The sequence below is a fragment of the Neoarius graeffei genome, chromosome 17 (genome assembly GCF_027579695.1).
Source record: "Neoarius graeffei isolate fNeoGra1 chromosome 17, fNeoGra1.pri, whole genome shotgun sequence".
Taxonomy (NCBI): domain Eukaryota; kingdom Metazoa; phylum Chordata; class Actinopteri; order Siluriformes; family Ariidae; genus Neoarius; species Neoarius graeffei.
In genome coordinates, this window is record NC_083585.1 from 11,106,776 (window position 1) to 11,178,864 (window position 72,089).

Consider the following 72,089-nt stretch of genomic DNA (forward strand, 5'->3'; position numbering starts at 1 on the left):
GCATTACCGCCATCTTCTGAAAGGGAGTGTGGGTCTGGATCTACGCTACTCTACACTCAAAGGGAAAAAAGGAAAAGGAGAAGGAGAAAAAAAAAAAACTAAAATAAAATTAATAAATAAATAAAGGGAAATATAAACAAATAAGCAAAGGGAGTGTTGCCTACAATCTCCACAGAAGACCTGTTTCCTTCAAAAAGGTAAACAAATATGTAAAACATGGCTCTCCTGTCTGCCTTAGGCAGCTGGGCCATAGAAGGTTCACGCTGCACGCTGCATGCTGCACGCTGCACGCTACACGCGTGTAAAGAAAAGTGGACAAACGTAGCATGACTTGCTCTGGGCCATAGAACGGCGTTCACGTTGCACGCTGCACGCTGCACACTTCACGCGTGAAGCGAGAAATGAACATGCACACTTTTTTCTAGGCATGAAGATGGAAATTCCAGTCAATGCATGCGGTCACCGCCGCGCCAGCCAATCAGAACGGGTCTAGGGAGATAACTCTATGCTTTCAGGGGAAAACTTCAGAAAAAATATAATTGAATGGTATAATTGAAAAATAGTTCTTCATCGGGATTGTCAAGCAGATTATAGAATGTTCGGTGAAATTCACCACGGGTTTCTCTCAGAAGGAAGTGTTCTCGGCTCCAAATTCTGTTCCTTTTTCTCTTCCTCTGTCTCAGTAAAAGCAGAATGAGGCAATCGTCGTCATCCGAAGAGTCCATATTGTTGGTTACTCGGTCAAAGTAGAACAGGCGCAACACGTGAACATCCAAGCATGAAGTTTAATGGCCCAGGGTCCGGTTCTTCACATGAACGTGTAGCGTGTAGCGTGCAGCATGCAGCGTGCAGCGTGAACCTTCTATGGCCCAGCTGCCTTAGAAGTACTTCACTTAGCTTTAGGGGAACTTTCACTCCTTCAAGACATTTACTTAGTTCCTGCCTCTCATCTAGATGTCTAGTACATGACTCTACCACATGCTCTGGAGTTTCAGGGTTGCCACAGTCACTGCATTTGCCATCTACATGTTTCTTTATTAGAAACATTATGTTGTTCAGACCTGTATGGCCAATTCTCATTCTAGAAATGATATCCTCCTCCTGTGTACTCCTATGTGTACTTCGTCCCCTTCCCACTGTTTTCTGAATATTATACAGATGTCTACCTGTGTGTCCCTTATCCCATAGTTCCTGCCACTTCTGCCTAATTTTGACTTTAGTTATACATTTCATTTCCGCCTTACTGTACTTTATGTGCATCTCTACTCCAGGTTGGTCTACTGCTTTCTTGGCATGCTGGTCTGCCAGTTCATTACCTGTAACTCCAATGTGTGCAGGCACCCACATCAGTGTTACACTGACCCCTGACCTTTGCAGCCTGCTTACCATCTGAATGATATCTATTATGATATCCTGTCTTGACTGTGATTGTACATTTTTGATGCTGTGCAGAGCTGAAGTAGAATCAGTAGCAATCACAATATTCCCTGGAACAGATCTATTACTGTCCACCCAAGACAGTGCTAATAATATAGCCACCAGTTCTGCTGTGTACACAGCCAGGTTGTCGCTCAGTCTTTGCAAAACAGTCACTTTTAATTTTGGAATTACAAATGCAGCGCCCACTTGACTATCCTTCTTTGATGCATCTGTATAGACAATATAGCTGTCCCCATAGTAATTCTGTATGTACCATTCAGCATAATACTTGTCCACTTCTACCTCCTCTCTTGCCTCCAGAAGGCCGAGGTCAACTAAAGGCAATTGTAAGGTCCACCAAGGAGTCGCAGCAAATGGAACAGTAGGACATACAGGTAAGTCTCTGATCTCTACTTCTCTTGCCATTTCTCCTATAACCCATCCAAAGCTTCTAACTCTGTCATTTCTCCTCTCTTAGCAATCCATTAGTGATTGCAGGCCTATGTGACCTTCCTGGTGCCCCATAAGATTAGCCCAGTACACCAAAGACAGCTGATCCCTCCTTAGATGTAAAGGCATCTCCCCCAACTCTACCTGCATGGCCGCCACTGGAGAGGTTTTAATAGCTCCCATGCATATTCGCAAGGCTTGATACTGTACCAGGTCTAGTTTTTTTAGTATAGATTCAGCCGCAGACCTATAAGCTACACATCCATAGTCCAGCACTGACCTTATCAGGCCTGAGTAGATGGTCTTCATTGCTGTCCTATCAGCCCCCCATTCCGTACCTTTCAGACATCTCATAACGTTCAGCACTCTTTTACATCTTTCAATGATTTTCTGGATGTGCATAGCCCAGGTCAGCCTTTTGTCAAACCACATACCAAGATACTTAAAATGCTCCACTCTCTCCAACTCTGACCCCCCAACAGTGATTTTAAGATCCTGAATACTTCTTCTCTTTGTGAAGAGCATAAACTTTGTCTTTTCCACAGAGATTCTAAAGCCCCAATCCAAAGCCCATTTTTGTACTTTGTCCACTCCTTGCTGCATTCTCTGAACTATATGCTCCACGTTCCTTCCTCTCTTCCACATAGCTCCATCATCTGCAAATAAGGCAACATCTATAGATTTGTCAACCTCCTTAAAAGCCTCGTTAATCATCACTGTGAATAATAACGGGCTGATAATGCTGCCCTGAGGAGTTCCATTCTCAACCCCATAACTGTTGCTAAACGCTCCATTAATTCTGACAGTAATTTTTCTCTCAGATAGGAAGGCCTTAACCCATGCCCATATTCTCCCTCTTACTCCAAGCTGGGACAGTTTAATAAGCAGCCCCTCTCTCCATAGCATGTCATACGCCCGTTCTATATCAAAATACACTGCTGCAACAGACTCTTTATTTACTTGGGCCCTTCTGACTGCGTCCTCCAATGCTATAATTGGATCCATTGTACTCCTACCCTTCCTAAAACCTGACTGGTAGTTGTGTATAAGCCCCCTGGATTCTAGAAAAAATACCATTCTGTCGTTAACCATTCTCTCAAGAGTTTTCCCCATCTGGGAGGTCAACGCAATTGGCCTATAGCTGCTAGGGATCCTGGGGTCTTTCCCTGGTTTCCGTATGGGAACAATAATTGATTCCTTCCAGGATATAGGAAGTACCCCCTCCTCCCACACCTTGTTGTACAAATGGAGTAATGTTCCCTTACTCTCAACACTGAGGTGTTCTAGCATAGAGTAGCATACCCTATCTCTACCTGGAGTAGACCTGCCCGCCTTCTGTAACGCCCTATTCAACTCCTGGAGGGTAAATGGTCTATTAAGGACCCCTTCCTCCTCTACATTTCCCCTGTCTTGTACATCATACCTTATCCTCGTCTCCTGTCTGGCCCTTACCTCCTCTACTCTTAGATTGTTCGAACTGTGCACTTTGACCAATGTTCGTGCAATTGCTTCTGCCTTTTCTTTACAGCTTATGATAACCTTCCCCTCCTCCATCATTACTGGGTATTCATACCCTCTTCCTTTCCCTCTCATCCTCTTAATCATTCCCCATACTTTTTCAATAGGAGTCGTACGTCCAAGAGTGTTACAAAAACTTCTCCAGTATTCCTTCTTTGCTTTCTTAATCACTCTTCTAACCAGTGCTTGAGCCCTCTTATAGTCTATCAGGTGCTGATATTTATAAGTCTGTCTTAACACCCTAAAAGCTTTGTTTCTTTGCTTGATAGCTTCACTGCAGTCTTTACCCCACCATGGCACAATTTTATTCAAGCCCCTTGGTTTAGTCATTGGGATTGCCTCTCGGGCCGCATACACAATACTACAAGTCACACCAATGCATAAATCTTCAATATTTTGACTGGTATCAATAGTCGCCAGGCTTTGGTCACTAAATTTCATAAACTTTTCCCAATCAGCTTTTCCTGAGATCCACTTCCCTTCTCTTATCTCAACTACCCTCACCACCTCTAGCTCCACTCTGGTCGTGATGGGGAAGTGGTCACTGCCTATACTACAGTCTGTGTGCACCTGCCAGTTACATTTATGCGCCAACGCCCTTGACACGATTGTAAGGTCTAACGCTGAGTCCGTCCCCCTCACCACATCTATTCTAGTACTTGTGCCATCATTGAGACACACCAATCCCTGTTCCTCCATGAAGCTTTCCACTATCCTACCATTGCTGTCCTCTTTATTACCCCAAACAGCACTATGTGCGTTGAAATCCCCACACCATACTGTTTTACCCTCCATGTTTTCCCACATTTCCTCCAAATGCCCCACCTCCAGCTGCTTACATGGATTATAGAAATTAATTACCCTGACACTACCCACTCTTGTCCATACCTCTATTATAATGTATTCTTGTTCATTGCCTTTCTTCAATTCCCTATACTGTATTCCCTTCCTTACAAATGTGGCACAACCTCCCCCATTACCTCCCACCCTATCTCTTCTCACACAGGAGTACCCTCTAATTACAAAATCCAGTGATTCTTTCAACCAAGTCTCTTGTATGCAAATAACGTCTGGCTTATATTTCATTTCATTTAACACTCCTTTAAACTCCTGACCATTTGCCACAAGACTCCTGGCATTCCACTGGACTATTATCAGAGGTTCTACCCTAATGGTTGTGATTGTTCACTCGTCTCACTAATGCCGCTTTTCCACTACAAACGCGGCTGAGCCGTGCCGTGCCGAGTCGAGCTGAGTCGGGCTGAGCGGGGCTGTTGGAGTTGCATTTCGACTACAACCGCGCTGAACCGTGCTGGCTGGAAGTGGGTGGACACATTGGGTGGAGTTAGCGAAAGTGGGTGGACGTCATGTGATGTCGTTAAGCAGCGCAAACAGTGACATCAGTGACAGTGGCGGAACAAGTCAGAGCCGGGCCGGGGGCGGGGCAAATGACCGGACCCTTTATTAAAGCTTATCATAACATCATTTTAGGCTACAAAATGTCCGCAACTGCGGTGTTTACCAATTTCAACACTACCGGGTGCAACTATGTTATTTAGTACATCAAGTCCTTCAAACGAACATGTAACTCAGAAACAAAAAACATTAGGATACTGTACATGGCTCATAATAAAACATCAATAGCCTATACTGCGCACATTATTTGAAGGGCATACGAATGAGCGCTCAGAGGTTGCAGCAGTGACAGGAAGAGTCAGAAATAAAAGGAGGGCGGTGCAAACCTCACTGAATGCACTGTGTTTACCAATTTCAACACTACGGGGTGCAACTATGTTATTTTGTACATTAAGTCCTTCAAACGAACATGTAACTCAGAAACAAAAAAACATTCGGCGACATACTGTACATGGCTCATAATAAAACATCAATAGCCTACTGCGCGCATTATTTGAAGGACATACGACGAGCCTTGCGCTCCGCGAACTCGTCCACGATGCTCTGATTCAGTGAGCTTTTAAGCAGTAGTCTCACGACCCGAATAGTAAACAATAAACATGGAGGACATGGAGTCGTTAGTGTTGCTGGTCTTGGTGCTGTGGCTTGACAACGCCAACAGATACTGGCAAGAGCGTATAGATGAGGCGAGGCGCATAAGGCTTCAGAAATTCTCGTAATTCGTAATTCTTCTTCTTCCGGGTTTATGGTGTTTACAGATCCCAGCGCGCTCGCGGGGCGTGTGTGGGCATGTGAGGACACGCCTCCTCACCAATCAGTGCACAGGGGAGTGTCTGCTCACGCCCCCAGCCTCAGTCAGCACGGTTTGGCTCGCTTCAGCCCTACCCCAAAACGGTGCGAGTTTTAGGGGCTAAGCAGGGCTGAAACGAGCTGAGTCGTGCTGGTTTTTGGTAGTCGAAACGCGAGCCGTGTCGGGCTGAAGTGAGCTGAAGTGAGCTGAAAAAGGGTAGTGGAAAAGGGCCATAATTAAAGCTGCTTGAATTTTTTCCCACGATAAATTCCCTATATTTAGGAATTTGTGGGCAGCTTTGACGATCATTTTAATCTTATCTTTTTTACTCCTTATGTCATTAGAGCAGTTGACAACATAAGCAATAAAGAGAATAAGTTTCTCTGGGTTCATAGCTTCCTCATTGCTCCCTACTCCTGACGCAGTAGGCGTGCCTTGCGAATGCGGCGCCTTTTGACTACCCGCTCTGCTTTCTTTCTGAACTGCTTTGACCGCGTCTGCGTACGACAAATTCCTGGATGTTCTAACCTGCTGAATCACTACCGCCTGTTTTCTTGCCGGACACCCTCCATACGCGGCTGTATGATCCCCCCCACAGTTGCAGCATTTCTTCACATCGCTATCCCCGCATTGTCCGTATTCATGTTCTCCTCCACACTTCCCACATCGCTGCTTACCATGACAGACTTTAGCTATGTGCCCGTATCGTTGACACTTATAGCATCTCACTGGTGGAGGGACATACTCTCGCACCCGGAAACTCATGTATCCCACCATAATTCTTTCTGGCAGTACTGTTTCCTTAAATTCCAATAGCACAGACGTGCTATCCCTCTTTTCGCCATCCCGCGTAGCCTGTAGTCTCTTTGCATTCAACACTGTCCCACCTTTAATTGTCTTCTTGAGATCTTCCATCTTCTCCCCTAAGGGAATGCCAGATATCACCCCTCTTGCTCTCCGTTCTCCAAACACCCTTACTTCACTTACATCCAGCTTGCAAATTGACTGAACATTCAGCGCCTTATCCCTTTGGGCCCTATTCTTGCACTGAATGAGCAACCTGCTATTCCTCATCAGATACGCCCTCTCCACTTCTCCCAAAACCTTTTTCAAACCATTAGTCAATGTAACAAGTCCAACTTTACCAATGTCACAGCCCTCTTTAAAACCAACCACTACTTTCAGCTCATCCTCCTGCCACACTCTCAACCTCACTGTTCGTTCTCCTTCCTCATCATCTGAAAAAGCCCTTTTCGCTTGCTGCTGGTGACTACCCCCCTTCCTTATCAGTAGCAACTCTCTAAATGCCTCATCCTCATTTCCACCCCCACCACTACCCTCATCCATGATCCCCTCCAGACCCAGTCACAAATCAGATTATGCCAAAAACCGCAGCCCCCGTTCATGCGCTATCCACCGACCGAAAAAAAAAAAAAAAACGATCGCGCCGACCGCAGGGGTTCTGGAGTACCGCCCCGTTCAGTCCTTGTGAAATCCTGTGTTCGTTCACCCTTTTTATTAGTTCATGGGGAACCCTGAAGAAACTTTTATCAGTTTCACGGTTTGATCGATTCGAACAACCTAAAACAACACAAACATAAGGCATTTTTCATGCGAGCAACGCGCTTTCTCAACTGAGCTTTGGTAGACCACCAGCTAAAATTTTGAATGAGGCGGATGTGACGTCATGTCAAACCCCGCAATTACTGCAAAATACTGTAAATGAGCTCCACTTCCGTTAGCCAGAAACAGGAATCTGTGGCTACAGTGGGCATATATAAAAGAAACAAATCAGAACCAACTTACAAATCTTAAATCTTATAGAATCACAAATGTTCAAAACGGAAACGGAGTAAAGAGGTTTTGGAAAATAAACTGCTCTAATTGGTTGATCGGAGTAGTGATTTACTAGCTTTCGGCTTCCCACATAAGGAGCGTTAGTTACATCACGCGTGAGGCGCGCGCCAGGTTTAAACACTGACGTAGGGCCGCAGAGCGCGCGAGAAGGCGGGATGAGTGGGGCGGAGGGAGAAGAGAGTGGGCGGGTCTAAAGGGGCCCCGTCGGCACCAGAGCAGACGGCGAGGAACAGCTGCAGAGCGGTGCTGCTTCACCTAATTACAGTGACGAGAGAAAAGAGACATAAAAAACCAAGCATATTTAAATTTTCACTCATATAGCAGATTAAACAACCCAGACATTAAACATGGTTGACCGTGAACAGCTGGTTCAAAAAGCTCGACTAGCTGAGCAGGCGGAGAGATATGACGATATGGCAGCAGCCATGAAATCGGTAAGTCTCCCAGTTTCATTTCTGACGACAAATCTGATGGCGATAACAATTATTTACGTTTATGTCTTCTTTTATGATTTTCACTGTCACACAAATGTCCGCGTCGCCTAGAAAAGCTGTTAGGATAACTGTTACAGAATGGACAGAATACTCCTGTTTACATCCCGTCTATATGATATGGCGTCTTAAAAATAACCATATAAATATGGGTCTTTGCATGTTTTTTTTTTTCATTTGATTATTAGAGCATTGAAACGGGCTGGGTGTATTATCTGTGCTGCTTGGGCGGTGCCTTCTGTCTTCTAGCTTACAGTCAAATGAATGAAGAAAGACAGCGACACAAAATGTTACCAAATATGTTCTAGTGACACCTTAATTCTTTAAAGGGCAATGTGGACAATATGTTTCTCAATATAAAACGGTTTGATAGTATTTGCTGGCTGAGCTCATTCATTCATTCATTCCCGTCATTCATTCATTCCCGTCATTCATTCATTCCCGTCATTGGGTAAGCTTTAATGTTTAAAACCTCCACATCTGGATAAGACAAAAGATAAACCTTACACACATTTATGTCATTTGTATTATCTTGACTAAATTAGTATGGTTTCACCAAGGTTGTATTTGTGTGTGTGTGTGTGTGTTATTTTCCCACAAATGTGCATTTCCCCTCTAAGCCAACTCAGAGGTGGTAGAAATCGTTCTCGAAGCTTCCATCACTGTCATATTGCAGTGGGACCCACATTGCTTTCTCTCCATTCATGCCCTTACTTGTTCTAATTTTAGTTCAGGTGATTATGTCAGTATATGCTTATACTGATTCCATGCTATTGTGTAAATAGCATATTTTTAATATGTATATAAAGGAACCTAATGACTGAATGACTTGATTTGTTATTATCATCGGCAGCATTAAACACTGTTTTTCTTCCACATGATTTATTAAGTCATTCTCAATTCAGGGCCTTTAGAGGAATTTAGATGATGTGATCTGCATCTGTCAGCATCTTGTGTCAGTTCTGTTAAGGAAAAAAAGGCAAGGACACATGGATTTTAATCTGATCTTTTCATTGCACACACTGAGGAGGCATCAAATACAGGCATGCAGCGCAAAGACCTTCCCCGCCTCTGCATTACAGTTGACATCATGTCTTTGTAGCCATTGTGTTTCTCCCTTCTTAAAACTTTTGATTTAGCATTTCTCCGTGCCTGTTAAACAGCTGTGATTTATGAAGGAAATCTAATTTTATGTTAAACCTTTGTTTTCAAAATCAAATTTTAAAGTGCACAAGGTGCATTTACACTGTTTGTTCAAGTCAGGTGGGTGATAATTAATATCTGCTTTTGGTTTCTGTCAATAGCACTGAATGTATTTTTTTCATTCAATTCAATTCAGGTATTTATCAACTTTAAGCAACATAAAAATAAGCAGCCATCATTGTCCAAAGCTGCAGATAAAATTGCAACTAAGCATTCTGCACACAGCCATATGCATCATTAAGCATACTTTGCATGCTTATTCTGAAAAGGGTTAATGAATGTAAAAATAAATCACAATTAATTAACAATCAGATCCTTATATTGGAATTATGACAGTGCTGCCAATTGAAAAAGTATCTGCCCAGACAGTCTGAGTAACAAATCCTATGCAATAACAGTTTTCAATTTCACAATACACAATTTAAACCCCAATTTGCCAAAAAATATTGCTACAACAGAAGATCCTACTCAATAAAACAGTTTTCAATTTCACAATACACAATTTCAACCCCAGTTTGTCAAAAAATATTGCTTCTGTTGTAGCAATACTTTTTGACAAACTGGGATTGAAATTGTGTATTGTGAAATTGAAAACTGTTTTATCGCATAGGATTTGTTACCATTTTAAGGATACTGTTTAAATGAACAATAAATGGATACACATGTAGACTGAACTTTTTTTTTCAGTAAGAAAGCCTTAAAACTAGGGTGGTGTTTACATTAGACCGTATCAGCGGATCATCAGATTAACGTTTTTAAAACGATTCGTGTGCACACAGCAACGCCAATACACGGATACGCTCGGCTCCGCAGGCATCCTGCACTCCAAATCACTCCGCCCTGAACAGCGAGTGCCCTCTGGAGGGTGCGCACTCCGGCCCTGCGCAGCTCACAGAGCGCGCGAGTGAAGCGCACGAGCAGTGATTCGGGACAAATAGCAGGAAGTGAAAGTCCGCACTGTTTTTCAGCAGTCGCGTCACATGACCAACGTGGCATGACCAACGCCAGCGAGTCAGGAAGGTGGATGTCACCGTGACGTTGTCCAATGATGACGTCAGCTAGAGCTCAGCACAGCGTATCCTCGTTCCTCAATGTTTACACAGCACCGGATCAGATACGTAATGGATTGAATATGTGGGCCCTGGCGGATTCAAGTTGTTCCACCTGTGGAGTCGTTTCCCGGCGTTTTAATGTGAACGGATAGTGCATCCGCGAAGAAAACAAGACGGATATGGTCTAATGTAAACACCACCTAGGATTGTGGTCATTTACTGTTAACCAAATTAATTTGTCTACACTATGATTTGAGTGTAAGGTAGAACATGTGAACAAAGTTGAGTGGATGTTGAGTAGAAGGAATTCCACTGCTACTGCAATAATTTTTTGCAGCCCATAATCTGTCACATCTGCTTTGATTATTTCTGCCCCCTGTGCAACAATTGGTTAGTAGTTTTTACACAGTCTGCAGTTTGGACGATTGAACATCCACACAGTTGGAACATGTAAAATATTCAACAGAAATTTCAGAAGTATCTTAATGTGAATGCAGAGAAAATAATGCAGATTGCAGTTTGTTTGTTTTTTGCAAATAACTCTGGGTTGACAATGGCATGTTTTCCCCTCCAGATCCTTATAGGTAACTTAACTAAAATTGTGTATCTGTAGGTTCCTTAGAGGTTTCCTTCTTTGCATGATGCACACATGCAAACTCCTCACCTTTCGGCGAAATTCGCCGTTTTGGTCCCAAAATAGGTCACTTGTGTGAATCGTGTAGATCCAAAGAGGTTTTTTTTGGGGGGGGGGGGGGGGGGGGGGTAGGCAGGCTACAACGCTATTGTTGCCAAACATTTCACTTACAAGGTTACAGCCAATCGAGATAAACAGTTACTAACACGCTTCTTTTCCATTGGAGTTCTGATCAGCTGGTGCGCAACCCACTGCTGGTTGCCAGTCCTCGCTTACGAATATTCCACAGATTCAGACCGCAAAGTCACCTTTTTATAGAGAGATCTGGCAACCTCATCTCGCGACTGAATCTGAATACCAATGGAACAGTTTCCAGCGCGCTCGGGGGTGAATAACCATGGGCGGATCTACCGGGGTGGCATATGCCACTCTAAAAGAAAGCCTTGCCACCCCTGCTGCTACCCCAGTTGGCAGCGACGAATTCAAAGAAAAATTACGGCCAATTTGACATTTACGTGCGCGAATTTCCAATGTCCGACTGCGGCGAATGCAGCACGAGATAACGCCAGAGATTGGTTGTTTTGGAAAATTGAGAGGCGCGAAGCGAGGGAGCCAGGAGTCGCGAGGAAAGGAGACACGGGAGGAAAGGGGTAAAAGCTGATTAACTATCTATCAAAAAATGAAATTATAATGAATGAACAGTGCTAGCATAGTTGCGATGCTGATTTTGAGAGGATAAAAATCAGGTTGGAGAAGGTTATTTAGCTAACTATACATGTAAGGCAAAAAAAAGTGTGTTTCCGGTAACCCGACCGATCGAGAATTTCCGCGTCGAAATTGCCGACCGTAAAGTTTTTATTACAAATTTCCCTCGATATTTTAGTGTAAGTGGCGTTAGTTTGTCATAATTTTTTGTTTCAACGCATTCAAGTTGTGAAAGAAACGATAAAAAGTAAAATGTTTTGCCACTTCTATCAGCCCTCCTGGCTGTAATGCAAATTGCTTCCTCTTCAGTATACAAGTGCACTTCCATGGCAGGGAAAAACACTACATTTTGCCGCCTATGTAGTCCCCTATTTATACAAATAGGAGTCATTCAGGATTCAGCCATGTTTTTGCTCCGTGTTTTTGCTCGACCCAAGTTCTACAGTAGGCTAGGCGAGGCCGTCTGCTTTTAATGGAAGTAGCCTAGCCTAGGACGTTAAACCATATTTTCACGTTATTTCTTGATAAGGTGTTTTCACATTATCACATGAAAATGTCATGAAATAACGTGATAATTTCGTATCATGAAATTACGTGATATGTTATTACATGATAAATATATTGTAAAAACGTGATAACTCTGTTAATATCTTTTCACGTAATTACTTGAGTCTAAGCCAATTTATTTTTTTTTTGAGTGTGGCAGCAATACGCTTCCGCAGATCATAACTCGAACTCTTGCGATATTTTTTTTTATTCGTTTAAAGATTTAAAACACTTATTTTATTATGATGTGTGGTATAAAGGATTCTGTGTCAAAATACTATTTTGTAAGATGTTTACTTGTGTTAATTTTTTCGAACAAAATAAAACAAATTAAGAAAAAAAATTTCCTACCTACCGACCTTATTTTAGTATTTCATGTTACCTGAAACACACTTTTTTTTTTTTTTTTGGCCTAATGTTAGCTAGGTCTGACATTAGTTTTGTGTAAAGTCGGCCACAAAAGTTAATATTGATTCACTGTCTGTCAAGGAAAACATTGCTATTGGCTGAAGCTTATGATTCAAATATTGAGGATCTTAAACATGAGTTACATCAGACGAGGAGAGTACTAGACAGAAAAAAGGGGGAACAGGAGAGTCCTACCACTCTCATGGAGTTCACTGTTTTTGGACCCATACCAAGATGATGTTTTTTTTTTTTTGAGTTGTTCAGGTTGTGTAAAATAGAGGTTGTCTTGCCTGTGAGCAGTGCATCCTGTGAACGAAGTTTTTCATCTCTCAGGCTCATAAAGACTTATTTGCGGTCGACTATGACAGAAAAGAGACTATCAAGTTTGGCTGTACTCAGCATTGAATCAAAGCACACAAAAGCATTAGATCTTGATAAATTTGTGAAGCGTTTTGCTGAGCAACATGGAAATCGCCGCATTCAGCTGTTGTAGGCATGACAAGTTCATGTTATGCTCACTGGTGAGCCTTTACAAAGCGTGAGGAAAAAAAAACTATAAAATGTGACACTGGTGTAAATGGTTTAAATCATGCTGAACTTGAAGCAGTGTTATTATTGTTGTTTTTTAGTGTCTGTTCTTTTGCATATACAGTATAAAACTGTCCAGAAACGGTATAGACCTCATCTGAGAATGTGTGTTCTTCGTGAACAATAAAGGCATGAGATTAAGTTTATCTGTATGAGTTTGTAAATGGCAGTCTGTGCCCTTTTGTAGTGTGTACATACTATTTGTCGTCAAACTGTGATTAAATTCAGTATATATACATGTCTGTAATACGTTGACACCCCTCAAAAATTCCTGCCCCCCTCTTGCCACCCCATAAATATTTTTCTAGATCCGCCCCTGATTTCACATAGGTGATGTCTTTAAGAAAATTGACAGACAGGGATTGGCCAGGTGTGTCCTCTGGGGTACGTCTGTTAGATAGCACAGGCAGTAATATATACCTTTTTGTAAATAGCCCACTGTGTTGTACACAGGGGTGAAAATTAACTTCACAAAATATCAAACTTTACCGGCCACTGACAAATAAATGGTACAATTTACCGGCCACTCAACAGTAACTTATTAAGACATGTTTATGGAAAGTTATTTTGTACTGTATTAAATTCAAGATGTCACTGGTTGCAATTTTTTTTGTAACATAGACTACGAAATGTACTTTTGCGCGCGTGCCGTGTCCCCGTGCATCCTTCTCACCTTTTTCACCCCTGACCAGTTTGCATGCCTGATGATGGATTGTTGCAATAATGTATACAGTTTGAAGGCAGGAATATATTGACAAATGGATGATGATGTAGCTCAAACTGTAATATTTCTCAGCTGTTATTTCTCAAACTTCTATACACTGTTATTTGTTTAGCAAGCTTGGTGTTTGGTCTCAGCAGAAGAACACTGGAGACTAATCAAATTCTACTCTCTCATTAGCGATTTCCTTTAAGCCAATTAAATACAACATGGACACAATACTGCCATGCAGCCTATGGTGGTCCAGTCAAACAAGGCTTGCCTTGTCTAGGCTGGATACATAGGAATAACTGTGTTATAATAAGCTTTTGAAATTAACTTCAGTGCTAGCACAATATACTTTGATGTCATTTTACTGATTAAAATATTAAAATAAAACAGGGCTAATATATTTAGCATATATGTAACTGCCCACTTTATTTGTTTAAAATAAAACGCCTGACACATGATTGAAATTATTTACCTTTCATTAAATTTACCAATTTAATAACAAAATCCCTTTCCTTATGCTAAATGTATAAAATAGGCAGCTGATTTTAAAATATTGAATAAAATGAATGCTACTGTTTCAGACTCATATTCACAAGATAGTCGTGTTTTACAATCTGTATGCACAGTAGAATGCCATTTGAGGATCAATGCCATTTGCCAGTGAGGATCAATGATTCCAAATAAATCCAGAATTATTAGGAAAGTTGTTTCTCAAATTATGCAACAATGGAATGTGAATTGTTATATTTGAATACATAAAAAGTTGCAGTCAGAAGTTTACATACAAAGACATGAATATCATCTGTTAGGGTGCAGGCAGTTACGGATGCAAGCACAGGGGAGAGTGGGTGAACTGCTGGGTTCCACTGGCGGTGTCACGGCCCCTTCTTTAGCAGGGTTGTGAGAGGATCGGTGATCGTGCTAAACCCACAGATGAAGCGGTGATAAAAATTTGCAAACCCCAGGAAGCATTGTAGTTCTTTCACGGTAGTGGGAGTTGGCCAGAATGTGACCACTGAGACCTTGCTCTGGTCCATGCTTACACCTTTTGCACTGATGATGTATCCAAGAAGGATATCTGGTGGACGTGAAACAGTGGTATAGTCTAGTTTTTTGTAGTGGGTATACTGTTATACTTGCATTCATCCGTCCCGGAGCGACACCTGTCTTGAAGCAACACCTCATAAGCACCATCACACTTACTAATGCATACAATATGTCCATTGAAAGCATTCTGATAGACTGATGATGTTATCAACATGTCAATTTATTATACGCAACACAAGACTTTCAACAGCCAATGACATCAACAATAATTAACAATAATGAACAGTTATCAGTAGCAGTGTGTGTGTACAGTGCCTTGCAAAAGTATTCATACCCCTTGAACTTTTTCACATTTTTCCACCTTACAACCACAAACTTAAAAGTTTTTTATTGAGATTTTATGTGATAGACCAACACAGAGTAGTACACAATTGTGAAGTGAAACAAAAACAATAAATGGTCTTCAAAATTTTAAACAAATAAAAATCTGAAAAATGTGGTGTGCATTAGTATTCAGCCCCCTGTCCTCTGATACCTCTAAATACAATCCAGTGCAATCAATTGCCTTCAGAAGTCATCTAATTAGTTAATAGAGTCCTACTGTGTGTAATTTACTCTCAGCATAAATACACTTGTTCTGTGAAGGCCTCAGTGGTTTGATAGAGAACACTGAAGAACAAACAGCATCATGAAGACCAAAGAACTCACCAGACAGGTCAGGGATAAAGTTCTGGAGAAGTTTAAAGCAGGGTTAGGTTATAAAAAAAATATCCCAAGCTCTGAACATCTCAAGAAGCACTGTTCAATCCATCATTCAAAAATGGAAAAAGTATGGCACAACTGCAAACCTACTAAGACATGGCCGTCCACCTAAACTGACAGAGCGAGCAAGGAGAGCATTGGTCAGAGAAGCAGCAAAGAGGCCCATGATCACTCTGGAGGAGCTGCAGAAATCCACAGCTCAGGTGGGAGAATCTGTGCACAGGACAACTACAAGTCGTACACTCCACAAATCTGGCCTTTTTGGAAGAGTAGCAAGAAGAAAGCCATTGTTGAAAGACAGGCATAAGAAGCCATGTAGGGAGCTTCCACAGCAAACATGTGGAAGAAGGTGCTGTGGTCAGATGAGACCAAAGTTGAACTTTTTGGCCTAAATGCAAAGCGCTATGTGTGGCGGAAAACTAACACTGCTCATCACCCTACACACACCATCCCCACTGTGAAACATGGTGGTGGCAGCATCATGCTATGGGGATGCTTTTCTTCAGCAGGGACAGGGAAGCTGGTCAGAGTTGATGGGAAGATGGATGGAGCTAAATACAGGGCAATCCTGGAAGAAAACCTGTTGGAGGCTGCAAAAGACTTGAGACTGGGAAGGAGATTCAACTTCCAGCAAGACAATGACCCTAAACATACAGCCAGAGCTACAATGGAATGGTTTAGATCAAAGAATATTCATGTGTTAGAATGGCCCAGTCAAAGTCCAGACCTAAATCCCATTGAGCATCTGTGGCAAGACTTGAAAATTGCTGTTCACAGACGCTCTCCATCCAATCTGGCTAAGCTTGAGCTATTTTGCAAAGAAGAATGGGCAAAGAATTCAGCGTCTAGATGTGCAAAGCTGGTAGAGACATACCACAAAAGACTTGCAGCTGTAATTGCAGCAAAAGGTGGCTTTACAAAGTATTGACGCAGGAGGGCTGAATACTAATGCACATCACATTTTTCAGATTTTTATTTGTTTAAAATTTTGAAGACCATTTATCATTTTTGTTTCACTTCACAATTATGTGCTACTCTGTGTTGGTCTATCACATAAAATCTCAATAAAAAACTTTTAAGTTTGTGGTTGTAAGGTGGAAAAATGTGAAAAAGTTCAAGGGGTATGAATATTTTTGTAAGGGGCACTGTGTGTGTGTGTGTGTGTGTGTGTGTGTGTGTGTGTGTGTGTGTGTATATATATATATATATATATATATATATATATATATATATATATATATATATTAGTGCTGTCAAGCGATTAAAATATTTAATCGCGATTAATGTTGCGACTGTCATAGTTAACTCGCGATTAATCGCAATTTAATCGCACATTTTTGTCACATGAAAAAACATTGTAATTCTCTTATCAGCATAAAAAAGTGAATGGGCTTGCTTTGTGCCAATGTTTTTTTTTTATTGCAAAGCATAACACGTCTTGACACAGCCACTGCAAAGTGAAACCTAAGCCGAGCACCGGGGCTAGCAAAAGAACCATGAGTGAAGTGAGACAGGTTACACAGTGACGATAGGCTTGACATGCTTGATTATAATATAAAGTACACTATTATATTAACTTTAAGTTGTTCGTTGATAAATATTGCATTGAATCTGATCTTTACTGTTTCAGCTCACTTAACACATTTTGTACTTTTACACTTTCTGCCTGTTGATGCGTCGCGCTGTCCAATCAGAGGCGGCCAAATTTGCATATTACAGGAAGGATTTCTGGGATAGCATTGAGTTTACAGTTCAGAGGGATCTGGCTTCTTTAGACGCTGTCTTCTTAAAACTGAATTGATATTTAAAAAGAGCCAAATGAGCCAGTCTTTTGAACGGCTCTTTTCAAAGAACGGATCACAAAGATGCGGATCCCATCAAAGAGCCATAAATCCCATCTCTACTAGCACGCCCTGCCCGCGCTGGTTCTTTGGGGGAGGAGGGCAGAGGATTCTGGCTGTGCGGGGCATGGCATTACAGTCTAGCTGCTATGCAAAGTCTCTGTTCCAAGTACCTGGCAGTTTCAAAAGCTTATGAAAAACCTACATCATGTCACAGAGCGTTAATCTCGCGATAAAAAAACTATCGCTGTTAAAATTGAGTCAAGTTAACGCATTAATAACGCGACATTTTTGACAGCACTAATATATATATATATATATATATATATATATATATATATATATATATATATATATATATTAGTGCTGTCAAAAAAAAATATAGTGTGTGTGTGTGTATATATATATATACACTATATTGCCAAAAGTATTTGCTCACCCATCCAAATTATCGGAATCAGGTGTTCCAATCACTTCCATGGCCACAGGTGTATAAAATCAAGCACCTAGGCATGCAGACTGTTTTTAAAGTTTGGAGCTGGCCCCTTCCTCTTCCAACATGACTGTGCACCATTGCACAAGCAAGGTCCATAAAGACATGGATGACAGAGTCTGGTGTGGATGAACTTGACTGGCCTGCACAGAGTCCTGACCTGAACCCGATAGAACACCTTTGGGATGAATTAGAGCGGAGACTGAGAGCCAGGCCTTCTCGTCCAACATCAGTGTGTGACCTCACAAATGCGCTTCTGGAAGAATGGTCAAAAATTCCCATAAGCACACTCCTAAACCTTGTGGACAGCCTTCCCAGAAGAGTTGAAGCTGTTCTATCTGCAAAGGGTGGACCAACGTCATATTGAACCCTATGGATTAGGAATGGGATGTCACTTAAGCTCATATGTGAGTCAAGGCAGGTGAGCAAATACTTTTGGCAATATAGTGTATAAACAGTGAATATTTCTGCAGTTCTGTCACCAACACTCATTTCTTACAGAATATTATGAAAAAGCGCACTTATCTTCAAAACCATTGTCGAAGAAAAACAAAACAAGATCTCCTGCTATCGTTAATGATAACGTATGCTAATTTGACTTACCAGGTAACGTTACACTAGCGTCGGGCTCATTCTCTGTAGTACTATGTAGGACGGCTCTTCTTTTCCAACCTTAAAGTTCGTGTCACTTGAAGCAGCAGTAGCTTCATGGGCAAGCTTTCGAAAACACTCAGTGTCGTTTGACTTTGTTTTCACTTCATCATTCAATTCTGTGATTTGCATTCGTTAATTTTCTTATGTGTTCAAATGAGATTGACCACCAAGCAAGTGCATTGTTGTTGCTTGGCAACAGGTCACAGGCAACAGAAGCCCCAGAGGTCCAAGAGGTCAGTGCAGACAGACAGTGATTTTAATGAATGAAAGTGTAAAAGCTCTGTCATAAAATGATGTTATGTATCCTCACACATTTTTAAGAGGGAATACGGAAGTCATTGACCTTTCCCAGTGGGTATATGGCGTGTACCTGCATATCAGGTAGACTACATCACTGATGTGAAACTCGCATTTCTCTGCTTTAACATACAAGTGGTTCTTCAAGAGTCAGGCGAGTACTGACCTTACATGTTCATGATGCGATTTTTTTGTCGGCGGAGTAGATCAGGATGTCGTCTATGCAAGCTATTACAAACCTCTCCAGCATGTCTCTGGTAACATGAAGGAATATTGTCTAAGGGGTCAGACAGTGGGCTCTCCACTGAGGTGAACAATATCGAGATTTGTGGGTGTTTCAGGCAGTTCTGGAAGCAAGGCAGGGACCATTGAAGAATTTCTCTATGTTGCCATGAAGTGAGAGGGTTGTGAAGCTGGAGCCATGGGAACCCCAAGATGAGATCATGATGGGCTGTATGAATGACCAACAAGGAAACATGGATTTCGAGGGGTGGTGTGTGTGTGTGTGTGTGTGTGTGTGTGTGTGTGTGTGGTCACAAGCCCCTCACCAGTGGGACCCCGATCAATGGCCTTAAGGCTTACTGGTCATTGGAGTTCTTCCATGGGTATTTCTGGATGATCGTGCTACTGATGAAGTTCCCCTCTGCCCCTAAGGCTATGAAGGCAGAGAGAACATGGGTCGAGTCTGGCAGCTTTAACAGTTCAGGCATCTTTAGAGAATGTGAACCGTTTCGTGACTCACTGGGCTGGGTTGACTGGTTTCTAGACAGATATGACTCTCCTTCTTAGGGTTTGGTGGGCAAACTGGGCACTTGGCTATCAGATGGCTGGACTCACCATAGTAAAAGCATAATCCTTCACAGTGCCTCCTATCCTTCTCTGAACGTTGTAGGTGAGCATGAGAGACCTCCATGGGAGTTGGGGATTCTAGAGCCATAGGAAGGGCTGGAGGAGACTGTAACATGGGTCATTTTCTCAGAATGTGGTCTAGGCGAATAGCCAGATCAGTGAGGGAGTCTAGAGTGAGATGTTTGTCACGGCATGCCAGTTCAGTGAGCACTTCAGGGCATAGACCTTGACGAAAGGTGGCCTTAAGAGCAGGCTTATTCCAGCCACTACTGGCGGCTAGCATGCAAAATACTCAGTACATACTCAGCCACTCTCCTATCTCCCTGTCTGATTGTTAGCAGGCTCTCGCTGACCTCAACACCTTCAGGTTGCTGATCAAAAACTCACTTGAGCAGTTCAATAAATCTATTGTATGAGGTAGTGTCCTCACCCCCACGCTCCTAAACAGCACTAGCCCACTGTAAAGTCTTGCCTGTGAGAAGACTGAAGAATTGGGCGATCTTCTGTTCCTCTGTGGCTCCTGTGAGAGTGGCAAAATATAGGGAGCATTGTAAAAGAAATCCCTTGCAGTCAGAAACTTCCCCTGAATATTTTCGGGATGCAGAACCATTTGGGCTACACCAGCAGAGGATGAGGGGCATGTCAGGATGGCCTGCAAAACAACAGCAGTGAGTTGTGACATTCTGGTGTTAAGATTGCTTATCATTTTGCTGATGCTCTCCTAACAGTCGCCCCTGAGTGTTGAGCTCAGTTTGCTTTGTGTCCTCTTTTGCATCCATTGCTGGTGAAGTATCCTGTCAGTGTGCAGGCACTTACAGATGCAAGTGCAGGGGAGAGCGGGTGCATTGCAAACTGTAAACAAATCTAAATCAGTAAGCTAAAGACGTTGTTGGGACGGGCACGGGTCAGTTGACCAACTAATGAGATGTCAAAGGGCAGGTGAGGAAACAGGGTCAGAAAATAAATGTAAACTGAGTCAAAACACAAGTAGCTAGCCAGGAAGTCAGAAGGCTTGGTACGATCAGGTACGGAGACACAGAATGATACTTTGCAGTGAGTGTTTGTGACTGCTGAGCTTATATAGGGAAGTGATTACTGGCAAATAGGAGACAAGTGCACTTGTTAGTATTCCGGAGATGAGGGGCGCTGTGGTACTTGGTACTCCATGTCTGCTCCAAACTCAGGTTTTCAGCACTGTTACTGACCGTGGCATTATTGGGCTTTCAGTAATCTCACTGAACTGTTCTTTTTCTGTGGCAAAATGATTGTACAACATACATCTTTAATAAAAATAAAAACAAGAATTGGTGTACAAGTTTTAATTTATTTTTGGTTTTCTGAAATCAACACAGACATGGTTATCATACAGGATGAAAAATGTACATACAGCACACCCAATATTTGGTTAAATGTCTGTTAGCAAGTTTCACCTTGATCAGATGCTTTTGGTAGACATCAACAAGCTTCTGGCAGAATTCTGGTTGGATATTTGTTCGCTCTTCTTGGCAGAATTGGTAGAGTTCAATTATATTTCTGTTTTAAATAAATTTTCCTGACACGGACCTGAATTTTAAGCAAAGTCCACATATTTTTGGTAGGGTTGAGGTCAGGACTGTTTCAGTTTTGGAGCAGAGGCTTCTTACTTGGATGGCAGCCTCTCAGTTCATGATGATTTAAAACTCGCTCGATTGTAGACAGTGACACTGGTGTTCCAGCAACTTTCAGTTCATGGCAGGCCTGTGGCTTGATGGTTCCAGGGTTGCTCCCGACCATTCAAACCAGTTTCCTCTCAGCTGAGGGTGACAATTTAGGTCTTCTTCCAAAGTAGCTTGGCAAAGTGGCTACACCTCCCAATAACTTGTACTTAAAGCTCATAGGCAACGGTTTTAATTTTATGCACATTTGAAACTTTATATGTTAAAAAATCCTCTGTAATTTTCTTCTGGTCCCAAGAAGTATTGTTAATAAGTAATAATTAAAATAAGTTAGCATGGATCGTGGCGAATTTCTGTTCGGCTATTTTCGTGACCACTTGGCACGTGACATCATTTACATCATTTACTTACATTGCCGTTTGGCTTGAGTGCAGATGCGCGTTCAGGAATTTCCAAAGAAAAACCCCCATGCCTTATTGTTGTGCAGTGAACTGTAACAATGGGACCGGTTCAGGAAGAGGTTTTTACCTTTTACCGAGAGAGAAGAAGAGGCAGAGAGAGTGGATTGGCTTTTTCCGGAAGAGGAGAAGAGCCGGAGCAAGAGGATTGGCTTTTTCCGAAAAAGGAGAAGAGGCGGAGTGAGTGGGTTGGCTTTTTCTGAAAGAGAAGAAGAGGCGGAGCGAGAGGGTTGGCTTTTTCCGAAAAAGGAGATGAGGAGGAGAGAGTGGATTGTGTGCGTGAAGCCAGAGGGTTTTTTTTTTTTCCGGAAGAGGAGACGAGGCGGAGAGAGTGGATTGTGCGCGTGAGACAAAATCAAGCCATCAAAGAAGAAACGGAGCAGCAATGCTCAAGCAAAAAGGAGAAGATTGGAGGTAAACATTTTTACTTTTGCTTGCAATTGACAAGTCAAGAATCCTGAGGGATCCTGTACAATCATTGTGGAAATGAGACAAGGGGATATTTCTGCGCTTGGAGTAGGCTATAAATAGTATAATGCCGCGGATGGCAGGCTAATGTGGCCTACCGGCGCACTGTCAAGTAATTGTTACCTATATCCACGAGGTAGGGCGGTCTAATTATTCTTCAAAAGGGCTCTTATTTAGTATTATGACGAAAGTAGGAATTTATCACAACTACCAGGATAAATCATTTGGACACAAGTCTTGTTCGGTCCGGGCACCGCAATCAGAGTCGGCTGAGTCGCTGTCCGATTCTGAGGCTGCATGGTCAAACCAGTGAGCTACAATCACCGATTGCTTCGCAACAGCCATAGGTTCATACATATATGGTTTCACCTCTCTATTTAATTTGGAGAGTTTCTACTTCAAAATCGCTATCGCTTTCAGACATTTTACACAGCCTCTCACGACCAAAGTCCATACACGTGTGCTCAGTTCACAAGTAAACCCAGAACTGCTCCCAGTCTGTTTGGCTTAAATGACGTCACGATGACTGTCCCCTGGCGGTGAAAGTGCACATAAGTGAGATGTAAACAAACCTTCGGAAATTGGGCAAAACAGTATATTTTAACCGTTTTATTCAATTTTAGGGTGCAAATTAGACACTAGGAAAATTTGAATTCACTTTTTGGGTCGTTCTTCTAGACAATAAAGTTGATATTCTACGTTTCACCTCCGACCATTGCCTATGACCTTTAAACAGCTGTTTGAACTGATGGTCTTGGACTGTGGTTGTTTAGAAATGAGACATTCCAGTGTGGCGTAAATCTATGATTTGCTTTCTAAGGTCTGTCCTGAGCTCCTTGGACTGTCCTGTTGTACTGTGTGTATTAATCAGACAAACCCTTTTTATGCCTTTTTATGTTGGCACAGAAAAGCTACCAGCTGTAGTCAATCATGATCACTAACAGGAAGTTAAGATGCCTTGGCAAGTAAAATAAAATAAAAAATGAAAATAAAAAAATAAAACTTTTTGGAACTTTCAGTACCACTGAATTAATAATCTAAGTGGCTGTATGTATTAATTGTGACCCTGTGTTGATTTCAGAAAAGCCAAACTAAAATAAAACTTGTGCTCCAAATTCTTTTTTTTTCTATTAAAGATATATGTTGTACAATCATTCTGCCACAGAGAAAAGACAGTTTAATGAAATCGCTGAAAGCTCAATATTGCAATGACATTAATGTCCATGATGACGTGTAAGTAACCTTCTGAATGCAGCTGTGTGTATATCAGGGCTTTACATTAACTTTTTTGCTCACTGTGGCTAGTGGTTTTCCCGAGTCACTAGCCATTCAGCCTTTTCACTAGCCACAATTTTGTTGCCAGGAAATCGCAGTTTTTTCTTCACCATGATACGTTAAAGTTCGGAAGATCTAGATTTAATTATGAATGGCAGTGTATAATGTATCTCTACAGTAGCACTCAAGTATTCAGTGCTGTTAAGGTAGCTCCCTATATGAAAACATGCAACCAATTCAGACAAAAATATAAACAGAGTATTCTGTTTATTGAACTCAAATTCAAGCCCCTTACAATATGAAATATCGTATAATATGAAAAACAACATTCAGTACAACTGAAGTGATTCTAATATTAAAAGTCCAATTCAAAACATTTATCATTGAAAAACATTTGATGTTTTGATATGCAAGTATTATGTGTATTATCAAGTATTATATTATGTATTATCTATTAAGTGTGTGTGTGTGTGTGTGTGTGTGTGTGAGAACATGTGTAGAGAGATTAAATGTCCTCATTACATTCATCATCAGATGAGCCTGAATGGTCCATGAAAAATGGTCTTCGTGACCTGAGGCTTCCAGCAGGCCATAAGTTGATAGCTGGGGCAAGATCAACTTCTTTACAATCGCGTGAATGTTTCTAAACAGCAGCTCCATCCTCTCCAGCTCAGCCGACTTCATGACAGCCAGGGACTGAAAGCAATGCTGTCCTGTAGTGAACCAGCTGTTTTCGCCTGTTTTGATGTTATAGTACCAATGTGTGCATTTGACTTTTTGTGGTCCTTTATAGTTTCGAGTTTAAAATTGCTGGTGCCTGTCTTTGCCATACTTTCTACAGTCTTCACACGGTATTTTCGGTTTTGCTATGAACTAGCCAATCTCACCCGAACTTCCATTTGTCATTGAACTGTCTTATCTTCCTATTAGCGTCATGTTCATCTCCATGGCCATAGCCAGCTCTGAGGCCCCCGAGGTCCGGACCTCAGTCATTTTTAAGAGCTGAAAATGCATTTGTATGCTAAATATTCAACTGGATAAAAAAAGTATAACATTAAAACGTCTCCATAAAAAGTGCATTGTTAATGATGTTAAACACTGATTCTGTCTTCTGGGTGTGTTTGGTGCGCGCGGCTCTGAGACCAAGAACACACAAGCGAATGAGTGTGCGACTCAGGGGAGGAACGCAGTGCAGGAGACACGGGGTTTCCATGGTAACCATCAGCGCACTTTCATCAAGCTGTTTCGGCGTGCGCTTTGCGCATCATGGACCTTGGTGATTTTAAAATGCTGCTCCCGCCCTGCTCATCTCTGCCCCTTTTTTCCTTAGCAGCAGGGTTTGAAACTCCAGCTATATGCCACCACATAGTGCGCTTGTCAGTCGTCAGCAACTTTGTTGCTTTGTTCATTAACCGCAGGTTACCGTATCACTAATTTTATCTGAGATGTTAACGAACGTTTTAAACAATTCTAATGTGTTGTCAGAATGTTTATGCAGGTGCTCATGGGAGTTGTAGGCGCATACTATTACATTGCAATGCGTTTATTATATCAGATGCTTTCAGAGAAAACTACAATTAAAATATATTGTCATACCACAGAATAAACCACCCGCCAAAGTGGCTAGTGAGACTAAAGTCGTTACCCGCCAAAGCCGAATTTTACCCGCATTTGGCGGGTGGGTGGGTGCTAATGTAAAGCCTATATATATATATATATATATATATATATATATATATATATATATATATATATTAGTGCTGTCAAGCGATTAAAATATTTAATCGCGATTAATGTCGCGACTGTCATAGTTAACTCGCGATTAATCGCAATTTAATCGCACATTTTTGTCACATGAAAAACCATTGTAATTCTCTTATCAGCATAAAAAAGTGAATGGGCTTGCTCACCGTTCGAACTACGGGGATACTCGGGAGATCCGAGATCCCCTGAAACAGACATGAGATCCCTTGAAAACATGATTTGGGAAATGTTGGGGGGTCTCTAAAATATTGGCAAAATGATGTTTATTGACATAGCAATCGTGTGTAACAGGAAGCATTTGCATATCCGAAGTGAGCGCGCGATGGAGAGCCACGCTCTGAGACAAGCGCAAGCACCCCCCCAAGGGAAAAAAAAGGGACCCCCCGAAAATATCGGCATAGTTCGAACACTGATTGTACCAATGTTTTTATTTATTTATTTATTTTTTTATTGCAGAGCATAACACGTCTTGTCACAGCCACTGCAAAGTGGGGCTGGAGCCGCCGATGGGAAAACGAAACCTAAGCCGAGCACCGTGGCTCTTCGGGGGAGGCCAGAGGACTCTGGCTGTGCAGGGGGTGGCATCATGTCACAGAGCGTTAATCTTGCGATAAAAAAATTATCGCTGTTAAAATTGAGTCAAGTTAACGCGTTAATAACGCGACATTTTTGACAGCACTTATGTGTGTGTGTGTGTGTGTGTATGTGTGTATATATATATATATATATATATATATATATATATATATATATATATACACCCTGTACTTTGAACAATAAAAAATTTTCTATCATGCCTTGTTTTCTTTCTTATTGCTGGGATAATGTGCTCAGTTGGTACAGATGTGGCATGCATACATATATTTGCCTAACTAAGGCCAGAGAGTCATATACACCCTGGGTGCGATTTGCTGGGGGGGATGGGGGGGATCATCCCCCCCTCTGGTTTTTATCTCTGCTGAAAAAAAATCCTCGGGGACAACCCCGTCAATAAAACAAACAAACCAAAAAAAAAGTTGACATGACAGGCATGTTGTGACATGGTTTTCTATGGTCTACATTGCACTCACTTTCAAAATGACCTGAAGTGGCAGCTTTGATGTTCACGAACGTCCCCAGCAAATAGATACATTGTAGATAATAACAATATCTTTGCATTCTCATAGAACGCAAAGATATTGTTATTATCTACAATGTATCAATGTATCTGCAGGGATGCAAACAGCGTGCCTTTTGGCGGATGCCACCTTTTTCACGGCCGATTTTTTTTTTTTGGGGGGGGGGCGTTGGAGTGTCTGATTATAATTTCAAAGTAAATTCTGTATTAAAATTACTAAATAAGCAAATCCGTTACAGTCCATGAAACAGGAAGTATAAGGATGAGAAAAAAACAGTTTAAATTGGAAAGCTGCGCACAATGTGAACTGCGCCATCAGAGCAAACTGTTCATTTAGTATTCATGTATTTTAGTGATTTTCGAGTCACTGTCCATTTAATCCGGAGGGAGAGAAACATCACAGCAACGCAACAAGCAATGCGAACTTTGTTGTGTTAGTGTTCGTGTATTTAGTCAGAGAGATAGGAAGATGAATTTACTGTACTATCTCTGGTTTAGTGTTCGTTTTCATTTAGTGTTATTCATTTGATATCATCGGATGTTATTGAGCTGTTAGCCTATTGTTACCTTAATTTTGTGACCTTTCATGATTTAAAAAAAAAACATCCCCCCCTTCTGGTTTTTTGACAAATCGCACCCTGTATACACCCATGCACCTATTATTCACATATGTGCCTGTGTACCTTCTGTACACAGGAGGCTTAAATGTAATGTCCACTAGACAGAATGTCAGACCTGAACCTCTATCTGGCAGGCTTCCATGTTGACTTGTAATTTTTTTTAAGCTATACTGTGCAACATATATTTCACTGTGCAGCAGTATGTAGATGCTAAACACATGGATGAGTTCTTTTAGTTTTTCTTTAAGATTTTCAGCCAGTGGTCTGAGTGTTTTCAACTTTGTCTCAAATTGAATTCTACTAGTGCATTTCAAACAATCAGAATATTGTGAAAAAGTTCTTTTTTTCATAATTTAATTCAAAAAGGTAAGCATTCATATATTCTATATTCATCATATGTGAAGCGAAATACTTCAAACTTGTTTTGTTTAAATTTTGATGATTATGGCTTATAGCTCATGGAAATCAGAAATCTACTATCTCAGATTATTAGAATATTTTCTAAATTCAATCAAAAAAGGATTTACAATATAGAAATGTCTCTGAAAAGTATGTTAATTTATACACTCAATACTTTGTTGGGGCTCCTTTACCATGAACTACTGCATCAATGGGGTATGGCATGGAGGTGATCAGCCTGTGGCACTGCTGAGATATTATTGAAGCCCAGGCTGCTTTGATAGCGGCATTCAGTTCGTCTATATTTTTGGGTCAGGGGTTTCTCATGTTCCTCTTCACATGAGAAGGTAGAAGGTAGATTCTCTATTGGGTTCAGGTCAGGCGAGTTGGCTGGCCAATCAAGCACAGTTATCATGGTCAGCAAACCATTTGGTAGTAGTTTTGTCACTGTGGAAAGGTGCTTAGTTCTGCTGGAAAAGGAAACTGGCATCTCCATAAAGCTTGTCAGCAGATGGAAGCATGAAGTGCTCTAAAATCTCCTGTTAGATGGCTGGTTGACTTTGGACTTGAAAAAACACAGTGGACCAACACCAGCAGATGACATAGCACCACAAATCATCACAAACTGTGGAAACTTCACGCTGAACTTCAAACACCTTGGATTTTGTGCCTCTCCACTCTTCCTCCAGACTCTAGGACCTTGACTTCCAGATGAAATGCAAAATTTACTTTCATCTGAAAAGAGGACTTTGGACCACTGAACAACAGTCCAGTTCTTTCTCTCCTTAGCCCAGGTAAGATGCTTCTGACATTGTCTCTGGTTCAGGAGTGGCTTGATGTGAGGAATACAACAATTGTAGCCCCTTTCCTGAAGACATCTGTTACCCCTTTTCCACCAAATCAGTTCCAGAGCTGGTTCGGGGCCAGTGCTGGTGCTGGTTCACAACTCGTTCAACTTGTGAGCCAGCTGAGAACCAGTTTGCTTTTCCATAGCTCGTGGTGCTCAGGGAAGCCACATCATTACGTTGCTGTATACGTCAGTTACGTCGTTGTATACGTCAGTTACGTTGCTACGTTTGCATAAACCTTGGCGCGAATATCGAAGCAAAAACAACACGAAAGAAGCAGCAGCAACAACAACAGTAATAATAATAATTAAAGCCGCAAGCGGCCTCGACGGGCCCTCGCGCCAGCGGCCAAGGGGGGCGGGGGCATGCGTCCCCGCGAAATACCGTAAAGAGTTTGCTTGCCAAGTTTGACAAATCAGAAGCTGCAATATCATTTTTGCCATAACCAGCACCCTCAGGGGCGAAAGTGAACAAAATTTGGCGTAAATGTCAGGTGAGCTATGAAGAGTTTGCTTATGAAGTTTGATGACAATTGAGTAAATAGAAGATGAGATATAGATTTTTGAAGATTAAATTTTTTGGTTTTTCCCATGTCAGTAGGTGGCGCTATGCTGCACATTAGCGATTATGAGTTGGAAAAATAAGTGTCTACAAAAGCAACGTACTATCACAAGGTAGTGGTGTGAAGGAAAAGCATTATGGAATTATTTACCAAAAACCCGTTTTGGAGCAATTCCGTTGGCCAAAAACAGCGCCCCCCATGGACAAAAATTCCCAAAATGTGCTATACATGACATGGGAGGTAGTAAGAGGGTGGCCGTGACGTTTGACCAAATTTGAGGAAAGATTGGATTTTTTGCCCAAAAATAGCGCCCCCAGTGGCAAAATATCACAGAAATTGGGTAACATGTCAGAAGCCCAATGAGTGATTTGCGTGTGAAGTATGAGCAGTTTTGAGCAATCAGAAGATTTGTTATGAATTTTTAAGCATGTAAAATTTTGCATTGAAAATAGATTGACGTATAACTTCTGAACGGCTTATCCTACGTGAAACGTGTTTAATAACTTTTGTCAGCCATGTCTGTAGATGATGTCTTTCAATTTTGGAGACATTCCTATGAACGGCCTAGGAGGAGTTGCGCCGTCTTCGTGGCCATGCATTTCGCACAAAAGTGAAAGTACCTCACTTCCTGTTGGGCGTGGCTAATGCATTGGCAATACATTTTTGTCCGGCTTAGTGAGATACATATGCGTACCAAATGGCATGCCACTACTACAAACTACATGGCAACCAGGCACCCTAATGCGGGAGGCCAAAATCACAACGAGTTAGGGGGCGCTATAGAGGCCCTGAGGCCCGCCTGGATCTGGGCTTCTGGTTCTCAGTAGCGGTGGCAGTCTAAGAAAAAGGAGCCAAATTTCGTGCGATGTCGACCATGGCAAGCGCCCCAATCAGGGTCTTAAAAAAGAGTTTGCTTGCCAAGTTTGACAAATCAGAAGCTGCAATATCATTTACGCCATAACCAGCACCCCCAGGGGCGAAAGTGCACAAAATTTGGCGTACATGTCAGGTGAGCTATGAAGAGTTTGCGTATGAAGTTTGATGACAATTGAGTAAATAGAAGATGAGATATAGATTTTTGAAGAATAAATTTTTTGGTTTTTCCCATGTCAGTAGGTGGCGCTATGCTGTACATGAGCGATTATGAGTTGGAAAAATAAGTGTCTACAACAGCAACGTACTACCACAAGGTAGTGGTGAGAAGGAAAAGCATAATGGAATTATTTACCAAAAACCCGTTTTGGAGCAATTGCGTCGGCCAAAAACAGCGCCCCCCATGGACGAAAATACCTAAAATGTGGTAGACATGACATGGGAGGTAGTAAGAGGGTGGCCGTGAAGTTTGACCAAATTTGAGGAAAGATTGGATTTTTTGCCCAAAAATAGCGCCCCCAGTGGCGAAATATCACAGAAATTGGGTAACATGTCAGAAGCCCAATGAGTGATTTGCGTGTGAAGTATGAGCAGTTTCGAGCAATCAGAAGATTTGTTATGAATTTTTAAGCATGTAAAATTTTGCATCGAAAATTGATTGACGTATAACTTCTGAACAGTTTACCCCACGTGAAACGTATTTAGTAACTTTTGTCAGCCATGTCTGTAGATGATGTGTATCAATTTTGGTGACATTCCTATGAACGGTCTAGGAGGAGTTGCGCCGTCTTCGTGGCCATGCATTTCGCACAAAAGTGAAATTACCTCACTTCCTGTTGGGCGTGGCTAATGCATTGGCAATACATTTTTGTCCGGCTTAGTGAGATACATATGCGTACCAAATGGCATGCCACTACTACAAACTACATGGCAACCAGGCACCTTAATGCGGGAGACCAAAATCACAACGACTTAGGGGGCGCTATAGAGGCCCTGAGCCCCGGCCAAGTTTGGGCTTTTGGTTCTGAGTAGCGGTGGCAATTCTCGGAACTGGTGCCAAATTTCGTACGTTTTCGCCCATGGCAAGCGCCCCGAAAATGGCCCAACAGCGGAGAAAAATAAAGAAGAAGAAGAAGAAGAAGACGGAAGAATAATTAAAGCCGCAAGCGGCCTCGACAGGCCCTCGCGCCAGCGGCCAAGGGGGGCGGGGGCATGCGTCCCCGCGAAATACCTTCCACAGCTTCTTTGGCAATTGACATTACTCCCACAATGGTGACAAAGCACAGAATTGGACACAGAGTACACGGTGCGCTGAGATGTTGTCATGGACAGAACATTTTATGCCATGGCTTCCCAACCAAATTAATGTATTTACCTCATCAGTCACCAAGCTATAGCTACATAGGATTGTCTTCTGTTAGACATCTATTAGTCTGTATGTAACGCTACAACACTTGCTCCCGACTGCCTACCCATTCCCCACAAGTCATGTGTGTTTAAGGCAACCAAAACAACATACTCCTGGTGCCTCATGATTGTAAACACCTCTCCTGCAACTGCTACAGCGCAACGAGCGCCCCCAGTGGTGAAAGTTCACCAAATTTGGTATACATGTCAAGGGACCTAGGAAGAGTTGTTTGCTAAAGTTTGATCAAGTTTGACCAATCAGAAGCCGAGATATAAATTGTTGCCTGAAAACAGCGCCCCCAGTGGCAAAAGTTCACAAAATTTGGCACATATGTCAGGTGACCTGTAAAGAGTGTGCGTATCAAGTCTGATCAAGATTGAGAAAATAGAAGATGAGATATTGATTTTTGAAGAATAAATTTTTTGGTTTCTCCCATGTCAGTAGGTGGCGCTATGCTACAACACTTGCTCCCGACTGCCTACCCATTCCCCACAAGTCATGTGTGTTTAAGGCAACCAAAACAACATACTCCTGGTGCCTCATGATTGTAAACACCTCTCCTGCAACTGCTACAGTGCAATGAGCGCCCCCAGTGGTCCACAAGTCATGTGTGTTTAAGGCAACCAAAACAACATACTCCTGGTGCCTCATGATTGTAAACACCTCTCCTGCAACTGCTACAGCGCAACGAGCGCCCCCAGTGGTGAAAGTTCACCAAATTTGGTATACATGTCAAGGGACCTAGGAAGAGTTGTTTTGTAAAGTTTGATCAAGTTTGACCAATCAGAAGCCGAGATATAAATTGTTGCCTGAAAACAGCGCCCCCAGTGGCAAAAGTTCACAAAATTTGGCACATATGTCAGGTGACCTGTAAAGAGTGTGCGTATCAAGTCTGATCAAGATTGAGAAAATAGAAGATGAGATATTGATTTTTGAAGAATAAATTTTTTGGTTTCTCCCATGTCAGTAGGTGGCGCTATGCTACAACACTTGCTCCCGACTGCCTACCCATTCCCCACAAGTCATGTGTGTTTAAGGCAACCAAAACAACATACTCCTGGTGCCTCATGATTGTAAACACCTCTCCTGCAACTGCTACAGTGCAATGAGCGCCCCCAGTGGTCCACAAGTCATGTGTGTTTAAGGCAACCAAAACAACATACTCCTGGTGCCTCATGATTGTAAACACCTCTCCTGCAACTGCTACAGCGCAATGAGCGCCCCCAGTGGTGAAAGTTCACCAAATTTGGTATACATGTCAAGGGACCTATGAAGAGTTGTTTTGTAAAGTTTGATCAAGTTTGACCAATCAGAAGCCGAGATATAAATTGTTGCCTGAAAACAGCGCCCCCAGTGGCAAAAGTTCACAAAATTTGGCACATATGTCAGGTGACCTGTTAAGAGTGTGCGTGTCAAGTTTGATCAAGATTGAGAAAATAGAAGATGAGATATTGATTTTTGAAGAATAAATTTTTTGGTTTCTCCCATGTCAGTAGGTGGCGCTATGCTGCACATGAGCGATTATGAGTTGGAAAAATAAGTGTCTACAACAGCAACGTACTATCACAAGGTAGTGGTGTGAAGGAGAAGCATTATGGAATTATTTACCAAAAACCTGTTTTGGAGCAATTGCGTTGGCCAAAAACAGCGCCCCCCATGGACGAAAATTCCCAAAATGAGGTGTACATGACATGGGAGTTAGTAAGAGGGTGGCCGTGAAGTTTGACCAAATTTGAGGAAAGATTGGATTTTTTGCCCAAAAATAGCGCCCCCAGTGGCGAAATATCACAGAAATTGGGTAACATGTCAGATGCCCAATGAGTGATTTGCCTGTGAAGTATGAGCAGTTTTGAGAAATTTGAAGATATGTTATGAATTTTTAAGCATGTAAAATTTTGCATTGAAAATTGATTGACGTATAACTTCTGAACGGTTTATTCTACGTGAAACGTATTTAGGAACTTTTGTCAGCCATGTCTGTAGATGATGTCTATCAATTTTGGTGACATTCCTATGAACGGTCTAGGAGGAGTTGCGCCGTTTTCGTGGCCATGCATTTCGCACAAAAGTGAAATTACCTTACTTCCTGTTGGGCGTGGCTAATGCATTGGCATTACATTTTTGTCCGGCTTAGTGAGATACATATGCCTACCAAATGGCATGCCACTACTACAAACTACATGGCAACCAGGCACCTTAATGCGGGAGGCCAAAATCACAATGAGTTAGGGGGCGCTATAGAGGCCCTGAGGCCCGCCTGGATCTGGGCTTCTGGTTCTCAGTAGCGGTGGGAGTCTAAGAAAAAGGAGCCAAATTTCGTGCGATGTCGACCATGGCAAGCGCCCCAAAAAGGGTCTTGTAAAGAGTTTGCTTGCCAAGTTTGACAAATTAGAAGCTGCAATATCATTTCTGCCATAACCCGCACCCCCAGGGGTGAAAGTGCACAAAATTTGGCGTACATGTCAGGTGAGCTATGAAGAGTTTGCGTATGAAGTTTGATGACAATTGAGTAAACAGAAGATGAGATATAGATTTTTGAAGAATAAATTTTTTGGTTTTTCCCATGTCAGTAGGTGGCGCTATGCTGTACATGAGTGATTATGAGATGGAAAAATAAGTGTCCACAACAGCAACGCACTATCACAAGGTAGTGGTGTAAAGGAAAAGCATTATGGAATAATTTACCAAAAACCCGTTTTGGAGAAATTGCGTCGGCCAAAAACAGCGCCCCCCATGGACGAAAATTCCCAAAATGTGGTATACATGACATGGGAGGTAGTAAGAGGGTGGCCGTGAAGTTTGACCAAATTTGAGGAAAGATTGGAATTTTTGCCCAAAAATAGCGCCCCCAGTGGCGAAATATCACAGAAATTGGGTAACATGTCAGAAGCCCAATGAGTGATTAGCGTGTGAAGTATGAGCAGTGTTGAGCAATTAGAAGATTTGTTATGAATTTTTTAGCATGTAAAATTTTGAAGTGAAAATTGATTGACGTATAACTTCTGAACGGTTTATCCTACGTGAAACGTATTTAGTAACTTTTGTCAGCCATGTCTGTAGATGATGTGTATCAATTTTGGTGACATTCCTATGAACGGTCTAGGAGGAGTTGCGCCGTCTTCGTGGCCATGCATTTCACACAAAAGTGAAATTACCTCACTTCCTGTTGGGCGTGGCTAATGCATTGGCATTACATTTTTGTCCGGCTTAGTGAGATACATATGCGAACCAAATGGCATGCCACTACTACAAACTATATGGCAACCAGGCACTTTAATGCGGGAGGCCAAAATCACAACGACTTAGGGGGCGCTATAGAGGCCCTGAGCCCCGGCCAAGTGTGGGCTTTTGGTTCTGAGTAGCGGTGGCAATTCTCGGAAGTGGCGCCAAATTTCGCGCGTTTTCGCCCATGGCAAGCGCCCCGAAAATGGCCCAACAGCGGAGAAAAATAAAGAATAATAATAATAGTGAACTCTTACAAGAACAATAGGGCCTTCGCCCTATAGGGCTCGGGCCCTAATAATAGTGAACTCTTACAAGAACAATAGGGCCTTCGCCCTATAGGGCTCGGGCCCTAATAATGGATGACTTCGCGTTTGTACAGCTGCTGCTTCTCGTCGCTTAAAAATGGCGATCTTTCGCGATCTTATTATTTTTGTTGGTCTTAACAACTCCGCCCCCCCGCTGACGTAAGTGGTTCTTTCCTCTGGCCCAGCAGAGAGCTGGTGCTAGCCTGGAACCGGTTTTTCTGGCCCCAGAGCCAGTTCTTTGTCAGTGGAAACAGAAAACCCGGTTCCAAACTAAGCAATGGCCCCGAACTAGCCCTGGAACTGCTTTGGTGGAAAAGGGGCATGTGTGTGGTGGCTCTTGATGTACTGACACCAGCCTCGGTCCACTCCTTGTGATGTTCTCCTAAGTTCTTGAATCTACTTTTCTTGACAATCCTGTCAAGGCTGCGGTCATCCCTGTTGCTTGTGCACCTTTTCCAACCAAGCTTTTCAGCAACGACCTTCTGTGGCTTACCTTCCTTGTGGAGGGTGTTGATTGATTGATTGATTGATTGATTGATTGATTGATTGATTGATTGATTGATTGATTGTCTTCTGGACAACTGTCAAGTCAGCAGTCTTCCCCGTGATTGTAGTTGCGTGTACTGAACTAGACCAAGAGATACACAGTATTTTATACTGTTTTACTCGGAAATGAAAATGAAACTCATATTTTGAGGGTTTTTTTTTTTTGCACTGTCGGCCATAATTATCAAAATAAAAATAGAAAAATGCTTGAAACATTTTAGTTTGTGTGTAGTGAGTCTAGAATATATTCTAATGTTTTGAGATACACGAGTACACACGCGCGTGCGCACGCACACCCACCCACCCTATGGATCATGTATCATAGGACAGGATAGAATGTAGATTGGGCCATGGGTTGTGTCATTTGGATTGATTTTTCTCATTTGTTAAGTAATGTATGCAAATTATGTTATTGATTAATTTACTGAAGGAATTATTTTTCTTCTCCAAGCACACTATCAATACTTGTAACCAGTAGTTTGTAAAGGGGCAGGGGAAGACTAAACACACTCAGAGGATGACTGTTGACTTTTGATGTTATTATACATTCAAATATGGAGAAATGCACATTGGATAGGTCCAACCCTTTCTATAATTTGGAGGGAAAAGTCCTCCAAAAATATACTTTTTTGAATGATCAACATTACTCATGAAGAATGAAAATTATGTTTCCTGTTGAACAGCCACACAAATAAAGAAAAAGATGCATCATCGTGCATCCCAAACATCTATAATTGCTTGGGTGCTTATTGAGGGATGTCTAAAAGCTGCTTAACTGTAAAGTGGCATCAGGCCCAAAGATAAAAGCCCTTTTGACCCTACAAGTACCCACAAATTGCCAACCGTTCATGTATGAACACAGTGCTTATGGACCCTTTTCACGTGACGTCACGACAAACGCGGCCGCCATTTTGGACGTGTACTACCAGTAGTTTACCACAGCCAGCATTGAGGAACGGCAGCAAAGAAAGTGTTTATTTTCAGCAAGACTTCCATCATGCCACTATATTGTTGTGCACCTGGATGTAGTAACCATCAACAAACAAGGCAAGGTTTATCATTTTATCGGATCCCGACGGAGAAGACGGATAGCGGCCATAAACAGGAAAGATTGGCAGCCCTCGGCATACCAGCGCTTGTGTAGTGACCACTTTGTTGGAGGTAAGACGAATAAAATTAGCCAGAAAAGGCATTACATTGCTGTTAACATTCTGTGGCGGCGAGTGTGTAACCAAATAGGCTAAAATAACCCATTGTAACCTCTTTGTTCTTCTGTAGTAGCTATTAGCTAACGACATTAGCTAGCGTTGTGTTCCTTTGCTGTTGGTAGACTGTAGGACAGATCAGAGGCAGTGTCCTACAAACAGCGCTTAATTTGAGGGGGAGCAAGCCGGAGCGCGCTCCGGAACCTCAGGCGTTGGCTCCGGCAGCTATTTACACTGGATCCGGTGATCCGACACCTCTTTTGACTATGTAACAAAAAACAAACAAATAATTAAATAAATAAATGCAAGTTTATTTAGTGTTAATGTCTGATTTTGATATCTGTCTTCTTGGTGATTTCTCTCATGAAACGACATCCACAAAATATCTGCAGATGAACTTAATTTGCAGTGTTATTACAAAACATGCCCAGAAGCGCAGCGCCGCGCCCCCCCCCCCCCTCTTTTTTTCCGCACCGGAGCCGCTCATCCTCTGCGCTCCGGGACCTCCCACTTTACAAATTAAGCACTGCCTACAAATAAGTGTTCAAAACAATAGGAGCATGTATTTGTCTCTTAAATCCAGGCCGTTCCCTGTAATCTGTAACAACGGTTGGAGAAAGTAATGGCAAATAGTGACTGCACAAACCATAGAAGGTAAACTGTACACAGCGCCAGGGCAGTGTGATGGTATGTCTACTTTTAGATTGTGTTAGCTGATCAATGAACACACTCGTCACTCGATACTTAAATGTGCGTTAGGTATTATTGTTGCAGTCTAAGCAGTCATTGTAGCAGCTAGATGAGCGAGAACCGAAAGGGTCTGTGCCATAAACCGTTATTTCTGTACGGCGTTGCTAATGTGTCGTTACTGTTGTTATTTCTCCCTCTGCTCGCCCTGTAAATGCCCTACGTCGCTGGATAGCGAAGGTGTTTTCTGTATCTCACTCCTTTTTCTTGTATGTTCTCCGTTTGTCGCCTTCCTCGCATTCAAACCAATTTGAGCCGAAGTCCGCTACATGTCCAAAATGGTGGTCGCGTTTACGAAGGTCACGTGACTGAAAAGGGTCTATAGCAGAGCCCCATACTTTAGAGAATATGCTAATGCATCAACCTGATTTTTTGAATGTTTACCACCACAGGGAAAGTTTATAAACCCTCTAGAACTTTCTATATTTCTTCATAAATATGACCTAAAACATCGTCAGATTTTCACACAAGTCCTAAAAGTAGATAAAGAGAACCCAGTTAAACAAATGAGACAAAAATATTATACTTGGGAATTTATTTATTGAGGAAACTGATCCAATATTACTAATCTGTGAGTGGCAAAAGTATGTGAACCTTTGCTTTCAGTATCTGGTGTGACCCCCTTGTGCAGCAATAACTGCAACTAAACGTTTCCAGTAACTGTTGATCAGTCCTGCACACTGGCTTGGAAGAATTTTATGTTGGTGGGTTTCCTCACATAAACTGGTCGCTTCAGGTCCTTCCACAACATTTCGATTAGATTAAGGTCGGGACTTTGACTTGACCATTCCAAAACATGAACTTTATTCTTCTTTAACCATTCTTTGGTAGAACGACTTGTGTGCTTAGGGTCGTTGTCTTGCTGCATGACCCGCCTTCTCTTGAGATTCAGTTCATGGACAGATGTCCTGACATTTTCCTTTAGAATTCAATGGTAGAATTCAGAATTCATTGTTCTATCAATGATGGCAAGCCATCCTGGCCCAGATGCAGCAAAACAGGCCCAAACCATGATACTACCACCACCATGTTTCACAGATAAGGTTCTTTTGCTGGAATGCAGTGTTTTTCTTTTCTCCAAACATAATTCTTCTCATTTAAACCAAAAAGTTCTATTTTGGTCTCATCCGTCCACAAAACATTTTTCGAATGGCCTTCTGGCTTGTCCATGTGATCTTTAGCAAACTGCAGGCGAGCAGCATTGTTCTTTTTGGAGAGCAGTGGCTTTCTCCTTGCAACCCTGCCATGCTCACCATTGTTGTTCAGTGTTCTCCTGATGGTGGACTCATGAACATTTAACATTAGCCAATGTGAGAGAGGCCTTCAGTTGCTTAGAAGTTACCCTGGGGTCCTTTGTGACCTCACCGACTATTACACACCTTGCTCTTGGAGTGATCTTTGTTGGTCGACCACTCCTGGGGAGGGTAAAAATGGTCTTGAATTTCCTCCATTTGTACATAATCTGTCTGACTGTGGATTGGTGAAGTCCAAACTCTTTAGAGATGGTTTTGTAACCTTTTCCAGCCTGATGAGCATCAACAATGCTTTTTCTGAGGTCCTCAGAAATCTCCTTTGTTCGTGCCATGATACACTTCCATAAACATGTGTTGTGAAGATCAGAATTTGATAGATCCCTGTTCTTTAAATAAAACAGGGTGCCCACTCACATCTGTTTGTCATCCCATTGATTGAAAACACCTGACTTGAATTTCACCTTCAAATTAGCTGCTAATTCTAGAGGTTCACATACTTTTGCCACTCACAAAGAAATGGATAATTTTTCTCAATAAATAAATGACCAAGTATAATTTTGTCTCATTTGTTTAACTGGGTTCTCTTTATCTACTTTTAGGATGTGTGTGAAAATCTGATGATGTTTTAGGTCATATTTATGTAGAAATATAGAAAATTCTAAAGGGTTCACAAACTTTCAAGCACCACTGTATGTGCAAGGCAGCATATCTCAAACACTTGACCACCGGACAATGAAATTTGTATATTTAATTACATAATATAGATTTTTTTCCAGCAGTTATTTTTAATTTGCTTTTTAAGAAATTATGTGGGATTATTTTCTAACGTATTTTACAGAAAAATTCATGACAGTTTCATATAAAATTAGTTAAAACGGTTTTATTAGTCCACTCGCTTGTTGGACAGTCGACCTTTTGTGTCATGTAAGTGCAATAGACGGATGTAAGTGCAGGAAGACTTTTATTGAAAGCACGCTGGCAAACAGATCCAAAACTGAGATAAAGGCAGAGTCAAATAAAAGGCAGTGGTGGAGTGAGGCACAGACAGGATATCAGAGGGAATACAATACTCACAGTAGAAAAACACAAACGGGGTCAAAATCAGAAAAGCAATACAAAATACAAGGATTTTGCAAAGTCTTTGTGTTATTGAGAGTCCTTATATGTATGCGCTCTGAGTTCTAATTACTAACAAGTGCATGGTAATTAGTCCTAATGGTGTGCGTGCGCTTTGCAGTCTGGGGTTGTGCGCTCCAAGCTCCAAAGCGTGTGGAGGTGAAAGATGTAACCAGACAACCGTTTGACATATCAAGTTTGATCTTCGATCCTAACTATATAGTCATGATGTAAAGTGAAAGAGCTGATTCACCGCTGAACACCAGGCACCCAGCAGAGTCACACCATAATAAATGTGGTGGTGTTGTTTCTGGAGCAGGGCATACAGTGTCAAAGAATGGAATAAATATGTATTTGTAACTGCAATGCATATCTCATTGTTGGTACCACTGTCACAAGACAGTGCAGTGTTTACTGACAATTTGTTCACTACACTGCACAATTCGATGGCTCATATGCTATAATATTCTTCTCTTGAGATTGATTTTGTGCACTTGCAAATATTTTGCTCATACATTCACCAGGAAGTCTGCTTTTAGGCAGTGCCTAAATATTTATATTAGTCCAAGAGACAACCACAACAATTATAAATTGATTGATCTGAAAAAGCATTAGGTAAAGAAGCTTTTATGCTAAATGCTTTCTAGAGGGGTGTTCACACGGCACATATTTGCATCGATGCTGCACCGATGTATTTTGTTGCGATATATCTTACACCGGTGTAAATTTTGTGAAGCGTTCACACGTCACAACCCTGCTTACTAGAGAGAAGTGTGTTAGCACTGATGTAGCCCCACTGCACCAGTGCTAACACACTTCTCTCTAGTAAGCAGGGTTGTGACGTGTGAACGCTCCACAAAATTTACACACTTCACTACACAGCCCCGGTGCTACACCGGAGTAAAGGTTGCCGTGTGAACACCCCTTAAAACACTGCTTCTCTGATACTTCTCCCAGTACATTTTAATGCCCTTCAAAAACTGCCGTGCTCACACGGCAGTTTTTGCGACTGTGCAATAGTCGCAAAAACTTTATTACTATCATTTCCTTTGATAGTAATAAAGTTTTGATATCATTTCCTTTTATTACGATTAATTCCTATCATTATTACTATCATTTCCGATAGTAATAATGCGGAAATGAAATATGCGCATGCGTGAAAATGTACTTCCTTTTCCCGGTTGTCATGGCATCACCAAGCGCCGGGAAAACAACGTGGATGAAGACACCAGTGTTGCCAGATACTGCTGATGTTTTCCAGCCCAAAATATGTTCAAATCCGCCAAAATGCACTTAAAACCGCCCAATCTGGCAACACTGGAAGACACGCAGTTCTGTTGTTGTTGATATTCGCCATTTTGGAAGCGCAAAATACCAGGATGCAAATTATGCAATGCCCGTATGTAATCAAGTCTCCTCACGCGTAGCGAGTCTACCCCTGTAGCGTTCAGACGGCCTATTTTATGTCGGTGCTGCCCCGCAAACTAGCATTTACTCCGGAGTAAATTTCTTAAACCACCTCCCGAGCAGGGTTAGATTTGCACCGGTTTAAGCAGCTTTCAGGGGCTACACCGGTATAACTTTGTACCGTGTGAACGCTCTACCGGGACAGCCCCGGTGCTACACCGGAGTAAAGGTTGCCGTGTGAACACCCCTTAAAACACTGCTTCTCTGATACTTCTCCCAGTACATTTTAATGCCCTTCAAGGTTCTAGACTAACTTTTTCAACTAGTTGCCCTGGTGCTCCTTACTGAAATTTTTAGGAGCACCAACACAAAATTTAGGTGCACCACGTTTTCATGCTATATATAGCCTATGGTATCTGCTATCATGGTCACTTTTTTTTTTTGTTACTCTCAATTCTCTTGAGAATGCCACCTACCAAACACATCACACACTTACTTGATTGGTCCTCCTGTTTTTCTCATTTGCATGGATTTGAGAATTCCCAAATTCAATTTCACAATTTTGCTTCAGCAAATTCGCTCCTATTGGTCTGGCTGGTGTGATGCCATATCCAGCAGTGGCTTGACAACTCACTGAAAACAATCTGGCAGAGATATTGACAGTATAAATAATTTATTCAGTTGATGGGCAGAAGTAATAAGTAAACTGTTCGATATGTAATGTCTATGTTGTTTTTGTGTATGATAAAACACAACATTTTAATAATAAGAAATGAGATACCGAATTGCTGAACTTAAATACAGTACAGCACAGAATCGGCCCTGCTCAAAGTCACCAGTGACCTATTCCTCTCTTCAGACTCTGACTACCTCAGCATTCTCATCCTCCTCGACCTCACTGCAGCTTTTGACACCATCAACCACACCATTCTTCTTTCCCGTCTGGAATCCCATGTTAACATCACTGGCACTGCCCTCTCCTGGTTAAAGTCATATCTCACAAACAGACAACAGTTCATCAATATTAACAACTGTACCTCCTCCGTAGCCCCTTTGTCCCAAGGCGTCCCCCAGGGTTCAGTGCTTGGTCCGCTTCTATTCATCCTCTTCATGCTCCCCCTTGGCAACATCATCCGTCAGCACAGTCTCCACTTCCACTGCTATGCTGATGATGTCCAGCTCTACATTTCCACCAAATCCATCACTACTGCAACTTACTCTACTCTGATCAACTGTATCACTGAGGTTAAATCTTGGATGCAAGCCAATTCCCTCATGCTAAACTGGGAAAAATCAGATATGATCATCGGTCCCAAATTCCTTACAAAAAATGTCTGCCTCACCATCAATAACTCCACATTGTCTCCCTCCCCACACATCTGCAACCTCTGGGTCATTTTTGACAGCAACCTCTCTTTTGAACACCATGTTAACTACATCACCAGAACTGCTTTCTTTCACCTAAAGAACATAGCACGTCTCTGTTCATCACTCTCCTTTTCTGCTGCAGAAACTCTGATCCATGCTTTCATTACATCCAGGATTGACTACTACAACAGCATTCTTTATGGCTCATCAACCAAAGTCCTAAATAAACTTCAATACATTCAGAACTCTGCTGCTTGTTTGCTCACTCACTCTTGTTCCCGTGATCACATCACCCCAGTCCTTTAGAAACTCCACTGGCTTCCTGTCCCTCAACAGATCCAATTCAAAGTTTTCCTTTTCATCTTCAAAGCCCTCCATAACCAGACCCCCTCCTATCTTACCAACCTGCTCCATCTTCATGCTCCTTCCAGCAGCCTCCGTTCCTCTGATGCGAAACTCCTGTCTGTACCATGCAGGAACAAGCACCGGACCTGGGGCAATAGAGCCTTCTCCATTGCTGCCCCCTCCCTCTGGAATTCCCTCCCCCAACACATCCGAGACTGCACTGAACTATCAATATTCAAATCCCTCCTTAAAACCCATCTCTTTTGAATTGTTTTTAATTTATGATTAACACTGTCTTATACCTTTTTATTGCATTGATTTTATGACTTTTCTCTCCTTAGTCAAGTGCCTCTGACTCTTATTCTTATTTTATTGTTCTTATGTTCTCTTGCAGTTTTTCTTGATTATGATTCTTTTACTGATTATTTTGCTTGTTAAGCGTCTTTGAGTATCATGAAAAGCGCTCTACAAATAAAATGTATTTATTATTATTATTATTATTATTATTATTATTAAATGAACATTTATTTAAATCAGTTGTCTGCAAGGGTGGGTCAACTGTGCAGGAAAATGGAGGCTGCGATAGTGAGGTGAGAAAGAGAGTGCAGGCAGGGTGGAGCAGTTGAAGAAGGATTTTGGGAGTCATTTGTGATAGGAAAGTCCCAGCAAAAGTGAAAGGTAAGATGTATGACAGTAGTGAGACCAGCTGTGATGTATGGATTGGAGACCGTACCCTTAACGAAGAGACAGGAGGCAAAGTTGGAGGTGGCGGAGTTGAGGATGTTAAGGTTTGCGATGGGAGTGACAAGGTTGGACAGGATAGGGAACAAGCACATCAGAGGGACAGCACATGTGGAGAGCTTGGGAATTAAGCTAAGAGAGATGAGACTGAGATGGTATGGGCACATCCTGAGAAGAGATGCAGAGCATGTTGGAAGGAGAATGTTGAGGATGGAGCTGCCAGGCAAAAGAAAATGAGGAAGGCCAAAGAGGAGATACATGGATATGATGAGAGAGGACATGAAAGTGGAAGGTGTGGTAGAGAAGGATGTGGAAGACATGGAGCAATGGAGACGAAAGATCCGCTGTGGCGACCCCTAATCGGGAGCAGCCAAAAGAAGAAGTTGTCTGCAAGGGTGGTGCAGTGGTTAGCACTGTTTCCTCACAGCAAGAAGGTTCCGGGTTTGAACCTCACGGCCAACAGGGACCTTTCTGCTTTTGTATGTTCTCCCCCATGCCATGCATGGGTTGCAGATTAGGAAAAAATACCAAGCCACTAGGGTTGCACAAGCCAGTGCATACTCAGTGCTGGGGAGGGTTACATCAGGAAGGGCATCTGGTGTAAAAACCTATGCCAAATCAAATATGCAGATCATAATGATCCACTGTGGCTCATTAAAGGAATAATCCGGAGTGATGTGCTTTCTAGGTCTATTTTCGCATTATTGGGAGTGCATACGTTGAGTTGCTACCACAATCACGTCAACCGGATGTGTTTTGAGACAGTTCGTTTTTTGCGATTTCAACCGGAAAGTGCTAACACGGCAGTGCGAGGGGCATGTCTTTTTGCCGATACAAAACGCTAGTTTTAAAACCATTGCAAAGCTCAAAACAGCATGACAGTTCTGTGGAAGTGAGTAGAGGGCTCCTACAAACAAAACGAAGTGTCCCTAGCTCTGCAAGTGCATGGACAGAGTGTGTAGAAGAGTAAATTCTGCACACTCTGTCCGTGCACTTGCAGAGCTAGGGACACTTCGTTTTGTTTGTAGGAACCCTCTACTCACTTCCACAGAACTGTCATGCTGTTTTGAGCTTTGCAATGGTTTTAAAACTAGCGTTTTGTATCGGCAAAAAGACATGCTCCTCGCACTGCCGTGTTAGCGCTTTCCGGTTGAAAGTGCTTTCCGGTTGAAATCGCAAAAAACGAACTGTCTCAGAACACATCCGGTTGACGTGATTGTGGTAGCAACTCAACGTATGCACTCCCAATAATGCAAAAATAGACCTAGAAAGCACATCACTCCGGATTATTCCTTTAACGGGAGCAGCCGGAAGAAGTCTGCAAGTAAATCTGCATTAGACTTGTATCAACTAAATGTCCACAGGTAATTAAAAAAATGAACTTGGCAAAAAGTTATGAATTAATTTGAGCTATTATACAGTAGGGTTTATAGAAATTCTCATCTCATTATCTCTAGCCGCTTTATCCTGTTCTACAGGGTCGCAGGCAAGCTGGAGCCTATCCCAGCTGACTACGGGCGAAAGGCGGGATACACCCTGGACAAGTCACCAGGTCATCACAGGGCTGACACATAGACAACCATTCACATTCACACCTCTGGTCAATTTAGAGTCACCAGTTAACCTAACCTGCATGTCTTTGGACTGTGAGGGAAACCGGAGCACCCAAAGGAAACCCACGCAGACACGGGGAGAACATGCAAACTCTGCACAGAAAGGCCCTTGCCGGCCACGGGGCTCGAACCCGGACCTTCTTGCTGCGAGGCGACAGTGCTAACCACTACACCACCGTGCCGCTGTTTATAGAAATTAGTTGCAGCCAATGAAATCTGCATGCAAATGTTTTATTTAGTGAGCTAGTGCTTGTTCACATTAGGTAACTTGCTAAGTAGCTCTTTAGCTAACTAGTGTCATGTTGGATGACTATCATGATAGTGGTAAGGAGCTCAAAGTCTCGCTGTTACAGTCACAGTCTTCACTCTGTTCCATAGTTGCTGCTTTTTATCATTCAGTATTTGTCTTTTATTTTGATATAGCAGTCATGCCCAGTCACTTGCCTTTTGTCACGATAGTCATGGAGAATGAACAACAACCAGTGTCTAGCAACTTACTTGTCTCTCTTACAGTGGTGCTTGAAAGTTTGTAAACCCTTTAGAATTTTCTATATTTCTCCATAAATATGAACTAAAACATCTTCAGATTTTCACACAAGTCCTCAAAGTAGATAAAGAGAACCCAGTTAAACAAATGAGACAAAAATATTATACTCGGTCATTTATTTATTGAGGAAAATGATCCAATATTACATATCTGTGAGTGGCAAAAGTATGTGAACCTCTAGGATTAGCAGTTAATTTGAAGGTGAAATTGGAGTCAGGTGTTTTCAATCAATGGGATGACAATCAGGTGTGAGTGGGCACCCTGTTTTATTTAAAGAACAGGGATCTATCAAAGTCTGATCTTCACAACACATGTTTGTGGAATTGTATCATGGCACGAACAAAGGAGAATTTTGAGGACCTCAGAAAAAGCGTTGTTGATGCTCATCAGGCTGAAAAAGGTTACAAAACCATCTCTAAAGAGTTTGGACTCCACCAATCCACAGTCAGACAGATTGTGTACAAATGGAGGAAATTCAAGACCATTTTTACCCTCCCCAGGAGTGGTCGACCAACAAAGATCACTTCAAGAGCAAGGCGTGTAATAGTTGGCGAGGTCACAAAAGACTCCAGGGTAACTTCTAAGCAACTGAAGGCCTCTCTCACATTGGCTAATGTTAATGTTCATGAGTCCACCATCAGGAGAACACTGAGCAACAATGGTGTGCATGGCAGGGATGCAAGGAGAAAGCCACTGCTCTTCAAAAAGAACATTGCTGCTCATCTACAGTTTACTAAAGATCACGTGGACAAGCCAGAAGGCTATTGGAAAAATGTTTTGTGGATGGGTGAGACCAAAATAGAACCTTTTGGTTTAAATGAGAAACGTTATGTTTGGAAAAAGAAAAACACTGCATTCCCGCATAAGAACCTTATCCCATCTGTGAAACATGGTGGTGATAGTATCATGGTTTGGGCCTGTTTTGCTGCATCTGTGCCAGGACAACTTGCCATCATTGATCAAACAATGAATTCTGAATTATACCAGCGAATTCTAAAGGAATATGTCAGGACATCTGTCCATGAACTGAATCTCAAGAGAAGGTGGATCATGCAGCAAGACAAACAACCCTAAGCACACAAGTCATTCTACCAAAGAAATGTTAAAGAAGAATAAAGTTAATGTTTTGGAATGGCCAAGTCAAAGTCCTGACCTTAATCCAATTGAAATGTTGTGGAAGGACCTGAAGCGAGCAGTTCATGAGAGGAAACCTACCAACATCCCAGAGTTGAAGCTGTTCTGTACGGAGGAATGGGCTAAAATTCCTCCAAGCCGATGTGCAGGACTGATCAACAGTTACTGGAAACGTTTAGTTGCAGTTATTGCTGCACAAGCAGGTCACATCAGATACTGAAAGCAAAGGTTCACATACTTTTGCCACTCATGGATATGTAATTTTGGATCATTTTCATTTAATAAATAAATGACCAAGTATAATATTTTTGTCTCATTTCTTTAACTGGGTTCTCTTTATCTACTTTTAGGACTTGTGTGAAAATCTGATGATGTTTTAGGTCATATTTATGCAGAAATATAGAAAATTCTAAAGGGTTCACAAACTTTCAAGCACCACTGTATGTCACTGCTTTTGATAGCTGTTTCTTGCAATGTTTCTTCTGGTTATTCACCGACCAGAGCGAATTTCGCCCCTGTACAACCTAAATGAGAGGGAAGTGAAATACGCTGCAGTGGAAATGTACCGTTAGCACTCCACTCTAATCTCTATATCATGCTCACAGCACACATGCACCAATTCTTGCTCCCACCTGGTATTTTACATGATATACGATGATGATTTAAAACAAAAAATGGGTGGCATATTTGCAAGTCACATTGATGTGCTTAGTTATAAAAAAATTGTCACACTGTCTCTAAAAATAAATGGTTGCATGCTGGAGCCCTGCCCTTGTATTCATGTTCTGGCCCTATTTCCATTATATGGAAAAGATTAGAGTTTTATGCGTATGGCTTAAAACTAGACTAAAATTTATAAATGGAGGAACCAAAGAAACAATGCCCATCTCTGTTGGTTTGATATGCACTTATAAGTGCTCTTTAACACTGGCTGAAAATTGATTTTGCAGAGGCTCTGAGATGCACACCGAGTGATGATCTTTTTTGTGTATGGCATTGCAATTTAAAATCAGTAGGAGAAATAGAATACAGTGTTCCTGACAGGGTTTAGAGAAAGGTCAGGGAAAAGGCCAGTGTAACAGGTGACCCATCTTGTACCAGTCATCTTGAGTTACAGAGCAGCTGTGCAGGACTTTTCTTGAGAACATTTTCTTTCTCTCTCTCTCTCTCTCTCTCTCTCTCTCTCTCTGACATGCGCGCGCGCGCACACACACACAGAGATCCTCATTTTACCTCCATGCTCAGTAGTACTTCTCTGCAGCTTCACGAAGCAGCAGCACAGATTCTCAGATGATTGCCATGGAAACTACATTTGCTCTTGCTCATCTCTACGTCTGTGCAGTCACATTCAGGGAGCATAGTGTGATTATAATCTGTTATGCAACCAATGATTTATGGCTTAGTGCTAGCTGTCTTGCATTAAAATAGTAATTATAATTGGGCCTTTGGGAAATTGTGCTATCGTTTTTTTTTTTTAGTTGTGTGTAAATGTTTTCATATACCAAATTGAATTAAAAGTTTCCGTCAGATTAAAAGTTTGGGTGACAGTGATTTATTTTTGTAATCACATATGTTTGTTGAGTTTTATGCGTATGGCTTAAAACTAGACTAAAATTTATAAATGGAGGAACCAAAGAAACAATGCCCATCTTTGTTCAGGTTCATGATAGAACTGATTTCATTTGCAACTCCATTAAAGATAAAGCTGACAGACTGGGCTTCACAAAATTTTCATTAAATTTGTATGTAAATTGAAATAAATAAGCTATATAAACCTGACAGTGTAATCTGTGTATAAATTTGCAGTAACCACTTGTCAACTATGTGATTTGAAGTTGATCATTCTGATTAAGGTTCATATTAGTGAGTCTCCTTATATGTAAACTCAGAAGCTGTCATAGGATACAAACATTTTTAAAAACAGGATTTTCCTGAACAGCCCTGCGATGACTTGGTGACTTGTCCAGGGTGTACCCCGCCTATCGCCCATAGCCAGCTGGGATAGGCTCCAGCTTGCCTGCGACCCTGTAGAACAGGATAAGCGGCTACAGATAATGGATGGATTTTCCTGAACACCAAATTTCTTTTAAAAATTTTCTTATGAACTATTTACAAAATAAATTTGCTCATACCCAGCTTAATAAATGATATAAATTTGTTCATATAAATATAACAAATATAAATGTGTTCATTTGTTCATATTCAATAAATATGATATAAATTTGTTTATACCCAGCTTAATAAATAAACATTGTATTAATAAAAGTATATTTGGACCCTTATATGTCTCAATAAGGACATACTAGTACTACTGTAAGATCACTGTTTGTAAAATTTCCTGCAAAGGTAAATCAGGTTACTTTTGTACAGTTTTTTTCAGAGTAGATATGAAAATTGTCATTTCAGTCTAAATAGTGATATTGTCCTTAAGTAGACATGCTAAAGGTAACTGAAGTAAATATCATGAAAAAGGCATTGTCTTAAATTGGATTCTAGTAATTTCTGACTTTTAACAAAAGTAATATTCCATTGTTAAGGTATTTTATTAAATTTAAAGGCTCATTATATTTCATCTGAATTTTGAAAGAAAAATAAAACCAGGTTTTATAGTCTTTCAGAACCGCAGGGAGGAGACATGTGGCACTGAGGAGACATGTGGCAAACAGCAAGGAGTGATATGTGAAAGTGTACATTTTGTCCATTGCTATTTTTGCCATGACGTCATCTGAAAAAGATTATCCAAAATTGCAGATGGAAAACATTTATTTTAACTTTTCTTAGTGCCCAATTTAATTTGTATGACTGTTTTCCAACTTGTCCCCATTGAAATTTAAACTTGAATGGTTAAACTAATAAAAAATAAATAAAAACAATATAAAGTTGTAAAAAAAAAAGTAGTTAGCTATTAAGTTACAAGTTAAACACTAGTTATAAATTAAACACTAGTCAAGTTACAAGCTAAACAATCACTAAAGAGAAAAGTAGCTCCAGCAACCGACTTATTAGTCGAAATTATTTTACTGACTATCTAGGAAAACATTACAACATAATTTTTTTTTTGTTTTCATCCATCAGTTCAAAACATGTAGAATATGAAACATAAAATGATGTAGTTTATTTACCTATAGTTTCAATATGTAGAAGCTGCTTGATTTAAAAGGAATGATGCTACCAGCTCTCATGCAAACTCCAGACAGAATGGCTCCAGTCAGACATGGGGCTCAAGCCCAGAATCTTCTTACTATGAGGTGACAGTGCTAACCACTGAAACCACCATGCCACCCATGGCAAGTACAGTTAAAGGGCTGATGACACGAACATGACTCTATGCAATTTCTTAAATGAACTATACAACATGGCAAACATGTTAGATTTCTGTTATAATTACGTGAAAAGAAGCTGTTGTTACGCGAATATCCAACTTTTAATTTCACAGCGCAAGAAAACTGGGTCCGTGGCTCGCGGCCATGTTGTGACATCAGCGGAAGAACATGCTGCGGTTCACTGGCTGTTCTACTCTGGTTCTACTCAATGGAAATGGCTCATGAAAACGCCGGTGAACTCTCTAGTGCTAGCTCGTCCTCTTCTGGGAGTCTAGAATTGTGTTGATCTCTTCCGAATAGAATCTATGATAGCCTACCCTCTTTACCCTTTGCCTCTCATTGCTAGGCGGCAGTTACATGAAAGCCGCAAGCTTTCACAAGCAAATACATGACTGATATCACGCCGACTTTATGATTACATTTATGATTATCATGTAGAATCTATAGCTCTACGTACCTTTATCTTATGTCGTTTCACAACACATGTTCTGACAGGAGGACTGTCTTTGGATCCGGCGTAGCTACTAGTAGACCCCCTCCGGAATACTGGCAGTGTTGCCAGATTGGGAGGTTTCCCGCCCAGTTGGGCAGTTTCAAGTGCATTTTGGTGGGTTTTGAACATATTTTGGTCTGTAAAACTTCAGCAGTATCTGGCAACAGATACTGCTGACGTTTTCCAGCCCAAAATATGTTCAAAACCCACCAAAATGCACTTGAAACCGCCCAACTGGGCGGGAAACCTCCCAATCTGGCAACACTGTGTAGGCACTGCTGATGGTAGTAACACACGTTTGTGCTGAACTGAACACCCAAGAGATTCTTTTAAGCTGGGAAGGGTGTCAAAACAATCCAAATCGAAGTGTTCAGAGCACAGGACGGATGTTGGTGAGGGCTCCCACTTGTCATGAGTGCGCCTGACTTGCTTCACCCACTTCGCATGCAGCTCGGGATCTCTGGGAAACTTGAATAAACTTACCTCATCCTTGTGGGTTTTGGAGCAAAAGCCGGCAACACAACGTGAAGGCATAATAACTATATATATATGTCTAATAAAAATACTAATAATGATAAACTGAACACCTGCCGCATCAACAACAAACTGGTAAGTTAGGAGGAAGGTTCTTTCGCTGACGTCATATAGCTCCTCTTTCGTCTCCTGGGTGCTGCAGCCCCGTCAAATTTGCCCAAATAGCCAGGTTTATCATCATAACTTGTAAAATAGGCGCCTTCGTGAATTAATATATGGATCATCGGGAATTACTTTGTTATAAAACATCGCCAAAGATGTCAAAAACGTGTCATCAGCACTTTAAACATTCATTATAACCCAACGCTGTACTGTGATATCCGCTGTTTGGGGGGGGTGGGGGGTGATGAGACACCTTCATAATTCCCAAAGACACAGTGGAGGTGAGCAGACAGTTCTTTCATTCACTTTGGAGAGTGACTTTTCCAAAATGCTGCATGGAAATGTTTCATCAAGCTATGAATGGATACAAGTATAAATGTGCCTTTAGATCCAAGCTTATTTCATTCCCATCCCATGGTGTCAGAAGGCAACTTTGTGCTTGTCATCAGACACAAAAATGGTTGTCAATATAGCACTAGTGAGAGAACACCTAAAATCAGGCCTTATAAAGGCCTGTATAGTTTTAGAGGCCAGGTCGTGGTAGTAGGCTAAAAAATGAGAAACTGGAGGAAACAGTGGAGACTTTTAAATCCAGCGTCTACTGATGTAGTGAGAAAAGAAACTGATTAATTTGACTTGATGCATAATTTCTTGCAAAATGGCATACTTGTGGCTGTGACTGAATTCCTTAAGGCTATTTTTAGTCAGTTTTTACTTTACTTTCATTGTTTTTACTTTCATAAAGTTACATTGTTTCCTGAATGCAACTTGAAGAACTCATGTAGTATGCATGAGGGTTGAGTAAAATATGTTCTACATCCATCAATATCCAGTGCCAAAGAACAAAAATGAATCCTACAAGTAATGGGGTCATAATCTTTATTGATTGTGCAGGTCATGCTTTTGAATTCATACTACCTGTGACTCTCATAACTATCATTTATTCATTTAAAATATGGAGCTTAATTTCAATGCTTCATTTCATTTTGGGATTACATACCATCCAGGGTCTGTTCTGCCTCACATTTAGTGTGGTCCTGGGACAGGCTCCAGATTCACTGCAACTCTGACCATGATAAAGTGGTTACTGAAGATGAATAAACAACCAAAAAAGGTTTCTTTACTCAGTGAAATAAGCTTAGTGTTTGCAAAGCTGCTTTCCTCACACTGACTGGCACTGATCACTTCAATGAGCTTTTAATTTCACTAGAGCAGCATGGAGTTAAACACATGCAGAGTGAAACTGAAGATGTGAGAAGCAACACAAGCTGTGCTATGTATGCTGTAGCAGGGACTGAACAAGAAGAACTGATATTGGCAGAATTTGCATTTCCCTAATTATTTTATTCAATTGGCATTATCTTGTTTGTGTTGTAGGTAACAGAGCTGAACGAAGCTTTGTCTAATGAGGAGAGAAACCTCCTTTCTGTGGCATACAAGAATGTGGTAGGTGCACGCCGCTCCTCCTGGAGGGTGATCTCTAGCATTGAACAGAAGACATCGGCCGACGGCAATGAAAAGAAGATTGAGATGGTGCGAGCCTACCGTGAGAAGATTGAGAAAGAGCTGGAGGCTGTGTGCCAAGATGTGCTTGGCCTGCTCGACAACTATCTGATCAAGAACTGCAGCGATGCACAGCATGAAAGTAAGGTGTTCTATCTGAAGATGAAGGGTGACTACTACCGCTACCTGGCAGAGGTGGCTACAGGTGAGAAGCGATCCACAGTGGTGGAGTCTTCTGAAAAGGCATACAATGAGGCACATGAGATCAGTAAGGAACACATGCAGCCTACGCATCCTATTCGCCTGGGCCTGGCACTCAACTACTCAGTTTTCTACTATGAGATCCAGAATGCACCGGAGCAGGCATGTCACCTGGCCAAGACAGCATTTGATGATGCCATTGCCGAGCTTGATACCCTCAACGAGGACTCCTACAAAGACTCCACGCTCATCATGCAGCTGCTGCGAGACAACTTGACACTGTGGACGAGTGATCAGCAGGATGACGAGGGTGGTGAGGGCAACAACTAAGTGGTAGATCTTTCTCTGTGCAGAAAAATAATTTAAGAAACACGGCTGGTGGACTTTGGCAAGCAGCTTTCGCCATGGTTTCCTCTGCAGCGGCAGTTCTTTATTTTTCCATGAATTCAAAAAGAAAAAAAATATTGAGGGCAGTTAAAAAAGGGGTGGGGGCTGAAGTCTTAGTTTGAGGATAAACAGAAAACTATAGTAGTTGAACGAGCCTCCTTTGTCTCAGTTGTCTATGATGTTTGCCAGACCACTGAAAATGTCAGTCAGTCAGCCAGGAAGGGGTCGTCGTTGGTTTGGAATTGCAGCCACACGTTGGCATATGCACTGATGTAGTTCAAAGAGATAAAGAGGTACTGCTCATTTATGCTTCTGGGTAGTCGAAAAGCATTTGAAAAAGAGGGTATCTAAAAAATAAACAAGCAAACAAAAAACACTTGGATTTAATGTCTGCGAAATAGTCTTAAATGGTTCCAGTATTAGAAACAAAAAAATTAACACATATAAGGCAAATTTGTGAGTTTAGCAGCTGCAGTAAAATAAACATAGCATATTTATAAGATTTCTTTAACGTTTTGACTTCCAAAATAATCAAATATGCAGTAACAAAATAAAATATTATGGCCATCATATTCCAAAGTTACTGGAACTATAGGTTATTTTGAAAGGTCACATGTGATCAGAGGCAGAGACTTAAAAAATAGAAAATAAGAAAAATATTGCAGCTTCAAAGTTTGTGGTTTACTTCTGTGTTTAACTTATTTTTGCACTTGCCAACTATACTGTTTTGTCAGTGTAAGATAATGATGATACTATCAATGATTCAATATTGTGCATGCTGGTGATGTATTTATACAATAGCTTGACTTTATTAACTTATACCTTGGATGTTATGTATTCCTATGATTGAGAAGTAAAACATGCTTCATATTGATTACTTCTTATTTATCTTTTTTGATTTGCTAATTTAAAAATTGTGATTGTTATGAATAAATTGATCTGTTATGGGCGTTGATGTTGTGACACGAAATATGTTTTATTTCTTTAGCTACACTGAAATTTGAAGAAAAAAATTACTGATCATTTAACTGTGCACATTTTTCCTCAGTAAACTATATCATGGCATTGTTTAACAATGTTTCTGTTCTCAGCAATTTATGAGTGATTTTTTTTCATCATATTATGCACAATGCAACATGTATGGTTTGAGCTGCAGTATAGTATCAGAATAAGTGTTTCTGTGGCACAATCAGAACATGGACCATAAATTGTATTTGGCAGTATTTTTTTCCATTCATATATTTATTTTTGATTCCTTTTTTTAATTTTTAGCTGTCTCCTGGGTGACACTTATCTTGAATGTGAATAATTATGTAGCAGTTGCACAAGAGCCAAAATAATGAGACCTGAAAAAAGTAAATAAATGAATAAAGAAAAAGTGGTCATAGATACGCTGCCTCTATGTTGGTCATGTGTAGTCAGGGACATTGCTCTGAAGCAAGTAAAAAAAAACAAACGAACAAAAACATTATATATTATGCATCTATTTAGATAATCTAAATAGTTGCATAATACAATCAAATCAGAAATATGCATCTTTTACAAGTATAGACTTGTGTGTGTGTGTGTATAGACTTGTATTGTATACTAAAACAGAACTTTATCATTTAACCTACAACATGAAACTGAAACAGGGTGCATCATATTCTTTTCCATATACTCATGGTTGGAGATCAAAGACCGCTTCCTTTAGTCACTAGGGTTATTATTTATTAATTTATTTATTAAATTATTATTTTTTTAAATGTGCCAGAAACCTGTACTTGAGGAGAATGGATAATATTTGGAAAAATTAAACCCGAACACCAAACCTGTATATAAACAATCACAATTAACATTTAGAGTTTATTTGTAGAGCCCATTTTGTCTTATTCTCATTTTGGTCCTGATCATAATTTAAAATGATAAAAAAAAAATGTCAGTGGTACTAGAAATCAGTAATATGAGAGAGAGAGAGCTCCTCTAGCTCTACCCATAGCAATGTCACAGTCTTTGTACCCCACAAGCAGTTTTTCAATAGAACCATGAAAAATTAATTTCAGTCTGAACTGTTCTATAACTGATCATTTGTCTGACACTGTGCTGGAGAGTAAAAGGGTCTGACAGTATGGGGCTGTCATATCATATGTCAGACTCAACAGAGGCAAACGCCTTTAATTACTTAGCATTAAACTTTGGAATGCAAAGGTCTATTTGTATGTATTACTGGGTCCGAATGGCTGCCTCCATTTCATCTAATTATCAATGTGCCTGTTGTTAATATAGCAATACAACACTGTTCACTGTAGCCTAAAATGAATTTCTGTTGTGCACATCCACACAATTACATATCCCAAATCAAAGTAATTTAATGTGTAGAGCACTGAGCTGCAGCCTCATGCAGTAGCATATCCTGTTGTGCAGGGATGAATCTCTATTTAAATTAGTCTGTACTGCCAGCCAATAGCAGAGTGTCTGAGCTTCCAGGTCAGCCAATGGATAGCCTGTTGCCAGGGTTGTAGAAGTATTTCCCACTGACACTGTGTAGAAACCCAGAGGAACCTGTGGGCTAATAAAAGGAGAGAGAACATCAAAATCCGTATTTACCCTTCTCTGCTCCTTAATATCAAGGATCAATATGTGTGTCCCAGAGTGTATATATAAAATTGAGAAATAGAAGCCTCTCAATTCAGTGTGTCACTAACTGCATTCAAATGGCTACATTATAAATTAGGCTATTTGTCATTAAAATACTGCTTATATTATGTGAGTTGTATTTACTAACCCATTTCCAGAAAAGTTGGGACCAACTGAACTAGCTCCAGCTAGTTCAAAAGACTTGGGTCAATGATCAACTCAAGGTCTTTTACTGCTGCAGGTGAAGAAACAGAAAGGCCATCCAGAATTGCTATGTAATCAGAAAACCTACTTCTAGCTGCATGTGGTCCTAGTACAAGTCCAACTGTCATTCATCGATAGCTGATATAATACACATGGGCTTGAGATTACTTTGGCAAACCTTTGTCAAGCACTACAATATGGAGTTATACCCACAAATGTCAGTTAAACTTTACTGTGCAAAAAGGAAGCCTTATGTTAACTGTCATGAAGCACCATTGAGTTCTCTAATCACACTGAGAAAATGTCTATTGTGGTTAGACGAATCAGTATTCCAGGTCTTTTTTTTTTTGCAAGAAATGGATGGCGTGTGCTCCAGACCAAAAACAAAAAGGATCATCCACATTGTTACCAGCAATAACTCCAAAAGCCAGGGTCTATCATGGTGTGGGGTGGTGTCAATGCCCTTAGTAAAGGTAACTTACACTTCTGTGATGGCAACATTAATTCAGAGAAGTACATTCAGAGTTGGGTGCTCCGGTTTCCCCCACAGTCCAAAGACATGCAGGTTAGGTTAACTGGTGACTCTAAATTGACCGTAGGTGTGAATGTGAGTGTGAATGGTTGTCTGTGTCTATGTGTCAGCCCTGTGATGACCTGGCGACTTGTCCAGGGTGTACCCTGCCTTTCACCCGTAGTCAGCTGGGATAGGCTCCAGCTTGCCTGCGACCCTGTAGAACAGGATAAAGCGGCTAGAGATAATGAGATGAGATGAGACATTCAGAGTTTGGAGCAATATATGCTGCCTTCAAGATGACATCGTTTCCATGGATATTTCAACAAGAAAATGCAAAACCAAATTCTGCACACATTACAAAGGTATGGCTGTGGAATAAAAGGGTGTGTCCCCTCTGTCCCCAATTGAGAATGTGTGCAGAATTTTTAAATGAAATATAAGATAACGAAAACCCTGTACTGTTGCACACCTTAAGGTCTGTTTGCAGGAAGAATGGGGAAAAAATAACACCTGAAACATTTAATCACTTGATGTCTTCAGTCCCTAAACATATTATAGGTGTTGTGAGAAGGAATGGCAACATTACAAAGTGGTAAATGCTTTACTGTTCCAATTTTTTTTTAAATGTGTTGCAAGAATCAAAATTTAAATGTGTTTATTTTGAAAAAAACAATAAAACTCATGAGGTGGGCAGCATGGTGGTGCAGTGGTTAGCACTGTCACCTCACAGCAAGAAGGTTTTGGGTTTGAGCCCAATGGTGGACGGGGGCTTTTCTGTATGGAGTTTGCATGTCATCTGTATGGGTTTCCTCTGGGTGCTCCAGTTTCCCCCACAGTCCACAGACATGCAATTAGGTTAACTGGCGACTCTAAATTGCCCATAGGTGTGAATGTGTGTGTGTGTGTGTGTGTGTGTGTGTGTGTGTGTGTGTGTGTGTGTGTGTGTGAATGGAACCCAGCTACCATTTGGTGCCAGTCTTATGCCCAGAAATGGGAGGGTTGTGGTGGGAAAGGCATCCAGTGTAAAACTATGCTCCAATTAATATGAAATGGCAAGGCATTGGCAGCGACCCTACACACAAGTGGGACAAGTGGGAAGAAGAAAATTCATGAGGTAAAACATCAAATAATGCACTGTTGCATTGTTTTGAGTGCAATACAGGTCAAAGATTATTTACAAATCATTGTTTTCAGTTTTAATTTCAATTTCAACATACCATCCCAACTTTTCTGATTTGGGGTTGCATTTTTATTAATACAGTTTAAATTACTTCTATAACAATAAAATGTGCAAAAACTGAAGAGACTTGAATATAGTCCCACTGTGTAATAGATATAATCATACTTATATATTTCCCTTGAGATACTATTACACAACGGTTAATGGTGATGCAAACATTATGGTTAATGCAGCCTGGGCCTCATACACCACTTGGCTAATGTAATGGTGGCTCAGAGGCTTTGGGTTACTGATCAGAAGGTCAGGGGTTTGAGCCAAACTTCCACTTGAGCTAAGCACTTAACCCTCTCTGCTGCATGGGTGCTGTATCATGGAAGACCCTGCTCTCTGACCCCAGATTCCTCACCAGTTGGTATATGTGAAGATCACTGTCCTGGATTTTATATGTGACAAAGGCTTTCTTTTTTCTAGTGTGTGGGGTGTGCTTATAACTAAGCCTGGTTTTGCACTCTTTAGACAGTGCACTTTAGTGGTGTACTATGCACAAGTGGACATACTGTAAACAAGGCAATTCAGTATGTAGTCACCAACATAATTTTATTTCATCTGAAATTGGACACGTGTTTTGGATTAAATGAAAATGAGAAGTTCAGGCATGCTACCTCATATAATTGAACAGTGTAGACGGTCTCCACAGGAACAACAAGAGCACTATTGAAATTCAGACTGTTTGGATTAAATTTTTAACTCTTCATTTACTTGCACAGAGAGTCCCCTTTGTATTGAACTGTCACAAAATATAAACTTCAGCACCCTCTGGTGGCTCTGCCCATCTTCTATGTAGAGGAGACTTCTCTTACAAAGCCTCACAGTTAGGGCCTGGTCCCACAATACAGATAACTATAACGACAACAAAGATAACTATAAATAAATTGGTCCCCTGCAGTTTATGTGGTTGGTGGTCACACCAGACCGATAATGATACCTATAGCCCAGGTCTGGGTTTATCGGCATCAGTGAGATTGCTTCTGGACTGATTTTTCCAGACCTGAACCTGATCCGATAAAACATCTGACCAATCAGGTAATTGTGTACATGTGATGTTGTCTGAGCATGCATTATTTTTCCTGGGCATCTTTGTACATCCTTGTTGCATCAGTGGAGGAGAAGCTGATTATAGAAGTGTTGAAAAATCCCATGTTTTATGACAAAAGCACAAACTGTACAAAGATACAGCCAAAAAGGAACATGTATGGAAGATCATCGACAGTAGAGTGGGTATGACTGGTAAGTGTGTGTGGCAAAATGTGTACAATGTGTGTGTGTGTAGTGTGCGTGGCTGCGTGCTCTAAAATCTGTTTTAAACCATGCCACACACTCTCCTTGTTACCCAGCACCAGCTGTAGATCATGTAAAAAAAGATTTTAGAGCATGAAGTGTCATGTCGTGCTGCACGTTGAGCCATTTTAAGCCGAGATTTTAGAGCACGCAGCCATACACACTACACACACACTTTGCCACAAATACAAATCTGTGGATCATGTAAAAAAGATTTTGCAGCATGAAGTCTCATATCTGATGCACTTTCCTATGTGCCAACTGCCAAACAATATTATATTTTTTAAATGACCTAAATTAGATGAAACATAAAACTTGTCACCTTACTAACAACCTGAGTCGAAGCGTTGAGTGCCCACTTATGCCATCAGTGCGAGGCATTGGGTATGCATCGAATTTAGACACCGCGTTGACTTTTCTATAATCCACACAGAACCAGACCGACCCATCGGCCTTGGGTACAGGACCAGCGGGCTGCTTCAGTCACTGTGTGACTCCTCGATTATGCCCATACTGAGCATGGCCTTGAGTTTGTCCTGAACCACCTTTTTTTTTGTATTCAGGTAAGTGGTAAGGGTGGCTACGCACCCCCACCCCCAGGGGCGTTTCAGGCCCTGTCCACACGGCAATGGATTCAGGTGAATCTGATAAAATTGTTTATCGTTTCGGCCTGGCGTCCACACGGCACCGGCGTTTTGGGTGCCCCAAAACAAAATCTTTTGAGAATGGGTTCCAGAGTGGAAAAATCTGGCAACGGCGCCGTTGCGAAGTCGTCTGGATGAGTAGAACGGATTTGTTTACGATGATGTCACAACCACATGACTGTGAGTGCTTGGGTAGAAGTGTAACAAACTTGATGCGAGTTGTCAACAAATCCTATAACTTGGTTCATGAAATGCGCTTACAAAATATTTTCACTGTGAATATTTATTGTGTAATGTTGCAAAGTGAGAGAGAGAGAGAGAGAGAGAGAGAGAGAGAGAGTATGAGAATAGCCCTTAGGGCAGATTCTTTAGTCCAAACATGGCGGAAGCAGTATAACCAAAACCGCGCACCGCCCATGCGCTTTCCAAAAACAAAAACAATCCCGCCAGCAAAAATAGGGAAAAAAAAGGAGCGATCTCACCTCTTCAGATGTTGGTTTAAGTCCGACAATACATTCCTCAAAAAGGGTGTAGAAGAACAAAGTAATCCATCAACGTGTAGCATTCAATTTATTCCGGACCATTAAAGAATTCTGGAGGATATCAGAATGTTGGCGTACTGGCTTCCATCTACCCCCGTTCATTCCTCTTTCCGCGTCTCCATTCAAAAAACGAGCACGTGATTTAAAGGGACTATATCCATAGGATAGGGAGTGAGAAGGTGTGTGCATGTGACAGTGACAGGGAAGAACCTAGGCTCATGCTCGCCCTGAATTTCTCTTAAAGTGAAGGCAGAAGAACGTTCAGCTCCTGGCTAGGCTTTCTATGTATTAATTTACATAGACGTTTTAATATGAAATATAAATAAGTGTCTTAGACAATAGATACTATTTTACGCTACTGATTAATAATCAAAACTTCATGTGGCTGATGCTACAGAAGAAGGGGTTTATGCGCATGAGTCCTACTTCTTCTATTGTTCTGGTGTCTCCGATGGGACCGTCTTACAGTGCACGTAGAGGTGTGGCATGTGTATTGCATCGTTTTCAGCAAGTGTTGCGTTGCCATATGTACCTGATATTTTACTGATCTGTTGCCCATGTGGACGCAATATTTAAACAAAAAAATCTTGTTGCCGTTGTCGTGTGGATGTAGCCTCAGTGTGGTGTTCTCTGAGGTGGGTGTGGTCAGGAAGGGGCGAGAACATGTCAGAAAATTCCTCCTGCAACTTGGCTGCCTCTGTGAGTTGGGCTGGTGAGAGGTGGTCTCCACAAGGGACCGGAGTGGTTCAGGTTATGGTTTTAGTTGTTTTTACCTCCAGCCCCAGCTTCGCCTTCTCTGGATCTACCGATGCCAACTCCACAGGGACCCGCTCATTCCAATGCTTTAATAGGTTGAGGTGGTATATTTGTAGAGCCCTGCCCCTATCCGTTTGCTTCACCTCATAGTCAATGTCCCTGACTTGCTATGTAACCTCAAAGGGCCCTTGCCACTTGGTGACTGTAGGTGCAATTGGTAATTGAGTGATCAATCTCATTAAATCTGAAGGTTAATAATTAAATTGAATCAGTCTCATTGAATCATACCATTGAATCAGTCTCATTTGAATCATACCATTGAATCATTCTCATTGAATCAGTCTCATTGAATCATACCATTAATTTTGGTGCTTGATAATAAATTACCAAACAGCTAAATTATGGTATATTCCAAATTATTATGATCACTTACCATATTACATAAATCATATGCACCTTGGAATTCTTTGAGATTTGGGCGACTTCAAAAGTATTGGAACAACAAATAAAACAGTTTCAATAATAATTTAATTTATTATAAAGATAAGAATGAATAATGTCAGCAGATATATACATATAAACAAGCATCAACGGTGTGTGTTATGTGTGTGAGAGTGATTGGAATCTTATCTGAGGTATGTGTGTGTGTGTGTTTGTGCGTGTTATCTGAGGTGTGTGTGGTCGTGACCACGTGTTTCTAACTACAGCAAGAGAGTTAGCTTTGGTTGCTAATTGAGATGGGTTGGCCACGCATGGAGACACAGATTAGTCTTGTGTCTCTAGCTAAGACAAAGTAATGCTAGCTAAGGTGTGTTTGTGTGTGTGGCCTAAGCAAAAGTTAGCATGGATTGCTAGCTAAGGTGTGTTTGTGGTAAACAAAAAGTTAGCCTAGCTTGCTAACGAGACAAAAGAATTAGCCGTGTGGCTAGCTGAGGAGGGTGTTTCACCACCAGAGGTGGAAAGTAACGAATTACATTACTCGCGTTACTGTACTTGAGTAGCTTTTTTGTGTACTTATACTTTTTCAAGTAATTTTTAAAGAGTGTACTTTTACTTTTACTTAAGTATGTTTTCTTTTAAGTAGTGTACTTCGGTACATTTTACATCACAACCGTTACTGAGTAAAAAAAATAAAAAATTAAAAATTAAAAAAGGCTAAAACGGAGAAGGGGAAATGCATGGGCGTCGCCACCATTGAATGTGAAGGGGACATGTCCCTAGGGGCGTCGTAGTGGGGGGAAAAGGGGGACTGAGTTACCAGGGCCCCAAGTGGGGGGAGGGCCCTTGAGGAGTCTGTAATTTTATTTTCCTTTAAATATCAATACCATTTAAAGATCACAATATATGTTGCTAACTAATGTAAATGTAATGTTTTGGGTAAATAAATCGTTTGATTAATGGATTGAATTGTGTGTCCTAGCCTACATTTAGTGTCTGGGGAAAGCCTCCCCCCCCCCCCTTTGCACGAAATGGTTTAGTCCGCTTTCACCGGGCTTTTTTAACTAAGCGCATTTAATGTAGCGTTCATTCTGCTGAAGCAGCGCATGCGGATGCAACCGGATTTTGTTTTCTTGTGCATCATCTTCCATAGCACAGATGTGCTATGGAAGATGATGCACAAGAAAACAAAATCCGGTTTTTAGAAACGAAAAGAGAGGCAGGAAAGAGACAAGAAAAGAAATGAGGGAAAGCAACTGCTCAAAACTTCTTTTCCAAGAAAGGTGAGCCCAAGTGTGAAAGCAAATAGCCTACATTAAACGACCCCCTGTGGTTATAAATGCTTCAATACCACCGTGATGGTCAGTGCTAAAAACTGCACAACACAAAATTAGAAATAACATGATGCCTTTTTTCTCTGCATTGCAATAGTATACTGTGGCAGTGGGGGCGTGGTCAAGCGCCGGTCTGTGACAGGAGGGCGGAGTCAGGGAAGGTAAGTGGCAGAATCACTTCACCTGAGAGCAATTAACCTGTATTTGTGTGTCTTCCCAGTGACCGCGCCCTATATGAGGAGGGAGAGTGAGAGCGGAGGGAGCTCAACCCTGAACCAGACGCTGGTTGTGTGTGTCTGTGCGAGTGATATTGTTAAACTGAAAAGTGTGGCAATAAAGCCAATTTATAAAACCTGATCTCTGTCCTGCCGTCCTCTGTGCTCCATTTTAGAGAGATACATTCATCAAGGGGTGGCACGGTGGTGTAGTGGTTAGCGATGTCGCCTCACAGCAAGAAGGTCCGGGTTCGAGCCCCGTGGCCGGCGAGGGCCTTTCTGTGTGGAGTTTGCATGTTCTCCCCGTGTCCGCGTGGGTTTCCTCCGGGTGCTCCGGTTTCCCCCACAGTCCAAAGACATGCAGGTTAGGTTAACTGGTGACTCTAAATTGACCGTAGGTGTGAATGTGAGTGTGAATGGTTGTCTGTGTCTATGTGTCAGCCCTGTGATGACCTGGCGACTTGTCCAGGGTGTACCCCACCTTTCGCCCGTAGTCAGCTGGGATAGGCTCCAGCTTGCCTGCGACCTTGTAGAACAGGATAAAGTGGCTAGAGATAATGAGATGAGACATTCATCAAGGCAATGTCTCTTCCTGGGAAGTCTGTGCTTATTTCAGCAGGACAAAACCAGGCCTCATTCTGCACAGGCTACAACAGTGTGGCTTTGTAGACACAGAGTGCATGACGTGTGCTTGACTGGCCTGCTGCCAGTCCAGATCTATCTCCTATTGAGAATGTATAGTGCATCATAAAGAGGAAATTCAGAGAACGGCAACCACGGACTGTTGAGCAGTTGAAGTCTTGTATCAAGCAAGAATGGACAAAAATTCCAATTGCAAAACTGCAACAATTAGTATCCTCAGATCCCATATGATTCAAAAGTGTTATTAAAAGGAAAGATGATGTAATACAATGACAATAATGCCTCTGTCCCAACTTTTTTTTTTGAGTGTGTTGCAGGCATCAACTTATAATTTTGTTTATATTTACAAAATACAATTAAGTTGGTTAGTAAAACTATTGAAAATCTTTTCTTTGTAATTTTAACAGTTAAATAAACATTTGGGTGAATTAACAAATCACAGATTTTTGTTTTTATTGCATTTTGGAAAAAGTCCCAACTTTTCTGGAAATGGGGTAAATAAATTTCATCAGGCCCTCACTCCTGCCTCTGAAAAGGTAGCTTCCATGGTGGTGACAGCATCAGGGGTGTTTCTCAGAGCCAAGGGTTGTCAGATACTGGTCAGATTTAAGGGAAGGGTGAATTCAAGTCAAATACAAATCAAGTCAAGTCAGTTTGTTTGTATAGTGCTTTTAACAACAGATATTGTTGCAAAGTAGCTTTACATAAAAATAAAGATTTTAAACATATGAGCTAAATTTATCCCTAATAAATTTATTAATCGCTGATGAGCAAGTCTTTATACTTTTGTCCGTTAAATAAAGGTTCATGTGAATTCACAAATCACAGATTTTTGTTTTTATTGCATTTTGGAAAATATCCCAACTATTCTGGAAAAGGGGTTAGAAGTTATTTGAAGCAAAGGGGAATGATGAAATGTGGCATTTTCTCATGTCAGACAAGTATAGGCCATTATAAGCATTTATTAAACTATAAGTTAATTATAATAAACACAAGTAAATACATACTTTGGAATTATGTGCAAACTTGATGTGATGTTAACTTAAAAATTGCCTATCCAAGTTACTCTGCAATAAACTAATACAGATGTACACAGTGAGCGGAGGAAGACTTGTGTAATCTATTAAAACAATAGTGTCAGCCACACTGGAACAATAAAATGACAGAGGAAAAAAAAACAATGTGGATTTTAATGAAAGGTAGATCAATCTGGGGCGAGTTCCACAAGATACTAAGCAACAAAGCCGTCACCTTGTTGCATGGCAACTGTTGCTATAGTAACCTCTGCTCATGACCATGCTCATCCTACACTGTGAAATGACAAAACACAAATGCAACCCTTCAAATGAACATGAAATATATTTGTAAATGAATTGACAGTAGTCTGTATGAAACTGATTATTTAACCTTTCCTATCTTTATGAAAATACTGTCAGAAATGCTGAATGTTCTATCAGTGATTGTGAATTGCTAAACTTTGTACAAGAAATAAAAGGATTAGAGACAAATTTAGTGATGAATCCTCACCGAAGCACTGGGCATGGTAATATAACTGAAATCACTGGTGTGTTTAGAGGTAAGTTAAGTCGAATATCAAAGAAAAAAGGATGTCTGGTAGACAATTTTTAATACAGAATTCCAATTTGCAATAAAAAAAGAAATGTATTTTGTCAGACATGAACCTGACACTTTCTAGTAATATTCTGAGTTGTTTATTTACTACACTCTGACCACTTGGCCAACACAGCAAAAATATTGTAGTGACCATTAAAACCACCACCATCTGATACATGCCACATATTGACTCACACCTCTTTATGCAATTATGGTGTATTATAATTTAATTGTTGTTTCAGTTACAACTGGCAGTGTCCCTTCTTCTTTCGGCTGCTCCCATTAGGGGTCACCACAGTGGATCATCCAGATCCACATATTTGATTTGGCATAAGGTTTTTTTGTTTTGTTTAATTTGTAAACATTTATTTTATTATTATTATTATTTTTTTTTTTTACATTGGATGCCCTTCCTAATGCAACCCTCCCATTACATTACATTACATTTGTCAGGGTGCAGGCACTTACGGATGTACAGCATGTGCAGAGGAGAGTAGTATGGAATCAATTTTGTGCCAAAATGTTCATACAATACTTTTGAAATATCAAACAAAAACGACAAATCAAAATACAAAAAAAGAGAAAAAAGTCAATTTTTTTAGACTGGCAAATAAATTATTCATGTAATCGTGCAAAATATCAGTCTATTACTCTTTAGAAACCTTTTATTTTTGTTCCGTGTCTTTCTCAGTTTTGTTTGACTTAATTTATTTTGGTTGCGATTCCAGCTTTCTCGTTTGCGCTCCCTGACTTTTTGCTCGCAGTTTTGGCACAAACTTCACGTGTGGGTGGGCTGTCCAGGAATGTATTCCCATTGGCTAACCTGTGTTTGACTGACAGCTATGCTCAGCCATTCCCTACTCAGATTCTGGCGGACTGTTTGACGAGTGACCGATCCATTGACGGTAAAAAAGGATCGAGTGGACTTCAGTGGTGACTATGATACTGAATTAATTCAACAAAGTGTAAATTCAATATCATAGTCGCCACTGAAGTCCACTCGATCCTTGTTTACCGTCAATGGATCGGTCACTCATCAAACAGTCCGCCAGAATCCGAGTAGGGAATAGCTGAGCGTAGCTGTCAGTCAAACACAAGTTAGCCAACAGGAATGCATTCCTGGACAGCCCACCCACACGTGAAGTTTGTGCCAAAACTGCGAGCAAAAAGTCAGGGAGCACAAACGAGAAAGCTGGAATCGCAACCAAAATAAATTACGTCAAACAAAACTGAGAAAGACGCGGAACAAAAATAAAAGGTTTCTGAAGAGTAATAGACTGATATTTTGCACGATTACATGACTTTTTTTTCTTTTTTTGTATTTTGATTTGTCGTTTTTGTTTGATATTTCAAAAGTATTGTATGAACATTTTGGCACAAAATTGATTCCATACAATACAGATGCAAGTGGGGAGTCAAACTCTTGCAGTTACCAAAGGTCTAGCCCTCCACTGTAACCTTAGCTGTAGGGCCAAGGGCTATAGAAGCAGAGATCGATACCGCTCAATGCGCCTTAAGGGCCTGGTTAGTACTGGGATGGGAAGACCTAGCATGGGAAGGATTTTGACTTTTTTTTTAAATTGTTATTACCATTATTACAATTTCATCTGTTAATATTTTTGTGCCTCAATTCTCAATTTATTTCTTGTGTATGCACAGCACTTTAGGAAACTATAGGTGCAAATGTTCTTGAGAAATAAAATGTACTTATGAATGATTTTTAACAATATTCACATCTATTACACCTATAGACTTTGGGTGGGGATGGTGCTAGATTTAGGGTTAACATTTAACTGCCGGGTCGCCTCTCTGCGCCTTCGGATTGGGGAGAGGGCTCTTGCTGTTGTTTGTGCCTACGGGCCAAATAGCAGTATAGAGTATCCGGCCTTCTTGGAGTCCCTGGGAGAGGTACTGAGGGGTGCTCAGACTGGGGACCCCATTGTGCTACTGGGGGACTTCAATGCTCACATGGGCGATGACAGTGACACCTGGAGGGGCGTGGTTGGGAGGAACGGCCTCCCCGATCTGAACCCGAGTGGTGTTTTGTTATTGGACTTCTGTGCTAGTCACGGTTTGTCCATAACGAACACCATGTTTGAGCATAGGGGTGTCCATAAGTGCACGTGGCACCAGGACACCTTAGGTCAGAGGTCGATGATCGACTTTGTAGTCGTTTCATCTGATCTCCAGCCCTATGTCTTGGACACTCGGGTGAAGAGAGGGGCTGAGCTGTCAACTGATCACCACCTGGTGGTGAGTTGGATCCGCTGGCGGAGGAGGAAGCTGGACAGACCTGGCAGGCCCAAACGTATGGTGAGGGTCTGCTGGGAACGTCTGACCGAGCACTCTGTTGGGGAGGTCTTTAACTCCCACCTCCGGGAGAGCTTTTCCCAGCTTCCGAGGGAGGCGGGGGACATTGAGTCTGAGTGGACCATGTTCTCTACCTCCATTGTGGATGCAGCTGTTCGGAGCTGTGGCTGCAAGGTCTCCGGTGCCTGTCGTGGCGGCAATCCCCGAACCCGGTGGTGGACACCGGAAGTAAGGGATGCCGTCAAGCTGAAGAAGGAGTCCTATCAGGCCATGTTGACCTCTGGGACTCCTGAGGCAGCTGACGGGTATCGGCAGGCCAGGCATGCTGCAGCTCGGGCAGTTGCGGAGGCAAAAACTCGGAACTGGGAGGAGTTCAGGGAGGCCATGGAGAAGGACTATCAGTCGGCCTTGAAGAAATTCTGGCAAACTGTCCGGCGCCTCAGGAGGGGGAAGCAGTACTCTGCCAACACTGTTTACAGTGCGGGTGGGGAGCTGTTGACCTCGACTGGGGACATTGTCGGGTGGTGGAAGGAATACTTTGAGGATCTCCTCAATCCCACCGTCATGTCTTCCACTGAGGAGACTGAAGCTGATGACTCAGAGGTGGACTCGTCCATTACCCAAGCCGAAGTCACTGAGGTGGTTTGCAAGCTCCTCGGTGGCAAGGCACCGGGGGTGGATGAGATCCGCCCTGAGTATCTCAAGTCTCTGGATGTTGTGGGGCTGTCTTGGTTGACACGCCTCTGCAACATCGCGTGGCAGTCGGGGACAGTGCCTCTGGAGTGGCAGACTGGGGTGGTGGTCCCTCTTTTTAAGAAAGGAGAGTGTGCTCCAATTATAGGGGAATCACACTTCTCAGCCTCCCAGGGAAAGTTTACTCCAGGGTACTGGAGAGGAGAATTCGACCAATAGTCGAACCTCGGATCCAGGAGGAACAATGCGGTTTTTGTCCTGGTCGCGGAACACTGGACCAGCTCTATACCCTTCATAGGGTGCTCGAGGGTTCATGGGAGTTTGCCCAACCAGTCCACATGTGCTTTGTGGATCTGGAGAAGGCATTCGACCGTGTCCCCCGTGGTATTCTGTGGGGGGTGCTTCGGGAGTATGGGGTTCGGGGCTCTTTGCTAAGGGCTGTCCGGTCCCTGTACGAACGGAGCAGGAGTCTGGTTCGCATTGCTGGCAGTAAGTCAGACCTGTTCCCAGTGCATGTTGGACTCCGGCAGGGCTGCCCTTTGTCACCGGTTCTGTTCATAATTTTTATGGACAGAATTTCTAGGCGCAGCCAGGGGCCGGAAGGAATCCTGTTTGGGAACCACAGGAGTTCATCTCTGCTTTTTGCGGATGATGTTGTCCTGTTGGCTTCTTCAAACCAGGACCTTCAGCATGCACTGGGGCGGTTTGCAGTCGAGTGTGAAGCGGCTGGGATGAGAATCAGCACCTCCAAGTCCGAGGCCATGGTTCTCGACCGGAAAAGGGTGGCTTGCCCTCTCCAGGTTGGTGGAGAAGTCCTGCCTCAAGTGGAGGAGTTTAAGTATCTCGGGATCTTGTTCATGAGTGAGGGAAGGATGGAGTGTGAGATCGACAGGTGGATCGGTGCAGCCTCCGCAGTGATGCGGTCGCTTTACCGGTCCGTCGTGGTGAAGAAGGAGCTGAGCCAAAAGGCGAAGCTCTCAATTTACCGGTCGATCTACGTTCCGACTCTCACCTATGGTCATGAGCTTTGGGTAATGACAGAAAGAACAAGATCGCGGATACAAGCGGCCGAAATGAGTTTCCTTCGCAGGGTGGCTGGGCGCTCCCTTAGAGATAGGGTGAGAAGCACAGTCACTCGGGAGGAGCTCAGAGTAGAGCCGCTGCTCCTCCACATCGAGAGGAATCAGCTGAGGTGGCTCGGGCATCTTTTTCGGATGCCTCCTGGATGCCTCCCTGGGGAGGTGTTCCAGGCATGTCCCCCCAGGAGGAGGCCCCGGGGAAGACCCAGGACACGCTGGAGGGACTATGTCTCTCGGCTGGCCTGGGAACGCCTCGGTGTTCTTCCCGAGGAGCTGGCTGAGGTGTCTGGGGAAAGGGAAGTTTGGGCTTCCATGCTTAGACTGCTGCCTCCGCGACCTGGTCCCGGATAAGCGGAAGAAGACGAGACGAGACGATTTAACTGCCAAAATTATTATTCTAGCAGAAATCAATGCCAATAGATTTGTAAGCCAGTTCTTATTCATGAAGAATAATTTAATAATTTTAACAATATTTGCATTTATTACACCTATAGGCTTGGGGAGTAGGGCTATGATGACAGCAACCAGAGCACCTACACCTCCTTAACTTAATTTTCAAGCTGTTTTTTTCCCCTTTTTTTCTGGAGACTAAAGTGTTTGAAAGATATATTTGCATTTATTTATTATTCTTATATGCTTGGGGGCTGGTGCTAGGATGAACGTTATGGAAATTGGAGCATAGATGGGTGTATCTTCAACTCCAGGCACTTTTTGGTCCTGTCAACTTTTAAGAAATTAATACTCTCAAAATACACTTTTAGCATTCTTCCTAGTTTCATTAATTTGCCTTGTAACAAAGTATGATAATGGGCACATTTGCATGACTGAGGAATAAATATATATATATATATATATATATATATATATATATATATATATATATATATATATATACACACACACACACAGGTGCTTGAAAGTTTGTGAACCCTTTAGAATTTTCTATATTTCTGCATAAATATGACCTAAAACATCATCAGATTTTCACACAAGTCCTAAAAGTACATAAAGAGAACCTAGTTAAACAAATGAAACAAAAATATTATACTTGGTCATTTATTTATTGAGGAAAATGATCCAATATTACATATCTGTGAGTGGCAAAAGTATGTGAACCTCGAGGATGAGCAGTTAATTTGAAGGTGAAATTAGAGTCAGGTGTTTTCAATCAATGGGATGACAATTAGGTTAAAGAAGAATAAAGTTAATGTTTTGGAATGGCCAAGTCAAAGTCCTGACCTGAATCCAATCGAAATGTTGCCAAAGAACCTGAAGCGAGCAGTTCATGTGAGGAAACCCACCATCATCCCAGAGTTGAAGCTGTTCTGTATGGAGGAATGGGCTAAAATTCCTCCAAGCCGGTGTGCAGGACTGATCAACAGTTACCGGAAACATTTAGTTGCAGTTATTGCTGCAGAAGGGGGTCACACCAGATACTGAAAGCAAAGGTTCACATACTTTTGCCACTCACAGATATGTCATATTGGATAATTTTCCTCAATAAATAAATGACCAAGTATAATATTTTTGTCTCATTTGTTTAACTGGGTTCTCTTTATCTACTTTTAGGACTTGTGTGAAAATATGATGTTGTTTTAGGTCCTATTTATGCAGAAATATAGAAAATTCTAAAGGGTTCACAAACTTTCAAGCACCACTGTATATAAAATGAAAAATGAGTTCTAAATTTGGAAAGCAATTTAAATGTACAGTGGTGCTTGAAAGTTTGTGAACCCTTTGAATTTTCTATATTACTGCATAAATAGGACCTAAAACAACATCATATTTTCACATAAGTCTTAAAAGTAGATAAAGAGAACCCAGTTAAACAAATGAGACAAAAATATTATACTTGGTCATTTATTTATTGAGGAAAATGATCCAATATTACATATCTGTGAGTGGCAAAAGTATGTGAAACTTTGCTTTCAGTATCTGGTGTGACCCCCAACTAAACATTTTTGGTAACTGTTGATCAGTCCTGCACACTGGCTTGGAGGAATTTTAGCCCATTCCTCTGTACAGAACAGCTTCAACTCTGGGATGTTGGTGGGTTTCCTCACATGAAGTGGTCGCTTCAGGTCCTTCCACAACATTTCGATTGGATTAAGGTCAGGACTTTGACTTGGCCATTCCAAAACATTAACTTAATTCTTCTTTAACATTTCTTTGGTAGAACTGTTAGGGTTTTGCTGGGAATTAAACCCAGGTCGCTGGTGTAGTAATCCAGCAAACCCCCACTACGCCACCAGGGGAATGACTCAAGTGCAGAGGTGTGAGGTGAAAGTAGAGTAGAAAAAATAGTTTATTTACAATGCAAAAAATCCAAGGCAAAAAACAAAAGTATAATCCAAACGCTCAGAAGATATACGGGAAAAAATAAAAAATCCAAAAATTCAAAGTCAAAACAAAAAGCCAAAAAATAAGAAAAGAAAAGGCAAAAATCCAAACGCTCAGAAGATCCAAAATGGTAAATACAAAGTCCAAAAAGTCCACAAGAAAGCAAAGTACAAAAGACCACAAAGGCAAGGAACACGGAACAGAGGTCTCTTGTGATAACATAACAGCACAAAGACTCCGTGACTAGGGACCAAACTGAGGAAGTATATATACACAGGGAAATTAAGAAACTGGGCGGGGCAGGAAATAAAGAACAGGTTGGAGTAAAATGCACATGGAAACAGGCAATCAAAACA

The 72,089-nt window shown here is 41.5% G+C and overlaps 1 protein-coding gene across 1 annotated transcript; it reads left to right on the forward strand.

Moving 5' to 3' along the window:
• The first annotated feature begins 7,644 nt into the window (after positions 1-7,644).
• ywhag2 (3-monooxygenase/tryptophan 5-monooxygenase activation protein, gamma polypeptide 2) lies at positions 7,645-54,663 on the forward strand. The gene is made up of 2 exons (XM_060943712.1): positions 7,645-7,884; positions 52,561-54,663. The coding sequence occupies exons 1-2, from the start codon at positions 7,798-7,800 to the stop codon at positions 53,215-53,217; spliced, it is 744 nt and encodes a 247-aa protein (XP_060799695.1). The 5' UTR covers positions 7,645-7,797; the 3' UTR covers positions 53,218-54,663.
• The last annotated feature ends 17,426 nt before the right edge of the window (positions 54,664-72,089 follow it).

Bases quoted from the DNA above. Each gene is read 5' to 3' on its own strand.
- ywhag2 (XM_060943712.1), top strand. From the start codon at position 7,798: ATGGTTGACCGTGAACAGCTGGTTCAAAAAGCTCGACTAGCTGAGCAG. The intron at 7,885-52,560 runs GTAAGTCTCCCA...TTTGTGTTGTAG, and splicing joins TGGCAGCAGCCATGAAATCG to GTAACAGAGCTGAACGAAGC.